At 40.1% G+C, this 72089-nt stretch overlaps 1 protein-coding gene across 1 annotated transcript; it reads left to right on the forward strand.

Annotated features, from left to right (window-relative positions):
* The first annotated feature begins 9468 nt into the window (after positions 1-9468).
* Positions 9469-17099, forward strand: ASMT (acetylserotonin O-methyltransferase). Its single transcript, XM_027751307.2, has 8 exons — positions 9469-9540; positions 10855-11029; positions 12201-12330; positions 13206-13274; positions 13806-13924; positions 14662-14802; positions 15985-16107; positions 16888-17099. The coding sequence occupies exons 1-8, from the start codon at positions 9469-9471 to the stop codon at positions 17097-17099; spliced, it is 1041 nt and encodes a 346-aa protein (XP_027607108.1).
* Positions 17100-72089: the final 54990 nt, after the last annotated feature.

Below are 72089 nucleotides of genomic sequence, written 5' to 3' on the forward strand. Positions count from 1 at the left end.
GAACAACCATGGGGGAATCAGGCTTGAAGAGTAACCTTGAGGGGCGTCCTGACCCAAGGGAGGAGTCTCCTCATATACACTCCAAGAAAGGGATATGTTAGAAGAACTTGCTGTTAGAAAGTGGGACTGAACCTTTATCGTTTAAAGTGATTGACTGTCGGTCATATGACTCCAGGCCAGCTGTGTCAGCATTTTTAGATAAGAATACATTACACCACATCTTCACCTCACTATCAGGATGTTTAACTTGGGTTGATGAGTCAAATTATTTTTAACATAATTCAACACCAAAAGCAGCATAACACCCTCTCTCAGTTCGCCACTGATAGCTTAGCAAAATAAGGCATTTGAGTTGTTTCAGTGCAGAATAGATATTTTGATGTGTGTCCTTATGCTGGGTCTGGCAGTGATGGAGTTAACCTGCTCCGTTTTTTGTTTTGTATGCACCCCTCCCCAGATGGGTGGTCTGAGGTTGGAAGGGGACACAGCTGACCCCAGCTGACGAAGGGATGTCCTTTGCCATATATTGTCATGCCCAACAATAATAATGGGGGGGGGGCTGTCTTTCCAAGGTGACTACTGCTCAGCATCACTTTGCTTGTGGTCTTCATTGATGATGGCAAGGAAACTTGAGAAACAGTTGAAACTGTAATCTTAATAATGTCACAAATATAAATTATGTCATGCTTGATATAGTTTATTCAGAGTTTTATTATGGATGAGGTATGTGCTTGTACTACTGCAAAAACTTCTGATGCAATAATTTAAAGAATATAATTTTTGATAGCAAAGAATTGCTCTTTGTTCTGCATTGATTTTCACTCAGTCCATTTCTACCAAATATCTTCTTGGGGTCTTAGTGTTTCAAATGAAAGAACCAAAGATAGCAGCAGGTTTTATAATGGATTCTAGAAGCTGAAGTACCGAAGTTACTGATGTTTTCCGCTACTTTGGAAGAGTGTTGTGTCAGAGACTGAAAAGGTTAATGATTTACACATTCTAGGATCACCAGGGGAGTTTTCCAAGCTGGAAAGAGGCAGCTGCTCACCCAGCAGGGTGGCTTGTGGCACGGCCTGTGACACTATTCCATGGTAAAACTCCCCACCCTGGGGAGCTACAAGTTGTTCTGGAAATGTGTAATAACTCATAACTTCGAGTGTGTGGGCTTCCCTTCCCCACCCCCAGCAGATCAAGACCATCGCTTCTACAACTACCAAGTTCCATCACTGAATCCAGTGGGTGGTGACTATATAAATTTTTCCACCCTTATCCTTTCTTTTCCTTACTCTCCCTTACCCTTATCCTAACTTTCCCTTTCTCTCCCTTATGCATTTTCCCTAAAGGTTATTTTTTTGCCATATTGCTATACATGACAGATACAAAAATGGCAACATATCTGTTTACCTTTGAAACAAAATTGTTCTAAAATAAACCCTACATATATATGTTTTCAAACACCAATTTTTTGGTGTCGTTTCACTCTAATCCACCCCAAGGGATTTATTAATAAGAACGTGGGTTACCTTCCCCATTCTGGGGTGGGTCACAACATGTTTAGGTGCTAATTGCATAAATCTTACCTGATTGCTTGGATTTGCTCGACTGACTTTCAGGACCTGTCTAAAAGGAGATAAAATTAGTTGGTGTTTCTTCTTGTAACTGTTAGTCTTTGTTACTTCTCCATTGACTATTGTTTGAAAAGTTGAAGCCTGAATATCAGTGTTGATCTTGACTGAATGGATGGCAGCCCCAAGGGTATAGGGTAGTCAAATCCTTGACTATGGTGGAAGACTTCAGTACTTGTCATTCCTCTGAAAGTGTTAAGTTTATCCCATGCATTTGACTTCATTTTTTTTTGTGCCCTGCTTTCAAAATCTGGAGGTCTTCCTATGCCATTGCAAAGTCAAGAACTCAAATAGTTCACAGCTTCTTGCCCTGTGTCAGGCAGCCATACCTGTCAACTTAAAGCTTACTTTAAAATCAGGATTTGTTGCTGGGGAAGGCTTAGGTTCACTCTTAACTTTTAACTCTTAACTCTTAACTTATTTCCCCCATAAGCATGACTACTGTAGTGTAAATACAAGGTGTATATTCCATTAAGCCATGGATTGGGCAACTTCATGCTCCAGTAGTATGTTCACGCCTGCTGGAAAGCCTTGGCAGCTGTGGAAGAGACCTGAGCCCTATTCCACGTACTGAGTCCCAAGAAGTTCCCAGGGTTTCTTCCAGTGTTCTGCCTCCTTTCTTGAGTCTTAAATCACATGAGGAGACAGGAGGAGAGTTTTCTCAGTTGTGAGGATGCACCTCTCCTGTTGCACTCAGCGCCAGGAGAGATTTCACATCTGTCACCATGTATCCCTTTTGTCCTTGCAGAGGTGCCAGGAGAATAGGATCAAGTGGGAAACCCCCTTGCTTTTGAGGTAGTGTAGGGTTCTGGAGTGTATTAATCATCTAACGATACAAGGGAGCATGACTTCATCACAGACTGCTTTGAGCAAGGTCTGAGCTGGAGGCTAAGAGGTTTGTGGGCCAAAGCTCCTGAGCCTCCCTGTGCTGTGCAGGAGCTGGTGCATGCACTTTTTGCACATGGTTGTCTCACTGTGGCTATTGGCAGTGGCAACCAGGAGTGGTTTTCCTCCAGCCCTTGTGAAGCAAAGAAGAACATGAGTCTCAAAAGGGTAAGACATCTAAGTTCCTGCTATGGACAGTGTTACCACATATTCCTATTCTTGTCCTTAAAGAAAAATGTCTCCTCCTGTATCTGTGTGAGGGCCAGTGAGCCTCTGTATTTAACAGCCTTTTGGCCTGCAATTTTCTTTTTGTCTCCTGGCCTCAGCCTGCACTAGGTGACTTAGGAAGCAGCTTATCAAGCTAGAGCTTCTCCACAAGAGCAAGGCAAAGCCCTTTAGTATGATTATTGTGATGCTTTCCATCTGCTTACTCTGGGAAAGTAATTTTCATAACGTTTGAATCAAATTGCTGGAAGTAATTGATATTAGTAACAAATGATTACCAAAGCTGTGACCATATCCATAATCTTTTTCTAATTGGCTCTACCTTTGTAATCTATTCAGTGACCTAGAATAAGGACGTAGGCATAATTAGCTATGCATATAAAAAACATTTGATAAGTTATCTGGAAGCGTCATCCTTAAAACTGACAGATAAAATGGGAATTTTTGCAGGTGCTTCCAAAATTGTGAGAGCAGGATTCAGTGCCACGAGGCTATAAACACAAGCTAATGAGAATTGATTATTGATCAGGACTACCTGGTGTAACAGACAGATAACATAGAAATGCCAAAATTAATGTTTTGCCATTGTTTCTGCCTGTCAAAACTTCCTACCAAAAATTCTCTGTCAGCTTTCTGCCAGAAGTTCTCACCAGAGCTTCCTGCTGGAGTTTTCCTGCCAAAAGATCCTGCTACTGTTTATGGTTATATCTCTTCAAACATCTGAATAGGGCTATGTGCCAAGAAATCACATACAACCTCCTTTGAACACTATAAAAGTAGAGGAAAAATTTGGGAAAACTAGGGGATAGAGGCGTGGGAGAGAGAATTGGCTACTGCGGCTGAGAATCTATCTCCACCTCTCCCCTCACCTTTCTTCTGCCACTGCATACTGCCCACCTGTCGCCGGAGATTGGAACCCTGCCGGCCTGGAGAGGATTGAGAATCACCGTGCGACATACGTGAGTTATATCTTATCCCTCCACCCTGACCAAATTTCTGAGGGCTGAAAGGTGCGGCTGAGCCGGGACCCTTGCACGGCCGACCTGGGACACAGCTCTCGGCTTGAGTGGCGAAACAACTCATCCTGGCTGCATTCCAGAGAACTAAAGCTGTTAAGACACCTCCCACCCCCCCGCAATAAAGAGATAACATCGAAAAGCGGCAGAGACAGAGGAAAAAAAAAGGCAGAAACAGCTTCTACCCCCCGCCCCCCACAGGCCAGCTCAGCGGAAAGGTAGTTTTGGTGGTATCTTTTCTCTGCTTCTAGAAGTAATCTTAGCATTTTCCACTTTTCTTATTTTTTCCTCTTTCTCTTTGCATCTCTTAGCAATCAGTAAAATCAGTTTTGGCATCAACAGATATCTTGTGTAAGTTTTAATTTTGCTCAAAGGGAATATTCGAATCTGAAGTTCTTTCTGCAACATTTAAGCAGATTGTAACACCTGGTCATCACAGTAGTGTCAGCTTTAGAGCAGTTCTTGAACATGTATGGTATCACGTAACAGACTATTGTGGCTGCTCATATTTGACAGCAGAGGTAGAGATGTTAGATTTTATATAAGACAGTAATTCAGCCTAGTAGTTTGGCAAATTCCTTAATTTGTAAATGGACGGGAAAAATTAACCACTCATGTCTTGTATTACTATACAAAGCAAATTTGTCTTTATTATACTAAAGATGAAATATATATCTGTGTTTTTAACTGGTATCCTGCCTTTGAGGTTTGGTTATTCTGGATGCAACACCTATTTCATTAAGCTTACATTGCATTCTGTTGATCTGGCCCTTCCCCAATCTCATGAACATGTGATTTGCAGAATGTGTTTTTTCTGCTTCACAATAAATTTGCAGAGTTGTCTCTAGTGTTTCTATAAAGCAGCAGTTTAGTTGCAGTTGATTCTTCAGAACTGGGTGCACAGAAGAGATCTATGGAGTAACCTATGTTCCTACATGTACAAGTATTGTTGTTAAAAAGAAGTGAGCCTCCATTTTTAATTTTTTTTTTTTTTTTACTTAATCTAATACGGGGTTCTTGAGGCTTGTTAGAAGTGGTACGCACCACCGTCCTTTCTTCTTTAATACCATTAGATGGCACAGAAATATAATTCGATCTGATTCCCTCTGCACCTCCGAGTACATCTGCTGCCCCACAAAAAAAAAAAAAAAAAAAAAAAATCACAGATTAGCTCAAGCTAATGCTTTGCCATAGTAATATGTTATAAAACTTTTGAAGGGCTAAGGCTGATTGGAATTGCTCTCTAATTGATACCTAATCTGGCTGCATGTGCACTATGGCACCTGTAAAGTGAGCTCTTCCTGCTCTGAATGGGACATACAGGGGTGCTGTCCATGAAATTGGACTATTTGTAGGAAATATGAAGTAATATGTCACTCCCAAACACTGCCAACAAAGTGTCTGAAAAAGAATTAATCACCTTCAGACTAGATTTTCCCTGCAATTGCACATGGCTTGCTGCCATGGTTTAACCTCAGCCGGTAACTCAGCTCCACACAGCTGCTCACTCATTCCCCCCTGGTGGGGTGGGGGACAGAATTGGAAGGGTAAAAGTGAGAAAACTCATGGATTGAGATAAAAACAGTTTAAAGTAAAGCAAAAGCTACGCACACAAACAAGGCAAAATAAGGAATTCATTCACCATTTCCCATGAGCATGCAGGTGTTTGGCTCATCTCGAGGAAAGCTGAGCCTCTAAAATGGCCTCTGCAAGGCAATCACTTGTCCAGAGTTTTCCTTCATGATGCTTGACAAAGCACAAGTAATTTCTGAAATCAGAGCCTACCTTAGCTGCTATCCATATTAGTTTTCTTTTTGCATCTCTCTCTCTCTTTAAAGCATCTACCATTTTTTGCTAGTGAACTTGGTTATCCCCAGGGAGTCTATGCCTCTTCTATACTGCCACCTTCCTCTGGCAGAGATCTCAATGACTATTTGGTTGAATTATTTGTTGACAGATTATTTGCAGGCCACAAGTTAAACTCTGGATTGCTTAAGATGGACTTTAAAAGACATTCTCAGCCAGAGTTTTTACTGAAACTGAATAGAAGAGAGTGTTTGCTTAAAAAATGAGCTAAAATACAGGATTTCCTGCCCACTCCAAGTATTTGCAAGTAGTATAAGTGATGTATATTCCAGGAAAAGAATGAAATTAGTTGGTGTCAAAAAATGATAGAAGAGAGAATTATATTACTAGGAAAATACATCTATTGTAAAATGTGAGAAGAATTAGAAGTTGCAAAGAAGAAAATGAGCATTTCGTTAAAACTAGACTTTGCATTTCAAATAAAAAGTATGATACTAAGCATCTTGACTTTTTAGAATTGTTTCAAAAAAGGCCACAAACGGTATCATCTTAATGTATTTCCAAGCCATCTCTTATAATCTGGGCATACTTAGAAGCTTAATAATGATAGTGAGGCACAGTTGTCCTTTTTTCAGAGATAATTTCTTACTTTCAAATGTTATGCCAAAATGATATGTTTTTGTTTTTGGTTTTGTTTTTGTTTGTTTTTTTTTTTTTTTTTTGTGTAGCATTTATCTGTAGTGAGTTAGTTAGGCAAAGGAAAATGTATCACCAAAATAGAACTGTAGAGGTAAAGTAATGGCTTTAACCTGCACATGGAGTTTTCAGAGAAAGCAAGCCATTACAATTCCATCTTCATGAATGCAGTTGTAGCTTAAAAGGAGCTTAAAATGTAAGCCTCGCGAATAATTTACTTGGAAACAGAACACACTGCATGTGGCTTTGCATCAGTCTGGTGTGGGTTATTTGCAACCCTCCACCCCTACATCTCACTACCAGTAGTAATCCCATTAGATGAGTATGACTGGTGTTCTCAACAGAGAGACTTAGCCATAACTGAGAAAGAACTTGAAGTGAGTTTAGTTAATTGGGTGGTCATTTTTTTACTGGAGACCCTTGTACCCTACAACTTTGCCTTAAGTGGATGTGTTTATGGCCAGTTAAGGTGTGCTAGTCTGCAACAGTGCACATAAGAGTCGGTTATTTAGTCAAAACTACAAGAATCAAGGGTTGAGCACTTTTGTACTTATGAATCTGTAATGCAACAGTACTAAATGTCACGGAAATATGTGATTACCCTCTGTGGCTGAGTCATTTGAGGAAAGTGATCTGTAAGCTAGTGAACAGCATCTAGCTCTTCTTAGACTTGTTTTGTTTAGCTCAGCAGAAGAGAAATGTGTGGGGAAGTTTTGCTTCCAGTATGGTTGATAGTCTGGGGTTGGATAGTTGTTATGATCGCAGGAGTGGGAAATTTCTCGGCTTGCATGGAATTGCAAGCATTGCATTTTGTTTCTCAGTATCAGGCAGAATATGACTTTAGCAGAGAATTTTTTTTTTTTATTTTCCTACAACTTTCTAATCTTTTTGGCTAACAATGTTTATCTTTGGCTAGTGATGTGTGAATAATCACACTATTTATTTCTCTATTTTCATTGGAGGAGAGGGAAAGCTGTTGAGGGAAATAAGTTGACTTGGTTACTCATACAGGTGGAGACTTAGTGAGAAATTTTTAAAGTTTCTTTTCCTGCAGAACTGTCTTTGGAATGAATCTGAGGCACTAAAAAATCTGTAGCTTCGTCACCAAGAGAGGGTCTAGATTTGTCCAAGTGAATGAACTCTTCAGATTAGCTTTTTGCATATGCAGATGGCAGTTCCTAAATAATAACTGAGCTCATGTGCTCTCCTTGAGGTAGGGATAGCAGGGGAAAGTGTTCATTATGAATGTACCTGTGTTCTTGAAACCGTTGGTGTCTTGTTGAATGCAAGCTGCACAGATTCACAGTCACTCTGGCAGAGAGGTGTGTTGTGATCTCCACAGTACAAAATACACAGAATATTAGTGTCTAAGCTGTACTGAACAGTGAAGTCTGGTGCACTAGCAAGAAAATAGCCCTATATTTATAGGCTGTGTTGACCAGGATGAGGAGCTCTACATGTTTCTACAGATTGGTGTTTGCTGTAACTCTTGAATGTTTGGACCTCCTACTCTGGTAACACAGGAGACCCTGAGATGTTAAAGCTGCAGGAACGGGTACTGTTTCTGAGTTTGTGTACAGAGGGGAAAAAGGCTGACATCTTCCTGGCTAACTTTAACAACTAACTCTTCAAGTAAGTTGCTACTTCACCATTGGCTAAAAGAAATAGAACCTCTTTTGGCTAAAATGCAAGGATCTGAATGGAAAATTCAGATTCACAGAAGGAATATACGGTGGAAGCTTTCAGTTGAAAACGTTTCACTGCAGTCACAAAATGGTCAGAAAGAATGTGTGACAACTTTATACTGGCCTGTTTCTTCTAGAATGAGGCAGGTTCAAAAGAGAAGCACAGGACTAACCTTCAGCTTCATTATATAAACACAAGCCTATTTCCTAGAAAAGGAAGATAATATGAAAAAGTTGTGTTGGGATGAAGTCATGAAGTGCACTCTTTAACTGTACACTAAGCTGATGCACAAAAAATGATGAGCTACATCTTGATCTCTGTATTGCTGAAGTTTAGCCCGTTAATCACTGAAACATGGAGAAAGCTAGCACTGAAAAAATGCGGGTGTAACATTTTGCCATCACTGTATTACCTAAGTCAAGTCTCATTTAGCTTTGTTGTCTGAAGGATCTCTAAATATATGATGTAAAAACTGTAAGTCTTTTCCTTGGTGGAAAGGCTCCTTTCTCACCTGATAGTTGCAACATCTACCCAAAAAGTCAAGATGGGCAAGACTTCAGGCATTTACAAGCTGGAGAGATGGACAGCAGGAGAGAAAGATCTCAGAAAAATAATCCAGGGGTTTAATTTTCTGCTGAAATACCTATGAGGTATGTCCTGCATGAAGTTGAAGTCTACACCACATCTTGCACTTGGCAGTCATTTCATTGTTTCTTCCCAAGGGCCTTCTGCATGCCCATGGTTAGTTTTGCAGAGAAGGTGAGGAAGACTGCAGCAGCCAGCTGGAAAATGTAGAACATTTTGTCATCCCTCAGCACCCTGCTCTGCCAAAACACAGCAAAGCACAGTAGGTCACCCCTGCTGTGGTGTTGCTATCAAACAGGTATTGATTTCTAAGCTGTTATGGGGGGAGGGACCTGGAAAATACAGAAAAGTAACAAGAGTAGACTTAATTCCTCATAGGCCTCACCTGAGTGATCACTGTCAGAGCAAACTAGTCACAGCAACAAAGCAGCAAACAGATTCTTCCAGCTTCTCTTTGGACTGGCTGCTTTTGCACTTAGGGGTGGGGTCTACCCTACTGCACGCCCCAGGGTCCCCTGCACCTGTGCCTTTCACAGCAAGTTTCAAGTCGTGAGTAAGACTCTGCTTTCGTTTATGGACTCTGGTGCATCGCGCTGAGTTCCGGTTCTTGATGCTCTTCTGTGCTGATTCCTGCTTTGCTTGTTACAAGCTTTCGAGTGCTTCTGAAGTACCAGCGTCTTAACTCACTGATGAACCGATGATACAAGCTTTAAGCCACACGGCTTCTTTAGACTTATACTTGATGATGGAAGATCCAAAGAAACAGCTGAACTGGGTAGAAAGACCCATCAAAGCCAAATAACTCAACTAACGTGTTTTGTAACCAGTGTGTTTTTCACAAGCAATAAGATTAAGTGGATCAGCTGGCATGCTTTGTGCTTTGTGGAAAGAAGCTTATTTAAATTAGGAGGGCCAGAGAATCTGTGTCTCAGTCCAGAAAGAAGATGGGTTCCACAGAAGACCTTGACTATCCTCAAATCATTGTGCAATACAGCAGTGGATTTTTAGTCTCAAAGGTAAGAAATATAACTCAGTCTTAGAAAGAGAATGCTGACAGAAATATTCAAGGATTTCACTTTAGATCCTGAATGTAAATCTTTGGAAAAAGTGAAAGAAAGTGTCTGGTATAATGACTGTTTTTCCAACCAGCAGCTAGTACGGCACAAAGGTAGAACTAGTAATTCCATTCTCCATATTGTTTACGTTATTTGCCTTTCTCTGTGTGTAAGCACATGGGCATAAAATTATAATATATAGTGAAATGGACAAATTTTTTCCTTAATGCACTATTTAGTTACTTTTCTTATTGTTCCTTTCTGCACCTATGGCCAACACGGCAAGAGAAGGAATGCTCCTTGGGTTGTGCAAATACCATTGCATCTTAATGCTCCTAAAAGATGAACAGATAATGAAAAATTACTTTACTTTCTGAGAAAGAGGAGCACCCAATGCTTTCCAAATTAACATGGTACGATGTTTTTGAGAAACGATCTCATCTTTGATTAAGCCATGCTTTACTCAGAAAAAAATGAGCTTCTTTGCATAAGGTATCATTGGAGATCAAATCGTATAGACAGGCAGTCAACTGAGTTAATGCCTTTGTTGCTGTCTCAGGAGTGTTTGTGTGACCAGAGTAATACTTGTAAAGTTGACTGTGTACAGCTAAAGAAGGGTGCTTTTCTTATGTATAGTAGCTATGTCTGTCTGAAAGTTGCAGGTTGTTGCTGGAGAAGTTTCACACTTTCTCTATGGAAAGACAGGGTGATTTTCCTGGCCTAAATGAAGCAGTTCTTCTGGCTGAGAGGAGATCCCTACTTCTGGGAGACCACCTTCACGTCAGTCCCTGAAAACAGGGTCCATAGAGTGGGATATTCCCCACTCCACGGTTCAGTGGAGCATGCATTAGGTCCTTAGTTAAAGAACAAAAACATAAACAGAGAACAACCACCACCATCCAGTCTTACCCTTGTTCTTTCCAGGCAAAAAGCAAGAGATACTGTGAAAATGTGCTCCAAAACTAGGGAAGAGGAAGGAATATTTACACCCAAAACCTCCTCTCTAAATGTGGGCTTTTGTGAGCCAAAAGCATTGACTGGCTTCACCCAAAAAGAAAAAAAAAAAAAGAACAAAAAGTGCATTGTATGCTTTGTATGTTATATCGGTGCTCAGATCAACTACATTTTAATAACTGGACTTGTTTGTATGAAATAAAATTTTACATGGAAAAAATATTATTTTGTGTATATTTTCTCCAATAATGCAGTTTGAGAAATTCAGTAGGCTTTACTGATTTCACCTGATCCCTCAGTCCCACCTTTCCTTACCCCCAGGTTATGTTCACTGCCTGTGAGTTGGGGGTGTTTGATCTTCTGCTGGAGTCAGGAGAACCTCTGTCTTCAGATTCCATTGCTTCATGCTTGGGTACCAGCACCACTGGGATGGAAAGACTGCTGGAGGCCTGTGTGGGACTGAAGCTCTTGGCAGTAGAGGTGACACAAGAAGGAGGTAATAAAGGCAGAGGAAGGGGAATAAACTAAAAGACTTAAACCTCTGATGGTTTTTAAATGAGGTAAGATATGTAGGCAAAGATGATACCTAACATTAGGTAAGTTAACGTAGCTGGAAGGAGGAAATCACTTGGGATTCACACTTCAGCTGGAAGAGAAGTGACAAATGTCAGCATAATCACAAGTGTAAGGTAAGATCCAGGTGAAGGACTCTATATCCCTAAACTTCTTTGTGCAAGAGCCTCATGTGACCTTGGAGGCAATATTCAGGATCTATACAGAGCTGGTCTCAAGAAAGCTCTGAGGTATGGGTGTGATTTTAAACTTTAAAACAAAATCCCAGGGTGGATGGGCAACAGCATGATTTAAAAACAGGTTCTGGGTTTCTTTGAGTTTTTACCATTGTATGAACTATTTTGATCAAAACTGAGAGGTACCATAAGTTTGTGCTTGCATGAGAATCATTGATTCCGCTTGAACAGAAGGGATGTCTGGCCACCAGCCTGCTGGTCAGGGCTACCCAAAGTCTTAAAAATTGTGTCCCTTGCTCTAGCTTGTGTTGCCATGCTCTCGGTTAGGGCTTATAGCTGTGGCCCAGTGAGTTTAGGGAGAGCAGGATCTGTCTTTTATATTCCTTTGGTATCCCAGTCCTGCGGGTGAGTGATGCCATCACAGATGCGTTGGAGGAAACGGGAGATTTCTGTGAGTCCTTTAGGTATTCTTCCGTCTGCAGAAGGTCCTGCCCTAGTGAAGTGAGAGAAGGTAGGTGTAGCTGGCATGCTGTTTTGGGGACTTGTCTCCCAATTGCTGACCTTGATGATCAGAAAAAGACTTCTAAGCAAAGAGTTCTTATTTAGATAGAGCACACTGAAATCTTCCTCTGAGCACAGAAGCCTGTAGGTAGATAACGGCGCTTGTAAGGCATTCTTTTTGCACTTCTGGAAAGAAATGTTTGGTTCTGCAGTTGAGTATAGGGAGATACTGTTTACTCAGGCTAAATGGGGCAACACAAATTTCAGCAGACCTCACCCACTGCTCATTGCAGTTGAAGGATTTGATTGTAGAAGTAATGTGGTTGTGTCTTCTGGCAATAAATACCATGCTGTACAATAGACTTGGCAAGGTGATATATCACACATGTTAGTAAATATATTCATTTCACCCTTTAGCCCTCTACAGAAACACAGAAATTTCCAACATCTACCTTACAAAATCAAGCCCAAAGTCTCAGTATCATATGATGATGTATTATTCCAATACAGTCTACTTGTGCTGGCAGCACCTGACTGAAGCTGTGAGGTAAGGAGGAGTGTTGTGTGCTGTATGTTGCAGCCTGCCTTGCAGCATCTGCGTGGCTGCTCTGAGTGGTGTGTTTCTGGGAAAGGGCTCAATGAAGATGCTGGCTTGTTCTCAGAAGTTAAAACCAGCAGGTAATTTCAGCTGTTAACATGGCTGATATGTGTTCTTCCCCCCCCCCCCCCCCACCTCCCCCCCCCAACCCCCTTGTTTTCCGTTTGTGTGTGTTCTTGTTTTCCTTTTCCCTCTGATTATAGAGATGATCTAGAAATCAGATTTCTGTCTATTTCACCTTCAGGAAAACACTTTATCATTACAGTGGTTCTTACCCGAGGATGTATCACCAAAGTAAATGATGAGTAATGATGGCTAAGGATGCTTCTGTTGCAAAGGTTTATAGGAGTGGTTTAATATGTGTCTGAAGTTTTACTTGTTCCAGTCCATGCAACTGATGACCAAAAATGGTGTGTATGATGGTGATGATTGCACCAGTCTTGTACCTTTACCTGAGTTGTGTTCCTATAAATTACAGATTCCTAGCATGTTTTATGTTGGAAAGGACTCTAAAGAACATCTCCTTCCAACTTTCCTACCATGGACAGGGATACCACTCACTAGATCAGGTTGTTCAAAGTGTCACCCCAATGTGACCTCGAAAAGAACCAATCATTCTTGTGAAAGGTTGAGAAATATATCAGCATGTTTTGGGATGGTAAGTGAGGGTGCCTCTAGAGTCAGTGCAAACAGACTGACATATATTCTGCACAAAGCTGAACACCTTCCACAGTGATGCTCTAGCTGAAACTACAGCCCTGGGGTGTATTTGGGGTAAAACAAAAGACATCCACGCTCATATGCATTTTTGACTGCTATTTTAGAGAAGGAAGAAACCAATATGAAAGAACTTTTGGCATTTCATCTCAAGATCCTTTTGGAGCAATGTACAGGTAACTATTAGTATTTTTATAGAAATTTTATTTTTCTTATTGTAGATAAAAAGAATGTTTTTAATTATGGCTCAGGATAATTAAATATATTGACAGGAGAATCCCTCTCATCAGAACTGTCATGCAATGTTTTCCTTTCTCAACAGTATCAATTACCAAGACACTGTCCGACATTTCGAATAGAAGTATATAATTTCCTAATCTGAAAAACATATCCCAAATCTCTGACAGAGGCAATGGTAGTTGAAGGGAAAAAAAAATCCCTTGGAAGCCTGAGAATTAGAAGCAAAATACATGTTAAATGGTAGATTTCACTAGTCTTGATTCCCTATTTAAATGCATGAATTCATAGCTGTACACTCCTGATACAGTACAATTCAATGAAGGTTTATGTGCAAAGAGAACATATTTCATGTCAATAAAAGCAGAGATTAGTATTTATGTTAAAACTCTTAATAAGTTATATGATAAAAATCATCAAGAATGTATTAAGTAACCTTCTCTATGTGCTATGTCTTTTTGTATTACTAGATCAGAAGAAGAAATGTTAAAATTCATGGCTGGCCAGAACTCAGTATGGAGTATATGTGGCAGAGATGTTCTTGCTGCATTTGACCTTTCTTCTTTCACACAGATCTATGACCTGGGAGGTTAGTGGCAGTAGATCTTCTTTAACTAGCCTCTAAACTGTCTTTTACAAGCTTTGAAAAGAAAGATAGCTTCTATGTTATATGATGGGCAAAACAACGGAAAGCAGGATGTATTTCAGCAATAAAAGGAACATTTTACTGATTTGGTTGGGTTAAAGACAGAAATGTGAGAGTGATGAGAGCAAGGAAGCTGAATGCTTTTCTCTACAGAGTCTCAGTTATGTGAGCAGTCAGCCATTCCCTTGTGTATGTGGCAGCTTTGACAATTTTTCATGCCTTTCTTGATACATTCTTCCAGTGCCAGGCTCTTTCCCTCCTCCTCTTCAGTCACTGTCATTGATATACTGCCTACAGCCTGTTATCCTGCAGCACCCTGCTGTCCAAGCACTGCTCAGTGCAGCCAGGATTCATGGGATGGGTCAGGATCCACCTCCATCACTTCCCCAGCACCCGTTTTAGTGGCTGTTTATCATTTTTCACTTTCCAGCACCCGGAGCTGGGTCTGGCGGGGAGGGTGTGTGAGAGCTGTAAGGGGCGGGGCTGACCCAGAACAAAAGGCACCAGTGGCCTCTACCATCCCTCCATCTTCCCTTTCAGCAACACATGGGGAGCAATGTACATTGTCAGATTCCATGAGGCTGAATCCACCATTGCCTGCATGGTTTCATGGGGGTGTTGCTGCACAGGTTGGTTTTGTGTCAGTGCTAAGTGCTAACTTTCTTTTGCTCTCCCCAAAGGAGGCGGAGGAGCTTTGGCCCGGGAGTGTGTTTCTTTGTATCCCAATTCCACAGTCACAATTTATGATCTACCAAAAGTTGTGCAAGTGGTCAAAGAGCAATTTATTTTCCCTGAGGAGCGTCAGATCGCATTCCATGAAGGTGGGTGTGGACAGTGGTGTAGTGTTGCCACAGCTGTTGCTCTCAAGCCCCTCAGCTCTGCTCAGAGGTAACACACAGGAGGCTCATGTCTCCAGCTGCCCCTTACGGGGGCTGAGTGTCCCAGGCTGCAGCCTCCCCAACCCAGGTCTGCAGCTGGTCTGATGCTTATCCCAGATAAGCATCTGTGGCTATCAGAGGCACAATTCAGTTGTTCAGCAACACAGAAGCTCTTTATTCCTGAACATAACTATTTGATTTTTTTTTCAGTACAAGGGTACATTAACAAACAAAAGCATCTTGCAGTTTTGAAATCTGCCATGCCTTGTTATAAGTTTTCCTTACACTTCCCTTTCCTCCTGTGAAAACCTTTTGGCAGATGTGAGGGATGCCAGGCCTGCTCTGAGCAAGGGGTTTTCCTTGTCTAATCATAATTGACTTTCAAGTCCTAAGACATTTCAGACCATAAAAGTGAATGAGCTAGCTCATATTCCTCTTGCCCAGTCCATTGGTCCTTCATTGTCTCATTTTCATTCTCACCTATGATGAAAATGTGTGTAGGGAGATATTATTTTTAATGTTTACAAAAGCCTTCGAAGTGTTGGAATGCTTTAATGTTGCTTGATGCTCAGAGAGAGAAAAGAAGCCTTGAGGAAAGAAAGGAGTGTATAAAAACAAAGATGCAACAAAAAGGAAGAAGAAATGACAAAGTAAAATGCTGAGAGAAAAATCTGAATGCAGTACACCAGGTGCTAAATAAAAGGCATGATGATGAAGCTAGTGCTAGGAGGTGAGAGGTGTGTATTCTTACTTATGTATTTATGAGATAACTCTCTGATTACTGAAGGTCTTTGAAAATTTTCTTAGATAAGGGAATATTCTTTCCTTTTTTCATGACAGAAATCATGAAAAAATCATGTTCCTTAGTGCTTTATGAATCTGAATTTATATCACTGGAGAAAACCTAAACTCAAATGCTTTCCTTTGCCTCATAGGCTGTTTCGGGGTGAGCTGCTGCTTTTAAATGTTTCATATCTTGAGGCTGAACAAGAGTAAAATTCCCTATGCAGTGCAACATTGCACTCCAGCTGGTAATTCCATTGTTGTTTGATATGTATGATAGACATGGCAAGCCCAGAACTGGACAGAAATGAAAATATTTGCTTATGGGTTCTTGCTTTACAGGAGACTTCTTTAATGATTCAATTCCTGAAGCTGAACTGTATATTTTATCCAAGATACTGCATGATTGGGATGATGACAAATGCAAACAACTGCTGGCAAAAGTCTACAAAGCTTGCAAACCTGGTAGGTGTGAGCTTGTAAAGAGCAGAGAGACTATCGCCTATCAGTAATGGAAAGCACACCAGTCTTAATTCTCAATTGGGGTGGCAGAGTTTCAGCGCAGGGGCTTCGTGGTTTGGTCTTTTGCTTTCCTAAGCCATCCATGTGAAACTGAGCCAAATAGGGCCAGGTCTAAGATCTCTTTGTCAGGCTTCCAGTTTTTGTCTCCTCTACAGGGACTCCTCTTTCAAAGGAGGAGTCCTCTATTTAGGTGTAAGAATTGAGGATTTTGGGTATTGTTTAGATAGGTGTATGCATTGTAGGGAACCAAACAGGTGTTCCAGTTAGAGGCCCTGAAACAGCGGCTCAGCCAGAGGCCTCTGAGATAATGCAGGAATCCACTAAAAGACCTTGGGCAGCCTGGGAAAAGAAAGCTGCTAACTCCTGCGGAGTTAGTAAAAGTCCCATTAAGCATTACATTGAACCCTCAGAGCTTCAAAAGCACTGCCTACAGAGCCAAGTTCTCAGCAAAATCAGTAAACTCCTGTGGATTTCGGCTGGAGGAAGCTTCTGCCCCAGCCATAGCATCCCCTTCAGCCTTGTTATGTCAGTACCTACATAGCCAAGCAGAGACATGGTCCAATGCTTTTGTTCTTTCATTGTCTTCTGTGATGCTGAAATATGACTCAAGGTAGAGGCTGCTTCTTCCTGAAACTAAAGGTTAGGATCTGTCCTAGTAACAGCTCAAAAATAGCTCAGCTTCTCAGAGCTCAGCATGTTCTTCATTGCTCTTCATTCAATCAGGTGGTGGAGTGCTGCTGGTTGAATCGCTTCTGAATGAAGATAAAAGTGGGCCTTTAGAAACCCAACTGTATTCGATGAATATGTTGGTCCAGACAGAAGGAAAAGAGAGAACAGCAGCAGAGTACAGCAAGCTCCTTGAGGCAGCTGGCTTTGGAGTGATCCAAGTCAAGAGGACTGGAAAACTCTATGATGCTGTTCTAGGAAGGAAATAATAGTACACCTTTTATGTACTTAACAAGACAGAATAAGCGGGGAAATGTGCTGTTCTCTTAGAGGAGAATCATCAACGCAGCTTTTAGTTAAGGCAGCCAACTTTTTTGTAAGCTGATATATTGACAGAAGAATCACTAATGACAAAACTTGAATGTGCATGTACTGCAAGTCTGGCAGCCTGACCAGGCTTACCTTTGGATCTGGAAGGGAGAGAAAGAAATCAACATCTGTTCCACAAGAGAAAACCCACAAAAGAAATGTGCAGTGTGTCTGCTTCAGATTTTATCATTCTCTCTGATTTTAACCCTGTATCTGACAAAAGTAGAGCTGAATTTGTACTTGAATTCCTGCAAAATAAAACTGATTCCTGTACAGAACTCTCTTACCCGAATTTTTATTCCTAAGGAATTTATATAATAAAACCAAACCAAATTATGTCTTCTTGTGGTTAGTCTTTTCAGAGTCCTATGAGAAATCCTGTCTAAGTGTTGAGGAGCTTGGCATGAAATAATGATATTAATTTTCAATTTCCTCTAGATTTTTATTTCATTTATGAAAAATAATTTTGTACCTTAGTGATTGTTTGAAGCCCTGGGATTCTCTTTACCGGGTTGCCAGCAGGATGGTGCAATAAAGTCATTCTGTTACGCACTTGGGAAGTCCTTACTGCATGCCTCCTGCTATTCCTTTAAATCATTTGATCAAGCACAGGCCACCATTATCCATGCAGTTCTTGGAAGCAGAATAAGAGATTACCGAAGTGAGAAACATTTAGAGAAGGCACCAGAAAGTCATTCTCTGCAGTTGCTTCTTGAGCACTGATTGCGTTTGCCCATTAAGCTGGATAGTAGAGGAGCTTGAGACAGTTTTCTCAGTAGGCATCTAAAGGAGCCTCCCACTACTATCATTGTAGGTAGAGCACTGGGAGAAAGTAGCCTCAGTACACATACGTATGCAGAAATAAGGTTTCAATCTTATCACAGTTACAGAGACACGTGGGACAGCATGCATGATTGGAATGTTGGTTTTTTGGGTTCTTTTCCTTCTAAATAACAAACACTGTGAGAAGGACCTGAAACAAGTGCTTTGCTGCATGCAGGCAAAGTAAATAGTACCAGAGGGCCCAGAATACCAGAGGGCCCAAGGGTACAAATTGAAATCAGACATGATCCACTTCAGATAACTTCAACAGGTGGATAGAAACATTGCAGAGATGCCTCTAAGGAGAATGTAAAACAGCAATGAACCCAAACTATTCAGTGCTTGCATTTGTTCAGAACTGGGTGTGCAGAATGGAAACCACTGGTCCTTGTATTTGTACACGTGTGAGTATTTTTGATTATTGTTAAAAGGAAATGTGCCTCTATATTTTTATACTTAATATGGTACTATGTTCTTGAGGCTAATTTGAAGTTGCATGCAACATTCTATCTTTAATCACAGCGAAGGAAATCCGTTTGACCTGGTATCCCCTCACATGCCTTATCCTCTCTATACATCTCTTGCTGCCTCACAATGAATTTGTAGATTAGCTCAAGCAAATGCCTTGCCATAGCTGTAGGTTAAAACTTTTCAGGACTAAGTCTGCCTGCCTGGAACTCTATTTTTATCTTTAGATAAGCTAATGACATACGTCCTGTGGCAGCTGCAAAGTGAACTTGACCTGCTCTGGATAGGATGCTCAGCAGTGCTGTCCTTGGAACTAGGCTGTTTGTAGGACAATGTGGAGGGATAATGGTGTAGTAGCACCACAGTTACCCTTGCCAGCAATCTCCACTTGCCAGGCAAGTGCCTAATCAAGGATATTTCATCCTCAGACCAAGTCCTCCCTGCAGTTTTGTGGATCACCATTGTCACATAAAGGCTAGAAGTCCCAGGAATTGTATGGTAAAAGAAAGTGCTAGTGATGTCCATGTTTCCTACTTTATTTGGTAAAAGTCAAAGTGAAAATGTTTTGAGATTTCTTTTCCATAGAACTGTCTTTGGAATGGACCTGAGGAACTGAAAAAGCTGTAGTGTGTTCACTAAATGGTGGTCTAAATTTGGGCAAGTGAATTAAGTTTTCAAGCTTTTGTTTAGTGCACATGCAGATGGAAGACACTAAAGAGAAACTGAGATTGTGCACTATCCTTGAGGCGGGGATAGTTGGGGAAGACATCCTTATGAATGTAGCTGTGTTCTTGAAACTTGTTGTCCAGGCCTTTCCTTCAGAGTAATGGTGTATTGTAAAATGCAAGCTGAATGGATTCTGGGCTATGTTGTCCAGGATGAGGAGTCACACATTTTTCTACAATTTGACGTTTGCTCTAACTTTTGCATGTTCAGACCTAGTATTCTGGTAACACGGGAGACCCTGTGATATTAGAAACCAGAAAAGAGGTACTGTTTCTGAGTTGTATATAGTAGAACATTTTGAATGTTAAGGATATGTAGATGTCCATAATGTAGGGACATCTTTTTTAAGACAAATGGTTAAGGTAATCAACCTAACAGACAAAGTTAAGAAACAGGAGCAGTAAGAAACCACACCTACGTACAAAAGCCAGCAAACAGGCATTGAGAAGCACAGTGCCAAATATCAGAACTCGCTGGCTCCTCTGTAGAGGACCACTGGAGGAAACCCAAAAAGCCCTGAAGAGGTTCAGCCAGATATTTTTAACTGAGAAGAAGGGCAGAAATGAAATTATCAAAGGGCTTAAGAGAGAGAGAAAACATCATGTGAAGTTAAAGTGGGGTTGTGGGAATTACTGTGGGGCTTGTGGTAAACTTGGAATACTTAGAGAAAGGGCCAAAGGCAGGAAAATTGAAGAATCAAGGTGGGTAGGGGAAGAACCATCCCAGTGAAATAGAAAAAAGGTGAGAAAATGTATTGATCATGTTTTGCAAGCTGCTGCTCAGCACACCTCTCTGACCAAGCTGCATACCTGATCAATAGAGATGTTCTTTATATTAAGCTCTATCCCTTGCTACCTTCTGTTTCATTTTTGCAAAGCCTTCCCGCATCAAAAGCCAAATCAGTAGAGTAGAGCTGCTTTTGAACAAGTCCCAGGTAAGACTCCGCTTTGGTTTATGAACTCTGGTGCATCGCACTGAGTTCAGGTTCTTGATGCTCTTCTGTGCTGATTCCTGTTTTCTTTGTTACAAGCTTTTGAGTGCTTCTGAAGTACCAGCATCTTAACTGACTGAAGAACTGACAATACAAGCTTTAATCCACACAACTTCTTTAGACTTATACTTAATGATGGAAGAAAAAAATCTGATAGAAAAACACATCAAAGCCATATAACTCATCTAACACATTTTGTAACCAGTGTGTTTTTCACAAGCAATAAGATTAAGTGGATCAGCTGGCATGCTTTGTGCTTTGTGGAAAGAAGCTTATTTAAATTAAGAGGGCTAGGGAATCTGTGTCTCAGTCCAGAAAGACGGGTTCCACAGAAGACCTTGACTATCCTCAAATCATTGTGCAATACAGCAGTGGATATTTAGTCTTAAAGGTAAGACATATAACTCAGTCTTGTATAGATGTCTAAGACTGAAATGCTCAAGGGCATTCTTCCCTAGAGGCAAATAGTTCATAATAAAGCATCCTAAAACTAAACCGACTTTGGACTTGAAATAGGCGTGATAAAAGTCTAAGGGGAAAAAAAAATGAACCGAAACCAAACAACTAGGGCAGATCTAGCCCTCAGGATGGACCTAACATTTATTGAGACCCCTCTGACCTTTGGAGGCTTGGACAAGTAGATGTTGCCTCCTCATGAAGTTTTAAAAACGTAGAGGTTTACATCTGAGGGTTTGTTGTCTGCCTACCTCAAATGTGGAAGGTTCTTCAGTGGTGGGATTTCTTCCCACTTTTCCTTTCTGGAGTTTGAGAAACAGAGAGCTGACTTCAATTGCCTTTTTTTCCCCTTGTTATACCACGCGAAGAACAAGATTTTTCAACTATTTCTTCCCTTTCCTAATTTACCATGCAGACAGCTGAGTTTGATAACATTTGTATATTATGTCCCTTCGGATGGAAGGGACTGTGAATACAGAGTGTCTTATAATGACTCTCTTCCAGACAGCATATCATTAAGGCAGACAGGGAGCAGTTTCAATTTCCTTAATGTTTGCTGATGCTGTTTTCCTGTGTGTATGTGCATTTGCATAAAATTCTTCTATTCAATTTCAGTTTTAATTTTCCTCATTAACAATCTACAGTGATTTCAAAATTCACATTCTTGTCATGTTTTTGAAAAGCAATCTCAACCACGTTCTTACTGAAGGTAAAAGTGTCTTCCCTCTCATGGATGTTACCAAGTCATTTGCCAGTGGTACTAAATGAGGTAGCTGATGATACTAAATTAGGAGAAAGCATTGATTCCCTTGAGGGTAGAGAGGATTTACAGAGATATCTTGACAGATTAGTGCACTGGGCAATCACCAACCATAGGTAATTTAAGAACAAATTCCAGATCCTGCACCTGGGATGGTGTAATCCTGGATTACTTGTAGACTGCGGTACAAGAGGCTTGAGTGCAGCCCTGCAGAAGGGGATCTTGGGAGTTTTGGGTAATGGTAAGCTCTGTATGAACCAACAATTTGCCATGGTGTCCAAAATGGACAATTGTCTCATTGGATGTATTAAGCACAGTGTAACTAAGCTGTTAAAGGAAGTGGTTGGCCCACTATACCCAGCATAGATGCAGTCTCACTTCAAGTACTATGTGCAGCTTTGGGCTCTATAATATAAGAAGGATATAAAAATGAATGTTTTCAAATTAAACTAATGCTGAAAAGAAATGCTGAAATTCATGGCTGGTCAGAAGTCAGTATAGAGTAAATGTGGTACACGTATTCTTACTGTATTTGATCTTTCCCCTTTCAGGCAGGTCTGCGACCTGGGATTTGACTGACAGTAGATCTTCTTTAACAAGGCTTTGAAAAGTCCTCTACATGCTATGAGAAGAAAAAATAACTCCTATAATGTATGACAGGTACATCATTGGAAAGCAGGATATACCTCATAATCTTGTCAGCAATAAAGGGAGAATTTTACTGTCATAGGTGGGTTAAAAAGAAATGTGAAGGTAGTGAGAGCTTTGGGAAGTGCAGTGTTTTTCTCTACAGTCTCATTTGTGTGAGTAGTGGCTTATCCCCTTGCGTACATGGAAGCTTTGTCATTTTTTCCTGTCTTGCTTGATATGTTTTCTGGTACCAGACTTTCCCTTCTGCTCTTCAGTCAGTTCCATTAAGTTGAGAGACTCTCTGCAACCTCTTACACTGCTGTCCCAGTGCTGTCAGGATTCACGAGAGCCATATGGCTCCCTTGAGAGTTTCATCACTGCTTTCCCGACTCCTGGTTTAGTGGCTCTGCTTCTAATTTGCCATCTTTCTAACCGTGGAAAGAGGAAGACAAGGAAGGCTAGTCTGCAGTGACTCCTCTCACACTATAAATACCACAGTCGTGATTAGATTCCCAGTGTTTGGATCCCAGAGGCCACTAAGACTGTTACCACTAGGCTGGAGGTGATGTCATTCACTTACCTCTTATTAGCCTTTATCTCTCTGTTGTCATCAACACTGTGTCTGTATGTCTGGCTGTGAGGGCTCCAGGCACACCTCGGATGAGGTTCAGAGGTGTTCCCATCTCCAAGGGAAGAGACTCTGCAGTGTCTTTGTGCTGCAGGTTCAACTACCATCTCTTTTAGCTTATTTTTATTCAAGATAATAAAATCTAATAGAGTGGTTAGCTAATGCCTCTACCAATGTTTGTACCTTCTTTATGTGAACTCCTTAAAAGGCATTTTTCTAAGAAGGATTAACACTTAAATATTTTGTGGTATTTTATTTTAAAATAACTACTCTCACAAGGAATATCAGATATGTACCATAACACTGTGTCCTTAGAGAAGTATATCATAGTAAAAGTCCCATTAAGCATTACATTCAACCCTCAGAGCTTCAAAAGCACTGCCTACAGAGCCAAGTTCTCAGCAAAATCAGTAAACTCCTGTGGATTTCGGCTGGAGGAAGCTTCTGCCCCAGCCATAGCATCCCCTTCAGTCTTGTTATGTCAGTACCTACATAGCCAAGCAGAGACATGGTCCAATGCTTTTGTTCTTTCATTGTCTTCTGTGATGCTGAAATATGACTCAAGGTAGAGGCTGCTTCTTCCTGAAACTAAAGGTTAGGATCTGTCCTAGCAACAGCTCAAAAATAGCTCAGCTTCTCAGAGCTCAGCATGTTCTTCATTGCTCTTCATTCAATCAGGTGGTGGAGTGCTGCTGGTTGAATCGCTTCTGAATGAAGATAAAAGTGGGCCTTTAGAAACCCAACTGTATTCGATGAATATGTTGGTCCAGACAGAAGGAAAAGAGAGAACAGCAGCAGAGTACAGCAAGCTCCTTGAGGCAGCTGGCTTTGGAGTGATCCAAGTCAAGAGGACTGGAAAACTCTATGATGCTGTTCTAGGAAGGAAATAATTCTCTCTTCTTTCTTCTTCTGTCTTGCATACATAAGTGGAAAAATGAAATAAGCCATCCACTTGATTTTTAGTTAAGGCAGTCAACTCTTTGTTAAGCTGATGCACTGTCAGTAGAATCACTGACTGTTGAGCACATAGGGATTGCATGTCTGAGTGTGGGAAAAATAAATTAACACCTACTCCATCAGAAATTGCCCTTGAAAGAAATGTGCCAAGAAGAGCTTATACTTTCTTATCTGTTCACAGTCTCTGCTTCAGGTTTTACCACTATTTTTTCCAAGTTTAACACAGTACTTGACAAAGACAAATTTTAATTTGTACTCTGTTTGCTTCCTGGAAAATAAAACTGCTCACTATAATGAGTGCCCAGTTTCTTCGGATTTCCTGAGGACTCATATATCACAGAGAAAATTCTAATTCCTTATTGATGAGTCACTTTTGAACCTGTAATTCTGTCCTAAAATATAGGAGTGAAGGGACAGACAATTATCATTGATATAGGAAATGTAAAAAAAAACCAACCCAGCAAATGAAATATTTCTCCTTCCTTTGCTACAGTCTGTGACACGCATTGGTACAAGGTATAGAGCAACATTTACACAAGGCAAGGTTACACATTTACACATTTACACATTTACAACATTTACACAAGGTTAGCAATATGGTTTGTTATTAGAGGAGTAAACATGCTCCTTGCATATTCTCCTTCAGTTTTAAGCACCGGATTTCTGGATATGAACAGTCAACATATAACAGATTTCAAGAGGAAACTTGCTTCTGAATACAGTTTTTCTCTTAATAGAAACTGAACAGAGGCACAAGGTGGTCTTTTGCTGTGGATCATCTCATCTGTGGAAAATGTGCTTCATGGAAAGAGTTTCATGGATGAGGAATGGACCTGGAGGAAGAAGTCCAGGCCGAATTTTGTTGTTGTAATTTTAGGGGATGGAAACTTTGGTTGTAAGTGATCAATTCAAGGGCAAGGCAGTGTCCAGTATTCATGGAGATGCCAAGACACCAGAGAGGTCCAGAATAAGCTGATATGAAGAATGATACTGTATTTCCTTTAGAATACAGCTTAACTTCTGAAAGTAGAACTTCACAGCAATATTGCAGCAATATATGGACTATCACACTTGGTAGTTCTGGACAAAGTGTAATGTGCATATTTAGAACACTGTATGAAGTAAAGCATGCTTGGTTGTGATGAGTTGACTCTGGCCAGCAATCAAACAACAGACCCACTGCATGCTCCCTCCCTGCCCCCAGCAGTGTGAGAGAGAGAACTGAATGAGGAAAGGCAAGAAAGACCTTCTGGATCATGACAGATACAGTTTAACAAGTGAAAGAAAGAGGCAGGAAAAAAACCCCAAACAAACAATCCCCCAAAACAAACAAACAAAAAACAATCCAAGGGGTTCAAAGGCAATCACTCACCACTTCCCACCAGCAGACTGATGCCCAGCAACTTTCTGAGCAGCAGCTGCCTTGGAAAGACTACCCATAGTTTTTACCACTGAGCATGAAGTTTCATGGTATGGGATATCCCTGTGGTCAGTTTGGGTCAGCTCTACCTGCTATGTCCTCTCACAGCTCCTTGCCCACCTCCAGCCTACTTGATGCAGAGTCAAAATGTGAAACAGAGAAGGCTCTGATGCTGTGCAAGTACTGCTCAGCCATAGACAAAACACCCCTGTGTTATCAACACTGGTTTGGTCACAGATCTAAACCAGAGCACTGTATGGAGTGCTGTGAGGAAACTTAGCTAACTCCATCCCAGCTAGACTCAGTACAGTGGAGATATAGGTCAAGTGCATGTTTTAACTAAAAAATCATCTGTCTTGAAAAATGGATGTCCAACACACTAAACACAGGACCAGTGCCAGAAGGGAAAAAGAGGGGAAAAAAGTACTGTTTTGCACCTCATGTAGGAAAAACAAAGCAGAATCCTGTCCTTGCAGGAATCCTGAGTGCCTTATTATACATCTAATGTTTCTGTCATGCCTAAAGCATCATACTGTTCATTGCCTGCGTACAAAACGAAACCATAATTATATGCATAATTTCCCTTGAAATTCTCCTGTTATGCTTCTGCATGTTTAAAATCAAAGCATTCTAAATAGGATACAAACATATTGTCATCAAATCAATTCGTATGTGAAGTAATGAGTGTTAGTCATGTGAAGCAAAGGAGGAGTTAAGACTAGTTTATATTTGAGATATATATTTTCTATATATTATATATATGTGTAAACATGATCAAACTTTGAAATAAAATTTATTACAGAAAAAGTTTTCTGTTGCTACTTTCTAACCTCTAACATTTGTGCCTGGCTTACTCCACTAATTGTTTTCTGATCTGCTGTAGCCACCATCTCACTTGCCACTAGATGTTGCTGTTGCTGTGCTTGTCTAAGAGGCATCTGCCATGATTAAGGGGAGAGAAGCGAGCTCTGCTCGATCATTTGCAGTCATAGACAAAATGCCATGTAAATTACATAGTTTAGGTGTTGGGGGTCAAGGTAAAAGTGGCTAAAGACCCTCTGCACCCAGCTCTCAATAAATGCAAACCCGTTTTTGTCATGCAGCTCTCATGTGTGCAAGAAGGAGCAAAGCCTTCTCCTTTGTGTGCAGTGATGGCATCGACAATGTGAGCCCGTCCTTCCGCACTGTGGAGCAGACACAGGGCCATTCTCCATAGAAGGTTTTGCCCATCTGACAGAGCAGGACTGTAAAGCCCTTTTACGGTACCACAGGAAAACCAACATTGTGGTACGAGGCCCTTACATTTAATTTCTTCTCATTACTCTGAGAATAAGAGCATCCTTGCAAGGGCAGAGACAGGTTACACCATGGGGTTGATGGGTCTCAGCCAGTGCTGCCTGGTGGGGGACAAACCACAACATGGGGACCCCAGGGTCCCATTCTGGCACTGAGAGACATCAATGGCTCACCGCTCTCCTCGGCCTTGGGTGCTTGGGTCATGACCTGTCCTGGTGTAGATCACTGCCTAGCCCTGGCTGAGTGGGGAACCTGTGGCAGCCATCAGCTTGAAAAGCTTTCCCATTGTCCTTGCAGTTCTCATGGCCCTCACTTCTGTCCCCTCATGCAGGACGTGCCTTTGCTGCCTCCCTGCAGGGACTGGTACCCTCCTGTGCCTATTCTCGAGATCCCCGGGCCTCTGCTGGCTTTCCTGAGGGGCTGCTTCACCAGGCACGGCTGCCCCAACTCCTCTGTGGGGTCTGGCCTCTCTCATCAGCCTCCCTGTGACCACAGCCACCACTCTGGCAGTTTCTCAGTGCCCACTTGGCCAACATCATGTAGACAGTGGCCCATGTGATACAACTGGAATCTTTTACAAGTTTTTCTTCAACTTTTTGTACCCATAGTAGCCTGTGATTAGCAGACAGTGAACATCACTTGCTCATGTCTTTGGATTCACTTTGTGCCCGAGTCCACACTTTGTGTGTAAGACTTTGTCTCCCACAGTAGCTGAGGTCAGGTTCCTGCATCCAACAGCATCACAAACAGATAGAAACCAGAACTTTTTTACTTTTGGACAATTTCTGACATATTTTGAAAGCAAAAAGCATAATTGGAGGTGGAGACTATGAAGGAACTAAATTGATCCCAACTATGGTGGTTTGACCTTGGCTAGCAACTAAGCACAACTGAGCTGCTTGCTTATTTGGCCCCACAGTGAGACAGCAGAGAGAAAATGAAGACAAAAAGTGAGAAAACTCGTGAGCTGAGTTTAATAAGGTAATGTAAGAGGAAACAAAAAAACAAACAAGTAATGTAAAGGCAGTCACTTACTGCCTCCCACGACAAGATTGATTCCCACCCAGTTTCCAAGCAATGACTAGCTTCCCTAAACCATCCACCCCTCAGTTTTTATTTCTGAGCATGACATTATGTGTCATGCAACATCATGTTGGTCAATCTGGGTCAGCTGTCCAGCCTACTCACTGGGAGAGCAAAGTGGGAAATAGAGGCAGCCTTGAGGCTGTGCAAACACTGCTCAGAAATAACTGAAACACCATTTAAATAACAGAGCCAAAATATAGCACCATACAGGATGCTATGAAGAAAATCAACCCCATCCCAAACACAGCCAGTATACCAATTTAAAAGAAAATTCCATTGGGATTCAAGGTCATGGTTTGGTATTGCCAGCTAAAGTAAACTTCTGAAAGATCAATGTTTTGCATCTAAAAAGAAAATATCTGCTCCATTTCTTTCATTTCTGATCCTTCATTGTGAGTGGTAAATGAACGCACTTATTAGAAAGACACATTTTTATTCTGTGCATATGATGACCATGTTAAATTTCAGGCTTGTAGAGTGATTACGAACTCTTCTTAATTTCTAAATATCTTTTAATTACCTTATTCCAGGGAAAAGTCCTGAAAATGCAGTCTAGGCACATGCTAATGAATAACAAGCCAATGCTAAATAAAAGAGAAAAAAATCTTTTATTCTTCTAAAGCAAGATTTTGGTGAACGTAATTAATGACTTTCAAAGTGTGAGTTTGAAAACACTTCCCCTGTGCCTACCTTCTCAGGAGGAGCTATTTATATTTATGTAAATGAACCCTAAAGCTAGTCCCATTGTCTTAAAACCTTGACTGAAGCACCTAATTCTCTGAGCACCTGGATGTACATCAGGGACTTTCTAGAACTGATCCTACACACCTGGAGCTTGAACCTTGGAAGGTAAGACAATACAAGAAGGAGTCACACAGGATCTGCTGAGGGTGGCAGTATAAGTACCGTGAAGGAGTCTAGTGCCAGATAAGGCCAGACCAATGACAAGTAACTATCATGGGGCAATTGAAATACAGAGCTGAGCCTGGACATGCTGCAGTTTGCTTTCCCAGCTCCTTCATGGAAGAAATACATCCTATCTGCACAAAGATGGTGTAACGAAAAAACGGATAGGGAGTGGAAGTATGGGTTTGAAAGAGGGTAGTCTACTCAGTTCATTTAGGGTTTGGGCTAGGGATAGTGTTTGGGCTGAGAGAAGAAGAGCCTACAACTCCCGGTGGAGTGCGTCTGAAAATGGGCTGTCAATGGGAATGATTGGCTGCAAAGAGAACTTGCCTGCAAGAGGTTTTTGGTCATGATAATGGCTTGATGACTTTGTTGAAGACTCAGCCCAGACTTAAATTCTTGTCTTTTAGCTGATGTACAGACTGCAAGGCTGGAGTTTCTTTTGGATCTGTTGACAAAGTCTTGTATTTCTCTTTTCCTTCCACCAGGGCAGATAGTGGAAATGTGTTGCTATTCTTTCCTAATTTGCCTTGTGGATCTGAAAGACTGTTTTATGGTGTAAGCAGACATTTCAAATGTCCTTTCTCCTGAATGGATTACCTTGTTTATGAACTTTTTGACAGAAGTTTCAGATCATCTTTATTTATTTTTAGTGTCATTCTGCATTCAATTTTAAAATTTGCTTTTTGTTTTGGACCAGAAGCTGCTATTTACAGTGTTGTCAACCTTAACTGCTCAAAGATTAGGAAGGCCTGCAAATCATAAGATTTATTTTAAAAGTGTATTGACATTTTAAACTTCCACATTTATGAAACTCTAGGACATGCTTTTCATGTTTATGAGCGTCTCTGCACAGATACACAGGCAAGAAGCCTCTCTGTCTCTCTCTTTTATTGAAAGGTATTTTACTTGTTTGTGATTCTCTGGCTATCCAGAACCCTCCCCAACCAGGTAAAAAAAAAAGAAAATAAAATTTAAGGGATAATGAAAGCAGAGAAGCAGTGGTATACTCATCATTGTTTGAGGTGGAGTCATCTCATCTGAACCTCTGAAAATGGTTCTTTATGTTCAAGGCACTCCAGGGTACCATTTTTCCAATGTTCCAAAAATTTTACATGTCCCATTTTCCTACAAGGACTAGAAAGTGAAGTGAGGATGTCTGGCTGATCCAGAGACATCAAATGATCTTATCCGTAGTGCATTTAATTTAAGAACAAATGCTGTTCTGAAATGGATGTTCACTTCAGTGAGTTGTTGAGCTCACTGGAATGAACAACAAAACATGCTTAAGAAGTCTTTAGAAAAGCTATTAACGTTGTGGGGCTAATCTTACTGGGCTCTCATTATAGTCAGAAGAGATCAAATGAATCAGGTACAGAAGGAATCTGCACTTACAGCCATGTACAGGAGCCTCCTTCTCCCTTCGTCACAGGAAGAGTAGGTCTCAGGAGGGAAAAGTTGTCCATTTTCATATTCTGTGATAGGCATAAAATTAAATCACAAGGCTGTAATGACCTTTCTTATCCTAACAAGTAACATGACCCACTTATGCCTGAGTAGGATCTCGCCCCGTAGTTATCAGCAGAATATTGCAGGAGTTGGGGCAAGTACTTTCAGGGAGTTCCCTCTTAGCCTGCAATCCCTGTGCAGTGTTCCCTACCTGTGAGTTATGTGGCATGAAGGTGACTTTACCAGGAGCTGCAGCCTGTGAGTAATGTGTTCTGAATGCTTGCTCATTTTCCAGACAAAGCAAGGTGTTACATCCTGCAGCAGCCAGGCACGAACACAAATAATGGAATGAGGCTGATCTAACAGCCAGAAGGGACTTTTGGGGCTGACTCAGGTCTTTGTCAATTTCCCCACCACCACCTTAAAAGTAAAACAGTTCAGAGAAATTATTTTGCTTATTTGATGGTACCAGTAATATTAGTTTCATGCTAAAAAGTACCCTGAAGGATGTGGTGGTATCTGTGAATTAATTACCCTTTTAAGTGAATGAATTAAATGGCTAAATGTGAACCCTACGCAGTTTTTGCCAAGGAAAGGTTAACTTACTCTTGACTGAGGAGCACTACAAAAATCAGCCTATGTTATATGTAGGGGAAAAAAAAATAATCCCCTCTACATGTGTGCCTGCAAGGTCTCCCAAACACTTCCTTCCCATAGTGGACATGCAACATCAAGACCATCCCAAGTGTCTTCCACACTTGTAATTCCCATCTTCTTATACCCTTTCCAACCCTGCCATTGCCTTTTGTGGTCCTCGTTGTGTGAAGCCCACTGTAAAACATCTGATATTTAAGATATGGAGCTGTCACTTCAGGTGCTTGTAAAACACCCTGCATGCCCATGGATTGCTGCAACTTAAGAGAAAGTGTTTGATCTCAAGATGTGGTCTCAGTCCTGAAGACCTTTACACTGTGAGTAAGAAGGCATGTAAAAAAACTGAAAGAGGGTGCCTTGGATTCCTAGGATGAACCTGGAGGTGTGCAAGCAAGTAAAGGCAGAAAAGGAGGTAATACCAGGATGTGCCTGTGGACTGCCATTTGCTCATGTTGCTGCTTTGTTCCCTGAGTCAGCGAATAGGCTAGTCATAGGCAATATGCTACAGCTATGTATATAAACTGATATTGAAGCTTGATAAGTCAAAGAATTCCTGTCTTAGAGTCAGTCTTCAGTAAGGGCAAGAATAGGGCATTTTGATTTAACAGACCTGATTCCTTAAGTGCAGTGCTTCTCTAAGTTAACTCATGATAGTAGGAAAAGGACAGCGACATGGACTTACCACAATGGTGTCTTTGCTGGGAAACTTCTATAGAGTGAGCTCAGAGTCCTTTCTGTTCTTTTGGATGCTGAATTTATTCTGCTGTTAAGGCATCAACATCTTTACAGGGAAGATAAATATCAGCTTGGATGGATGAACATAAATTAAAACTCTCCCACCTCTCCTTTAAAAAGATGATTAAAGTTTTTTCTTGTATTTTTTTCTGCATGAATTCTAGTATTTAGAATCTGAAAGAGCCTGAAGCGAAGTTGTGCTGGCCAGAGCAGTGACAGGGTAACCCCTGGGTGCTCCCTGTTTAAGACAGAGGCATTGAGGTGTCATCAGTCTCATCAGACACTCTTCCCATTTTTCTTGATAAATGACAAACACTGTGAAGAAGACCTGTTCCCCACATGGGGAATACATACATGCTTAACAGAACCAAATGGCTTCTTTTGCTTATGAGGACACTGTTGTGTGAGGAGCAGCCACGCTTGGCAAGGTTTCTGCTGGTGATAAATCTTAAGGAAAACCTTCCTTTGCAGGGATCTTTCTGTGTAACAAGTGGTTTGCCATCTGCAGGGAAATAAAAACTCTGTTTACACTATCATTTCCATGCTCCAACAGAGATTTCTGGTGACACCTTTTTATATTTGGAGTCTTTCAGCTGTATTTTGCCTGTCATTGGTCTTTTAATGCATATATTCCAGCAATAGACACACCGGCATCCTCCCAGCAGCCCTTAATCGTCCTTTAAGCAAATTGCAATCAATATAACTAGTTTTAGCAGAATTCTGACTGAGGAATGTGATGTGGCTCTTACATATGGTTGAATAGTACAATAAACCAGATTCTCACTAAGAGCATTTCAGCTAATAAGCAATTAACTTTGGATTTAAGTTTTCTGCATGATGAATTTTCAGCTGGGTTGAACTTCCACCTGTGAAGCCAAATAGCAGTGCCAGCCTTTGGACAAACACGGTAAGCTGTGTGCGGAAAGATCCTCTGTAAGACAGACTTGAGAGAATGCCTTGTGTCAGTGAGAGTGTCTCGTTTCCATAGTCAGTGATGAAGGCTTTCTTTACACTGATGAAGGTATTTTCAGAGGAAAATATCCACATGTTTCTAGCAGAGGCTTTGCTGCCTCTCTAAGCCTATCCAGGTGAAGCTTATAAAACATGTCAGTGTATTTGAGTGATGACTTGTGCCCATTCATTCTGTGTCATTTTGTGTTTCTTGTCATCTGACAGGGTTCTTCCTAGAGCAGTGGAACTGGAGAAGTAAACCAGCTTTTGTAGATTTTTTTACCCACCTACTAATGTTGAAAGTGGTAGCATAGTGATTTTTAAGTTTTGGATGATGGCTATGCAGTGAAGGCAATACCCAAATTTGAACTCTGTGCTGGGGATGGAAGTTTGCTTCAATGGATGCAGATGTTTCTTATGGATAGAGTTCTTCCCTCCCCCTTCCATCACTGATCTCATACCTAAGATCTCCTTGCACCTTCTCTGCCTTTATATTTCTTTATATCTTGGAGTCTTTGCTGCTCCAGAGGAGGATTAACTCTTGCTATATGTGTAGAAGGAGCATCATTGTTGATGATTTGTTTTGTGAATGTATAAGCAACATATCATGCAACGGAACTGCTCAGGGTAGCAGGTGACTGGAATCAGCTACCCGTTGAGTTTCATGGTATGCTGTAAGTCTGAAAGCATGATGCAGCTCATGAATCACTTTTCTTTTCTACCAATGCAGAAAATGACTGAAAAATACATCTATAAACTGTACAAGTTCAGGTATTGTAAGGAAATATGCAAATTCTTATGTTTCATCTATTAAATTTTATAGGAATTACCCCTAAGTTCTCAGTAATGAAAAATAACTGAAAATTGAGACTCTGCCACTTTTTCTGAAGCAAAAATTTATCCATGAAACTTAAAGTAGCCATGATGAAAAAATAAAATTTAAAAAAGTCATAGTATAGAGGTCTCTGCTTTTCACCAGAAGCATTGGTTGCAAGTCCATTTCTTTATTTCTTATTTCTCAGTTCTTACTGTGACACTCATTTCATGATGTCAAAATTGTTTCCCATGTATTGCTGACTCTAAAACTTCAAAATATTATTTTCTTCAATTTATTTATTTTTTTTAAACCAGTTCAATTCGTAGAAAAGCTCCCAAATGTACTTTTACTCAAGATGTATAATTCTGTATCTACAGAGCAATTTTGTAGTATGCTTTTTCATTCTCATGAAAGCAAAATGGAAATTTTTTACTTCCGTGAACATTTTCTAACTTTGCAATAGGAAAAATCATTAAAAGATAAATTGCAAGAAAATATTGACTTATGAAAGATTACTCAATGTGTTGCCATTTAAAAATAAACTTATCTTCATGAAAAAGCAACTGTTAAAACTGGCCTAAGTATTTATGTTTGACCTTGTTTGATAAGTCCCCTTTAAGAAAATCCTAGCATTTTTGTTTAGAAAAATAGCAGTGAATGAGGTTGCCATTGGGTGTAGCTATTGTGTTACTATTGCATTCTCTCTAGATGATCATATAACAAACTGGTTATTATTGCAAGACAGCCCATATAGAAAAATTATTTCTCCGTAATAATTTCAGGTTCAGTGGTGTCTTAGGAAGATGACAGAAATCACATTAATTATTAGCATTCCCTACAGCAGGAAAGTAAGAGTTTGCCATAAACCCATTATTGTAAATGATGCATATTTTAATCATTGAACTGTTTAAAAAAATACATACAGTGCATTTTGTGCTTGAGTTTGAAGTTGGCATGCTTGAGGAGATATGTCTTTCCCTAGTTTGAATAAATTTGTATTTGAAATAACAATAATCTGGAGGAGTGGAAGAAAATCCACTTAAAGCTAATGAAACCTCGAGAGCATGCAGAGATGTCTCATAAGCAGATTCTGTGTGCCTAGCAGAACTTGTTGTTCTACTCCCACGTGATTAGTGGTTCTCATGGGAATAAAGACAGCAAAATAAATGGTTTTCCCTCCCTCTCTCTCCCTCCTTCCACGGGATATGGGACACGAAGATGCAATCATTCAGCTGCTCTTCAAAATGTTAGTGGGTAAAGTAAGAGAAATAAAAGGATCACAGGACTAGGCCAAAACAACACAGTGATCACTGAATCTTCTCAGACCTGTTGAAGAGTTCACTGATTTTAAACTAGTGCTTATGAACAAATTTAAAAGACTGAATTTGTGCTGCATAGCAAACTTTGACTGTATTATATATTTAACATTAAAAACATCATTTTCAAGACAGGGGTGTGATGCAGCAATAAAATCACTTGAGGAGTGTTAGAAATAAGGACTCTTCAGAGCTTCTGAGATTTTTAGGTTCAGATGGCAGGGAAAAGGGCATTCCTCCTGTATCAGGGGCTAGTCTGTTCCCTGATCATCTGCTGCAGTGCAAGACATATATGACTTACCAGGGGAAGGACAGAAGAGTCACATTCTCTCTAATTTTCTTGTAGGTTATGGATGCATTTCTTGCAGGATGGAAAACATGGTGACACAAGTGAAGTCTGGGAGACTCTTCATGACTGTTTAATGTGCTGTGTCTTCGCTTGAAGCAATAGCTGCCTCCAGGCAGAGATACAGTCTCTGCAGTCATACTGAGAGGTGCCAAACATACTTCTGGTTTTAGCACCAATAGCTTCATTTTTCAAACTAATTTTTTAAAAATTATCTAAACTGATTTCTGAGTTCTTGAAGCTACAGCTGGCACAGCAGTTTTGTTTCTGGAACATCACTAAGAAAATTAATTAACTGTATTGCTCTAATTTGGTGTTCATTAAAGAAAGGGAGTTCTAACCCTAACTTGCACTAGCCCACACTACAACCATATATTTTCAGGTACCTTCACTCTAATCTGTTGGTCTGCAAACACTTCAACACTTATAATTATAGAGTGCCAGGGAATGACCTGTGCCAGGAAGGTCAGACTCCAGGCTAGAATGATAAGTAAGGCGCACAAGTGGCAAATGAATAGTCACTTGTCTATTCCCGGGTCTTAACCGGAAACATTTCCACAGCCATTTTAAATGGGCAGTTATTTACTCAACTATCAAAGAGTTTATCTGTGATCCTAGTTACCTAGGACATGTTAGTTCAATCAAAATAGCTAGTCATTCACAGTGAATTATTGTATTCTTTTTCATACAATTTTTTAGACAATCAGATAGAATATCTGAAAGACTCAGACACCTATTAGTTAGAATGTTAAGAATTTTATATTTGACTCAGAGAATTATAGGAAATGTGGGTATAGATTCAAGAGTTCCAAAAAGCGAAGGAAATGTTGTCTTTTTGAAAACATTAGCTCTGTCCACACAGTTAATAAGGTATATTAGAAAATCTCATGCTGAACATATAACGCTGGTTATTCCATATCAGAATATTGAAAATCAATATGCAGAAAACATATGTGTTCATAAAAAGCGAAGTGTAGCTACAGTGCTATTTGTGAGTTATGCTCTGGCCATTTAAATAATTATGAAGACAAAGAGCCTTTTTTCCTTTTTTCTGCCCTCATTTTGTCTCTGCTACCTATTTTAGCCTTTGATCTTTCTGCAGGTGTTAATCAGGTAAGACCTCATCACACTTCTTTTTCCTAGCCTCACAAGAGCCCAGGAGGGCCCTGCAGTTCCTCCTCATTTGACAGCAGCATCACGTTAGCATGGATGAAGGGAGCAGCTCCTATGACATTTTCAGGAGTAGACTTTCTTTGTGATTTTGCATTGTACCTCCAGACAAATCCTGCTTCCAGGGCTCTGACTGTGATGACTTTTTCAGTTGTGTTGCATTATAAGGATATTACAGAATTGTGGCACTAAAAGTTACATTGGAGGATAAAGATGAAAGAAAAGGAAAGGAAAAAAAAGAAAGCACGGTGTACATAAAAACAGAGAACAAACTAAAAACCACATTAAAGATAATGAGAATGAAAGTAAAAAGAATTACTTGCAGTGCTTAAAACAGTATTCCACTATGAGAAAGGAGGTGGGAGAATTATCGAAGACAAGTTCTCTTAAATCCTATGTAGCCATTCAGGAATGGTTTCCAAGCAACCAGAACATGCAGATAGCCCCGGGAGTAAGAGGTATTATGAATGCTTGGAGACACAAAGAGGAAGAGAAAGATGAAACAGCTGGAATCAGGCTGGGAAGATACTAAAGTGGAGGGCTCCCCTCAAGCAGTGCCAGCACTGCAGCCAGTGAGGCGAGGGGGGAGCGGCCTCACACAGAGAAGATGTACCAAAAGAAGGAAAATGAAGGAAAGCAAGCATACAGGGAATGTAAGAACCTAGATGAAAACCTTCAGCTTTGTATCACTCTTTCAGACCTCCCATTAAAAATGGACAAGAGTGCATATGCTGTATGTAACCTGCAGCACTACAGGCTGGGGACAAAGTGGCTGGAGAGCAGCCAGGCAGAGAGGGACCTGAGAGTTTGGATTGACAGGAAGCAGAACATGAGCCAGCAGTGTGCCCATTGGCCAAGAAGGCCAATGGCATCCTGGCCTGTATCAGGAACAGTGTGGTCACCAGGTCCAGGGAAGTGATTCTTCCCCCGTACTCAGCGCTGGTGAGGCCACACCTGGAGTACTGTGTCCAGTTCAGGAAGGATATTGAGGTGCTGGAGCAGATCCAGAGAAGAGCAACAAGGCTGGTGAAGGCACTCAAGCACAAGTCCTGTGAGGAGACGCTGACGGAGCTGGAGTCGTTTAGGCTAGAGAAAAGGAGGCTCAGGGAAGACCTCATCACTCTTTACAACTACCTGAAGGGAGGTTGTAGCCAGGTGGGTGTCAGTCTCTTCTCCCAGGCAACCAGCAGTAGGACAAGACATGGTCTTAATCTCTGCTAGGGGAGGTTTAGATTGATATTAGGAAGAAATATTTTACAGAGAGAGTAATCAGCCATTGGAATGGGCTGCCCGGAGGTGGTGGATTCAGCGTCCCTGGAGGTTTTTAAGATGAGACTGGATGTGGCACTTAGTGCCATGGTCTAGTAACCACGGCAGTGTTGGATCAAGGGTTGGACTTGATGATCTCAGAGGTCTTTTTCAACCTGGTTGATTCTATGATTCTATGATCTTCATTTTTCAGAAGGCTGATAGTTACAATTCCCCTGTACTTTACTCTAGCTCTTTAAGGAATTTTTTTGTTAACTTTTGTCCAGATCAGTAATTGTTCACTTCTTATTCTGGCAAATCTTTCATTAACGACTGGATTTAATCACAAAGGCAAAAGATGAGTATCTTAGAAATTACTGGTTGGCTAGAAAAGTGGGAAAGAGTGCTTAATTGAGAGAATTTTATAGAAAACACTGAAAGGCTGGTCAAAATGGTTGTAGTATTGTCAACTGGGGTAAACTGCATTTGTAGAGGATGGTTCTGTATACTCTGTACACAAGTTTTAAGGCAAAAACATTTACCTATTTTCTCTTTTTTTTTTTTTACCCTGATTTTCCTAAACAAATGACTTTCCTGATCTCTCATTTAAAACTCACTAAGTGCAGCCTGGGAGACTGCAGTACTCGATAAGTCATGAAACTGAAGCCTTCTGAAAGCTTCTTCCAGTTGAATCCAGTAGCAATATAGCTAACCACCTGCATGACAGAGATCCAGTCTCTTCCTTGCTGTGTCCATCAGAACCTACTTTTGCTCTTGAGTTCAGTCTGGTATTTGCCATGAATCTACATACCTAAGTATATTTTCTGCTGGTTTTACTGTGGAAGATTCTCAGTGGAAAATTTTCCACTCTTTATGTTATGTAAATTCTCACAGTAAAAAAAAATAAGAAATGTTTGTCTTAATACTGATGCACTGAATATCGCCACTACCAATCTAATGACTGCCCATTTTCTTACATTTGTAAGAATAAAATGTCTCTCCGGCTTTTTCCCCTAAATAATTTTTTTACCATGGGTAACTGCAGTCAGTACTTAGTAGGTGAAAGGGTTATCTGACATGCAGCACATAGGACACATGATTGTTTATCCTCATTTCTTTGGGAAGTGGGGCTAAAATTATTATGTTTTCAGCTGTTTTGAGGGGAAGTTGGGAAACTTGGGACATTTTTGTTTCATGCCATTTTTTAGAGTGTATTTTAGATTCAAGTTGTCACCATAAACCCTCCACATTTCAGTTATTATGGAGAGGAGTAGAAGACAGAGGAAAATGTCTTCCATTCTCATCTCTTTGTAAAATGTCTGTTAATTACATAGGCCAATATAAGAGAGGCTGAGACCAACACATTAAATCTGAATGGAAAAGCATCACCCCAGAGTCCATGGAAACTCCTCTACATCATTCATTGTCTTGTGCCTTGCATCGTGCCTTGTCAAGTATCTCAGGACATGTCCACAACATGAAGAATATTTAATAATTGTTTTAGTTACAACTTTTCAGTGAAATGTCATTTTCAAATTTAAGTTAAAAGCCCTAAAGAAAAAAAAACAAGCCAGAATAAAAATCAAAGAATTGCTTAGGTTAGAAAAGACCTTTGGGATCACCAAGGCCAACCATTAACCCATCACTGCCAAGTCCAGCACTAAGCCACGTCCCCAAGTGCCACATCTGCACATTTTTTAAATACCTCCAGGGGTGGTGACTCAACTTTCCCTGGGCAGCCTGTTGCATGGCAACCATTTTGGTGAAGAAATTTTTCCTAATATCCAATCTAAACCTGCCCTGGTGCAACTTGAGGGCATTTCCTCTTGTCCTCTCACTTGTTACCTTGGAGAAGAGACTGACACCCACCTGACTACAATCTCTTTTCAGGTAGTTCCAGGGAAAGTTAAAGTTCCCCCTGAGCCTCCTTTTCTCTGGGTTAACCTCTCTTAACTTCCTCAGTCACTCCTTATAAGACTTGTGCTCCAGACCATTCACCATCTCCATTGCTCTTCTCTGGACTCTCTCCAGCATCTCAATGTCTTTCTTGTAGTGAGGGGCCCAGAACTGGACACAGTACTCGAAGTGCAGCCTCGCCAGCACTGAATACATGGCTTGTCCTGCTGGCCACATTAGTTCTGATACAGGCCAGGATGCCATTTGCCTTCTTGGCCACCTGGGCACACTGCTGGCTCATGTTCAGCCAGCTGTTAACAGCAGCCCCAGGTCCTTTTCTGCTGGGCCACTTTCCAGCCACTCTGCCCCAAGCCCATAGCATTGCATGGGGTTGTTGTGACCCAAGGGCAGGACACGGCACTTTGCCTTGTTGAACCTAATACCACTGTCCTTGGCCCATCAATCCAGTCTGTCCAGATTGCTCTGCAGAGGTTCCTACCCTCAAGCAGATCAACACTCCTGCTCAACTTAGTGCCATCTGCAAACTGACTGAGGGTGTGCTCGATCCCCTTGTCCAGATCATTGATAAAGATATTAAACAGGACTGGCCCTAATACTAAGCCCTGGGGAAAACCACTGGTGACTGGCCACCAACTGGATGTAACACCATTCACCACCACTCTCTGGGCCTGGACATCCAACAAGTTTTTTACTCAGTGAAGAGTTAAGTGTTTGATATCTTTAGTTACAGTCTGCAGCAATTTAGCTTTATTTACTCACAAGTTTTCCTTCTGGTGACCAAGAACATCTAATGGACCCTTTCAACAGGTAATGGAAAACATAAATCTCGTTCTTCTTTGATGTATCTATAATGTGTATCTAGACAATGATTTACTTACCAAAAAGCACTGTGAGCACTCTGAACCATTGATTAATTTCTAACTTTTTTTTGAAAGTCTGAGGATTCCGTAATAGATATTCTTGTGTAAATGTGTGACGATCAGCTATGATTTACATAGGCTGTTAACTTGTTAATGTAGTATTGGATTTCCACCTCAATTTCCTACTAGTTCCTCACCTATGAGTAAGAAACTTTGTACAGCCACTTCAGCCATTTATACAGCTTCATTTCTGCCTGTCCAAAAGGTTTTTATCCATTCTGGAAGTGATGTACAATAGGCATTTTACTAAAACGCAACAAGAGCACAGAAGGGGCTGAGCTGTATACAAGGTATTTCAGCAGCAGGTTCCAAAATGAAGCAAATCATTTGGCAGAATAGCAAGAAACAATTCTGAATGTTTTGAACAGAATCAGAAAAAGATTTGGCTTTTTAAAAATTAAATTAATACAGACCTGACTCTCCAGTGTGTCATCCTAACTTTCTGTTGGTATAACATCATAGATTTGAGTGGAGTTAAACCAATACACAGCTAAAACAAGGGAGATGAGAGCTGGGCTCCTGTGAGTTTTGGGAAGCATGCTGCAGTGCAGTGCCTGATCTGCAGTATTGAATTCAAAATGCAACAGAGAAAGCACTTGTGTTAGACTGCTTAATCCCACACCCTCATCCCCTTTTTCAACTATGGGTAATATTTGCATCAGACAATTTAAAGAAGAAATGTTTCAACTGAGGACAAATTGCAGAAGTCTTGTTTCTGTTGCAAGCAAATATAGTTAGTGTTGAGCTGATAATGATTAAACAAGACTGAAAATACATAATAAGACATATATTATTATGTAAAAAAAGAATTTGGGACAGGGAAATCAGAAGACTGGAAAGATTAACAGGAAAATTGGAAAAAAACCCCACAGAGTTAAAAAGCAGTCAGATTGGGAAAAGAAAACAGCACCCAAAAAAAGCTATCACATTTTTTCCCCTTAAAAACAGAAATCTTGGATAGGGACCAATGGAAAACTAGGAAATGGCCCAGTGGATGCAGATGCAGGGAAGGCCAGAGATTTTTGCAATGATGCTGAATGCACAGACTACAAAGGGGCTCTGCATGAATACTACAGTATGCTCTGAAAAGTCTGATTGCAGGAGAAAGACTGCATATGGATATCCACAGAATATGGAATCAACACAATGGCAATAAGCATTATAAAGTTATCCTGACAGGACCTTGGAGGACTGTGAACCTCGTGCTTAATGACAGGCCACTCTAGGGACACTGGGTAGGGGGAGCTCTCCACTCCTTTTAATCATATTTTTTAAAAGGGCATTGTTTCCTAAGTCATTTGGGAAGAAGGGGTTTGTGGGCAGAAATAATTCAGCATTAGAAGGAAGATCCCAGTGAGAAACTATTTTTGCATGGGCAGATGGATTTGAAACTGCAGTTGGCTCAGTGCTCTTCCTAATCTATAATAAGAAACTGTTGTTCTGTGTGATATCCTGGCCATATGCTAAAGCCAGAGGATAGTCTGTGATAAAAGAGTGAAGAATAGTTTATCTTTCTGAATTTGTTCATACACTCTGTGGCTTATGCTACTTCATCAGACAAGGAAAGCTCAGAGGATGGTAGCAGATATTTCTCTTGATTCCCGTCTTTATCATAAGAATGGAACATTTTCTGTCTTTCCTGAAAAATATGGTTTTCAAAACAGACAAGAATGAACTGCACTTTCAAGCTCAGAGGTTTGAAATAGCTCTGTGTCTCAGACCTGTACTCTATTTTATGCCATACTAGTAAGAGGAGGCACAAAGCACTTCAATTTTAAGGAAAATGTGCAGGCAACCAGGGAGAAAAGAGAAAATAGAGGATTTTCTCTTCATTCCGTCAGACCTTTTTGTGTGTGCTGCTGTCGCTCTCTCATCCATTTAGGCACTGGAACAGGCTTTTCAGGGAAGTGGTCAAAACACCAACCCTGACAGAGTTCAAGAAATGTTTGGACAATACTCTCGGGCAAATGGTGTGACTCTTGGGGATGGTCCTGTGCAGGGCCAGGAGCTGGACTTGATGATCCTTGTGGGTCCCTTCCAGCAATAAGGTCTTGGTGTCTTGAGGAAAACAGCTTGACAAATGCAAAAGATGTATTTCTAAGTCTCAAGGGACAAGACCAGGATCATGCAAAATTATGTCACCCTGCAGGATATAAGGAGCCGCTACAATTTAGCAAGTAGAAAAAGTAGATAGGAAAAACACTCTAGAGACCCATTCTTTCTTAGGAAGAGACTTTACATAGCCTAGAAAACTGAATTGATATGCTAGAGTGGGTATACAGATTCACTGAAATAAACGTGAAAGGTAACTTCAGGAGTACTCAACAGTTACCCCAGAACTCCTTGCAGTCCTTCTGGCTTATGAAGGAGACTGGCTGCTGAAGAGAAATTGCGTGTGCACCCTCAGTTCTTCACTATAACAGTCTGTAAATAAACCGAGGGGGAAACCCACTGACATCCCAAGTACATCAGTGGATAATGTCCTTCTGGCTAAGGACACTTGCATAGAAGCCTGGCCTATGTGAAACCTGACAGAATACCTCCATTTCGATGTATTACAACTGCTTACACATTTTTGTAGTTGCAGAGTTTCACATTGCTTATTGAGACTGTCACTTCTAGAAGCTGCAGACACAGTGGTTGGTAGAGAATACACTTAATAGATCCTTATATAAATTTATTTTTCTTTTTTGGCCCTGTGAGAGTTGTGTTAAGGAAAGGAGAGTGAGGAACACTTGGGTGGGCTGGAGCTGCTGCTCTCTGTGTCAAATATATTCTAGGTTTCCGAAGGCAAATGCTAAGGTATTCTTCTTAGTCAAAACATAAAATTTAAGAAAAAGTATGAATATTGCTGAGACATTGTGGTGGGTTCACATTGGCTGAACGCCAGGTGCCCACCCAGCCGCTCTATCCCTCTCCTTCCCAGCCAGACAGGGGAGAGAGTAAGGTGGGAAAAGAAAACAACACAAATCATGGGTTGTGATAAGGCAGTTTATATCTATGCAAAAAAAGAAAGCAAAAGCAGCGTGCACGTTCACCAAGCAGAAGCCAGCAGTTACTCTCTACTTCCCATAAGCAGCGATGGTCGGCCACTTCTCCGAGAAGCAGGGCTCCGGCACACGTAGTGGTTGTCAGCAGGCAGCCATCACAGACAATGAGTGCCTCCAGTCCTGCTCCTTACCTCAGCTTTCATATCTGGGTTGATGTCATATGGTATGGAACATCCCCTTGGTCAGTGTGGGTCAGCTGGCCTACTTGTGTCCCCTCCCAGAACCTTGCCCTCGTTTGAAGAGGGAGTGTTACAGTGCTGTGCTCAGCAGTAGCCAAAACATGGGTGTGTTATCAACACTCCTCTAGCTACCAATGCAGAGCTACTATGGGGCAATAAATTCTGGCTCAGCCAGACTCACCACAGACATGCGTATGTCAGGAGGAACGCAGAGTTGGTTAAAATATTTCCATCAAGATATAAAATCTGTAGGTTTCAGCCTGTGTCTTTCTAGTTTAACATCCATTTTTCCAGTGAGGTATTTGCTGAAAGGTATGTTAAAAATCAGGAATGTACATGTAATTTTGAGTGAACTAGGACTACTAGAGTTGTGGTATCACATCAGGGTTCTAAAATTCAAGTGAAATGGCTGAATATATGTATTTTGAAAGGTGGGCAGCTCTGAGGTTGGTTGGCATCTACATAAAAGCATTGTGTAGCATTCCCAAGACAGCTGCAAGCTATATAATGCATCTACACTCTGCAGGACAATGCTCTGCAGGTGCCAGCACCAGTCTCAAGGGTAGACAAGTTAGCACAGTGCTGACCATGCCTAATTCACCCGACTTCTTGGGATAGCTTATTCATTCATGCAGCACATCTCGTGGACTGCTTTAACCTCCTTCCGGATCAGTAGCTGACTTGGGGAAATCAATGCCCTTCTCCACTTTTCGGGGCACACAAATGTTGTGCAATTGCCAGTTTGGTTCTAAATCATTTACCAGCATCACATGACTTTTGAAAAGATTTTTAAAAAGGGAAATATATATCTTTCTCACAGACCTAGGAATAGACTGATTTTCTTGACAAAATCTATTCTTGACTTTTCAGACATAACCATTTCCAGTGAAAATGAAGTAATTTTGTAATAATACCTGGCCTGTCTTTCAGGTTATTTTGACTGCAGAATGAGTTTTTCTTTTATAACAAATATGATTTGCATTTAAAAAGGCTGAGGGGTACACCTAATTATAGTTGAAACTGCTTATACACAAACAAGAATTAAATCATTTTTTGCCAAAGGTCCAGAGAATCTAGATCTTGGATCTAGTAAAAAAATAAGGAAAAAATGTTGTGAATATTCAACTCTTTTATTCCACAGATCTGGAAAATGACTGCTCACACAGTCAAAATTTTAACTGAGATTTTACAGAAGATGAGTTTTGTTTTCCACACCGATTTCTGCCCTTCACCTTGTTTGTCTGTTTCTCTAGTACTTTACTATTACTGAAAAAATATGATGTGAGAGATCAAGATGACAAATTCAATTTTCATTGAATTTCATTTTCCTGGAAAAATGTGATGTAAAAAAACCTTTTACTTAAATATAAGCTCTCCTCAAATGAATGTTTATTGGAAAAGTTCAACCACCTTCAGAAACAGTAAAGAACTGGCTAGTGAAAACAGGATGCTGGTCTGTTCTGACTTTGCTTCACAGTGAGGTTGCATGCCATTGCATGAAACTGCTCTTTTGAATGGATTATAAGAAGAAAAGGCTGCCTATCTGTTCCTGTCAGACTGATGTGCTGGAGAAGATCATGAATGGCATTTTGTTCTCAAATGAGAGTCAAGATATTGTGAGATCTATTGTCTTGACTGGCAAGACATGAAGCTTATTATGTTAAAACACAGAGAAAATAAATAAATTAAGTGCTTGTGAGGAGAGGCAGTGTAGTGGTTTGAACCTTGTTCTCCCCAGAGGCTAAGAGAAGTGGTAGACCCCAAGGGGTGGAAACCCCTGGAAGTTTTGAAATTCTGCCCAATGGGCGCTCCTGCAGAAATGTAAACATACCACAACCAGACCGGAAAAGAAGAGTTGTAGTTTGGTTGTTGGTAGGAGAGGTGGCCATGTTGTAGAGCCACGAGGTAGGGGCTCTGAGCCCCTTGGGGCCTCTGGCCCCCTCCCAGCCCCTGGCTGGGGGCTGCAGGGACCTGGAACAGCATAAAGCTGGGCTAGGTGCCTGTAGTATGCCGGGAGATGTTTTCTCCATGGGCACAGAGCAGCAGCCGACGCTGACCAGAGAAACAGTGGCAGAGAGCCAGAGATAAGACCTGAACTGAAGAAGCAGCAGAAACAACATGCAGCACCACAGAGAAGACTCCTGGAAAGGGAGAGAGAGAGAACCAGCAGCAGAGAGACAGAGTTTGGGGTAAGACTGTACCACACTCCCCCAAAACTCCCTTGAGACCCCTCTTGGAGAAGAGGGACATGGACTCCTATTTTGGAGAGCAGTTTTGGACATGCAGCACCAGAGAGACAGAGGAGCTGAGAAGCTCAGAGCGTCCCGGAGCTGGACCGGGACGGCCAGATGGAATGCGGGGGGAGTTGACCTTGGCTCTCCCCCCTTGCACTGCTGCCACGGTGGCAGCCTGAGAGACAGGGCACAGAGGCCCTGCAAGGGGCTGAGTCCCCTGGAGATACCAGACCGTCACGAAGACCCCCCTGTGTCTTCGTGATATGACGTGGTGAAACGACCTTGTCTGGGGTTACGAAGCCCACGGAAGACCCCTCGGTTGTGAGGCGATGGGGCCGAGAGAGAGGCTTGGATACCTCCCTCGTGGATGCTGGCAGAAAGCCAGCTATCAGCTGCTGCATGCATGAGAAGAAGAAACCTGCTGCCTTAGAAGATGCTGCTGTTCAGAGACTGGAAGGGATCTGTCCTTCTTTCCCTCCTGGACTTTTATTTGGAGGGGAGAAGAGATCTGATCCATTGTAAATACTATATGTCATGGTAGAGATAGTTATGATCATGTGTATAATGTGATATGGTATTTATTTGTACAGTCATTGTAATATATTTCCCTTTCCCCCACTTTGAGTCTGGTGTGTTTTGTCTGGAAAAACCTCTCTCACATTAGGTTGAGATGTGGGAGGGGGGATGGAGCTAGGGAATTGGATTTTGGGACTATCTCAAACCATGACAGGCAGCTATGTGCTTCATTAATTTTAACTAAAGAAAGGTTGAACCAAAATAAAGTTGACTAGGAATGAACTGCCTAAAACACTCAGATAAAAGGAATTCTTTGATAGGATGCTGTAAATAATTGGCTTGCTGTAGTAATATCAGGGAGGTGCTATAAAATCCAGAAGTTATCCTTCTAGATAGATAGAGTTATCCTCCCAAGAGAGATAAAATTTGATGATGAACTATTCATGGTGGAGAGAGTAAAGAATACATTGTAAGATTGTGCAGAAATGGAAAAAGCACTGGAGAAAAAAAGTTAAAGGGATGAATAGGAATAAACTCAGTGGATAAAAACCAAGTTATCTGACTTCTGTGTTACTGTGTAGGGTATGAAGACAAAATCCCTCCATAGGAGCTATTTCTGGCTAAAGCTATCAGGTTCTACTACCTTTTGCAAGATCAAGTGGAGGACAGTAGTGTTTGGAGACAGTAACTTGAATGCTTATGGAAATGGATAAAACAGAGATTGACATCAAAAGCAGACATTTTCATTCTGTCAGAAGATAAGTCCTAAAATTAGAGGAGATGAGATGTATAGATGGGCTTCATACCTTGAAGATAAAAAAAAAGGTATTATTTATATTTCATCGATGAAAATGTTATTTGTGGTAATTCTACTGGAATAGGAATTCAACTATATAGAAGACCAATCTAATGCCAACAATAAACATAGCAAGGTTTTTAATTTGGGAGAAATTATTTCCAGACATTGCCCTACTCAGGTCACCATTTGTGACAATCATTAATACTCCTGATTATGATGAATCAAAATGTATTTAACTGTTTGTTTTGTCAGATAGACATCAAGATACCTGAAAACACTGACTAGTTCTGTCAAGAACTGTTTGCTTTTTCTTCAGATAAAAAAAGTCACATAACACTAATTATAATGTGATCATAACTTTAATTCTATGGTTATGTAATTCTGAAAAGAGAAACCTACGTATTGATTTCATATGTTATATGACACTAAGTTAAAGAACTTCATGAAATGAGCAGAAACCAGTACAGTCATACATAAGATGACTGTAGTGGAGGACCACAAAGGCAATTATAAATTTACCAGTCTGACTACAGGGTAGAAGCAGTTAAAAGATTAATAGTCTGACCCAGAGAGAGATAAAATACTCTAGAAAATGAAGTGATTAGATTTGCGGATCAAAAGTATAAAAGAGTGGCTTCAAACAAAACAGTTTGGTCAATATTGTAGCTCCCAACACTTCAAATAACTGTCCCGCACTTGAAAAACTGAGGTTTGCTTATTTATGTAGCACCAAAGACTAGACTTGATGAGATAAGGCACCGCTTTAAACCTTCTCTCTTTAAATCCTTAGGGCTAGGTTCACAAACCCTTAAATCATATGGGGGATGATCTCTTTTTCACAGTTCTACCATTTAATGTGTGCTTCTGTGCTGGAAACTGCTTCCAGAATTGGGTGCACTTGAAAATGTCCTTCAAATTTGGAGGGGAGATAAGCATAAGATTTGCACAACCTTACAAGTTTTTCCCTGATTCCCTTTTTTTTTTTTCCTTTTTTTTCCTGGAAACTCAACATATTTCACTTTTTGTCATGGCATAATACTTCTACTCCCTGTTAAGAGATTCTCTTCCCCAACTCTTTCGCCTTTATAAACTAATATTTTCTAAAATAATCTTACCTTCTGCTTCTGCTCTAATATTCTCAAAGGTGCCTAAGGGGACCCGAACTAATCTCCATCAGGATGCTGGTAAAGTCTCAGACGTAATCCACAAGATGGTAGTGAATAAGAAATGGAAATAATTTATTAAAAATGAGTCTGGCAATGAATTCTTTGAGAGCTGGAATTTTTTTCCTTAATGACATGAAAGGAAGAGAAAGATCTCTTCAGAGGAGAGGTAGTAAAAAGGACATAAATTTAAATTTTTATTAACTTAAAATAATATTACTAAGGATGGCAGCACTGGTTGAACTGTTTTCTCAGCTGTCCTATATACTGCATCCAGGAAAAATAAATGCAAGAAGATATACCCCTACCCTTACTTCTTGTCATTAATCTCAAGGCTTCCTCTGTCTTATGTTTGCTCAGTGTATCTATTTGCTGGTAAGCTAATCACTCAGCAGATGCTTGATGGTCTTCTACAGCAAATTACTTGTGTCTCTTTTGCTTCTCCGCAGTTTCTCAGCAAATTCCTCTGAAAAACTCCATACTGGGCTGCTGTTTAGCACACTCTGGAGTCAAACAGAGATTTACAGGCTTGGAAAGCAGGGCATGAATGCACAACCACTCTTAACGCTTCCTCTGCCCACCCAAGCATATTCCCAGTGTAGCTGGGTCCTGCAGTTTTAGTTTAGTTTTAGTCTCCTGCAGGACACCCACTCCAAACTGATGGGGCCCAGGATCCAGCAGAGGTTTTTTTGAGGGTCACAGTGCTCCCCACCAAAAGGAAAGGTATATGCAGGGGAATCAGTGCTCAAACTGGATGATTCTAAATGTGGAGAGTAGGTGGAGACTGGTTCCTTGAAGGATGATGCAACAGGGAATGACAGGAGATGGGTGTCTCATATGTCCTTGGTCTTTCTCAGATGCTCGGTGACTGGGTTTGTGTCAGGAATGGTGGTTCAGACTTTATTTAATTAACAATTGCCCTTCTTTGTTACTAATCATGCAGTGACACTTCATCTGTTGTGTTTTAAAAAACTGGAATGTTGGAAGCTGTGACACATTTCTCAAGAATGGTGAAAAATTATTTGTAAGAGCATATTTTCAGATTCATCATAACAGTGTTTTCATTGATTAATGCCAACTGCTGTATATTTCATAAGCTGGTATATGTATCCTCATTGTCCTTTTATCTGTCTCCATGTAGTATTTATTATCTCAGAGATGCTAATAATTTACAGAATGATTTAATGTGCCTCTAAATAAATGCAAAAGTTATGGAAAATATTATATAATTGTTTTATCACCTTGGTTGCTATTTGTCAGCTCTCTCCTAGCTATTATGAACAGACTTACTCTTCAGATGAGACACCACCTATGATGTCAAAGCCATTGCCTGCAAGGACCTCATTAATATTAACCATTTATCCCGGTCTGTTTTTTCTGTCATTCCTTGTAAAATCCATACAGTAACATCTGAGAAGACAATGTCAGTACAGATGTGTTAAAATTTTTCCCACCCTGGTCAGTTGTCTGATCCCATGTTCAGGCCACACTTTTCTAAATCCTTTTCCCACTGGGTATGGAAGGAAGAAAGAGAAGGAAAATGTTGAAGGAGTCAGTCAGTGCTCCCTCAGTCATGAGCCCAAACAGGCAGAGAGCAGGAGAGCTTGTATCAGCCTGCAATACAGCATGAAACACTGCTGCTGAAGGCTATAGAAGCACAGAACAGCAGCTGGAACACTGTCTCCCTTCCTCTCTTTTCCTCTTTGAGGGAATTATGATAACAAAAAGCAAGAAGAAAATATCCCTCTCTCTCTTTCTCTCTTCTCTCTCTCCCTGCAGGGGCACTTCTTTATTTCAGAGGAACTGTCACCAGGACACTTCAAATAAGTCTCTTCTTTCATTCCACTGATCTAAAGAAAATTAAGTTAGCAGTAGATCTGCCTTGTAGCAGTAGGAATTTGTTGGTTTTTTTTTTCCTTTCCTTTCTCTCTATTTTCTCTGTTAAATGATGATGAATCAACACAATCAAGATGAAAATTCTTTCCTTTTGTTTTGCTTTCTATTTTTCTCTCCAGTGGAAATGACTGCTCATTGGTGCAAGGCTAACAATTACATAATTTGTCTCTGAAGGGTTTGCAGATGAAATTCTTTAGAGCTGAAGCTTTTCTTTATGACTTTAAAGTTAGGGGTTTTGGTTGTTGATTTTCTTTTTAATTAAAGGTTTCAACCCTTCAATTTTCATCTTGCATTTGAGCCATTGTATGATGCTTCAGAAGAGTGCAAGTTAAACTTCAAACATAGGACCTGTTTCTACTGCCTTTGAAGTCATGACAAACCTCCTGTTGATTTCAGAGAAGGAAACTAGACCAAAAGTACAAAGCAATTTCATTTCTTTCTGATTTTGTTAGTTACCCTGCTAATGCACCATGTATCAGAGATGCTGCAGACTTTTGTGGGCAAAACAGAGATATCATTAAAACAACTTCCCCAGCAGCAATTGATTGAACTGCTGCTTGAGCACAGTTAAGGGTCATTCAGCAACAACTTTGTCTGGTCTCTGCTGAACAGTCTAAATAATCTGTCTGTGAGAGCTTCCTGTGGCCCCTTGCAGAAAAAATAGGAAAGCACCCAAGGGTGCTGGACAGGCTTCTGAGATCAGTGGTCCTGCAGCAGGCTGTCAGGTAGAGCTGACAAGGTGGCTCTAGGGTTACAAAGCACAAACAACAAGGGAACATCTCTCTTTCAGGTAACACGACAGTTTCAGTGATTCTCAAATCGCATTTTCTCAATCTTCTTTTTTGTAAGAAACAATAGGAAAAGATAAGGGCTTTGGCTTGCATTAGCTCAAAAGCCCTTATATTTTCTTTTAAATGTCATTCCCTGCAGATTGGCAAGTTTGCTTTCCTGCCAGATCTAATCAGAAAGACACTTGAAATTGGTCAAGTGGGAAAAAAATGCTGATTCTAAACTTAGAAAACTTAGATGTTCTACTCTGACAAACCATCATTGATAAAAGTCACCAAAATGAATGAAACGGCACTATATTGGGAATGAAAGATGACTCAGCTTCTTTAGCCAGGTCATCAGCTGAAATAAGGCTACTTGCAACATGTCAAAGGAGGAGGGCACACTTGGGGGTTGTCAGTGCCAGGATGTTCTGTGCTACACACAGAATTGACTGCTGCTAAGTTCCTCAAAATACATCCCACTTCAGCCTTTCTGAAGTTCAGCACTTGCAAGATGATTCTGGTCTATCTATCACTCCTTTTTCTGCTCCTCTCCCCATCTTTCTGACTCATTCCTTATCTCTCTTTTCTTCACATGAAAGTGCAAACAAGCTGTCCTTCTGGGAGAGAATAAAAGAGAATTATTATTCAGGAATGGGTCACTTGTGTAGCAACTGCCATTAGTGGTTAGCAGAGGAGAGAGTTACAGATTTCCAAGAGCTAGTATGGCAGTTCTCTACATGGGAGAAGGAAAAAATCAACTGTTTATCAGGACTTCACGATATTTTCCAGGAATTAAAAACAAGTGAAGAGGGATGGTCATAAGTCATCAAAGCTGCCAGGGCTGGGGTCCCTCTCACCTGGCAAAATGAGCTATGCACACTCAGCTTCCTGAATTGCAAACAGAGATGTAGGAACACCTTATTGTGTGATTCATTTGCCCTATTTAAATTGACTTGGGATAATGGCCCTTAATAGCCTATGAGATAAGACTGGTCCCAACCTAGATATTCCTACTTTTGTCTGCTGGTTCTAAGTTTGCAGAAAATGCTCTGCATCCAAGCAAGGAGGATCAAGCATCACCAGCTGGCAGTGTGGCCAGGTCAATCCCACCCCAATAGCCATGAGCAAGTAGGCCTGGAAATTGCTTAACGGGTTAGGATTTGTGTCCAGCAGGCCAGACTGTAGCAAATCAAAGGTCAAAGCAAATCTCTAATAGGAATATTCATTGGTAGACATTTGCACAGGATGAGACATTTGAGCCAGTCAGCTCATAGTCTATTTTATAGATGCTGAATTCTAGAGTGGTCACTACTAGCTGTGGGCTGTGAATGGTAACTTTTGGCGTCTAAAGCAGGCAGGGAAACAGCATCTAACAAATGGCAATGTCACGCTCCATGTCATTTTGTGTGGTGATAAAAGGCAGGAAATTTTTCTTCAAACACTGTGACTTTATATGTGTGCCCTCTGAGCCCCTAAAGGCAGACACACCTTTCACCCACTCACCATCACTGTTTATATCTGACTTTTACTTATTAAAAATTCTTTCCTTAAAACCTAAGAATTCAGTGAATAAAACAAATCTGTATTATAAATTCTGCTTTGACTTCAGAAGTATTTCAAGGTATGTGTGCCATAGAAGAATTTTCAGCAGCGTATGACTTACCAGGCACATGTATCTCTGCAAAGAGTCCAGACAACATTTTTCATGCAACTTTATTTAGGAAGGAAGTGTGGTCCAGTTATTAAGGAAACAGATTACGAGACATAGTGCCTGGTTTCAACTCAACTTTTCAAGCAACAGTAAGCAAATCCTACAGCTTCTCTGTGGCTTAGTTTTCCTATCTGTAAAATGAGATGCATTGCTTTGTTTCAAAGAGGTGAGTCTTAATTGTTGTTTGCAAAACACCTGCTGAGATGGATGTGAATTCTTTCTTCTGCTCAAGCCAGTGCAGGTTTTGCAATGATCAATCCATTGCAAAAGGATTGAGATTTCATCCTCTCCCCTGTACATAGATGCCTCAACAACTCTTTACATCACTCTTAAAACTCACTTAAACCGATTCAATTTATGAATTTATACTACCAAAAAAAATTATTAATAATATATTAATTTTATGGTTTCCATTTTCTTTTTTTTTTCCCCAACAGAGTTAGCTAAAAATGGCTTATCTATCCTGAACGTTTTTAAGTCCTCAAGAAAACTGTCTCTAGAAACCACAGGAAATTTGTCAGTAGTAAGGTATTAAAACTTGTGCCCCAATTCTGATATCATTAACAGCTTTTATCTTCACCTGTCATTCAAGATATGATATTCCACAAAGAGTTATGGGAAACTTGAAATTAGGGAATTTAATTATCATATCATCTCCTCCTTTGAATCCCTTACAAAAACGTAACGAGGTAAATCTGTCAATCACCTCTTATGCAACTAAGTGGCTGGGCATGGATCTTGCAGTTGTCATAGAGAGAAAATCATAGCCATTAAACATCAGACAAGCACTGAGGAAATATCCAATGACAGAGATTTTAAGACAATTTAAAAATATATAACGTATTACCTCATAAAAATTGAGAAGTATCTAGATTGAAAGATTTGATATCCAAAACAGGAAGATTTCAAAAATTAATGTCTTGCCAAGATAGGAAGAACATACAAGTAGTAGAGAAGGGCTATTTAAATAATGCACAACAGTTTCTTTTGGCACTAAAGGAAGAGTGAGAAATAAAAATGAAAAAAAAAAAAAAGAGAAGACCACTGGGATTTTTAACACTTATATCTTTCTTTACTTCATTAAAACTTAAGTATCAAGGAAGCCCATTTCTCACCAACAAACTCCTGCCTTTCTGCTCTTGGTGAAACCTGCACATTGCAGAAGTCAGAGTCTGCTGCTCCCCAAAGTGCTTGGCCATTTTCTCTCCACTGGCAGACAGTATCCCCCAGCACCCAGGAAGCTGAATCCTCATGGAGCAGTGAAATACACTTCCTCCATAAAGGTTAAAGTGAGAAGGACAAGGTTCTGAATTTCTTTTTTAAAAAGAATATTTTGAATTCCTGAGCAATTTCTGAAATACTACCAACCTGTGCATTGAAGAATCACCATTTGCCAAGAAACAAAGTACCAAATAAGTAAAACCTTCCATAAAGCTTACAAAAATATGGCAACATAAACTTTATCTTTTCTTGAAGATTATTTATAGGGCTTTTCTTTTATAGAATCCCTGGTCTTTAAATTACAGTGTGAGGATAAAGGAGACACACAGAAAGCCATTTCACATTTTGACTGGAAGGAAATTTAGTTTTTCTATTTATAAGCTGGAAAAAAAAGCAAATAAGCAACCTTGGATTTTTAAACACAGCTATTAATATTAATCAATATTAATATATTTGTAAAATTTTGGCTATGATTAAGAAGGAAATACTTTACCTCTTTCAACCCAACCACATCAGATTTGTTCTTAAAAAAATGCCTGGTCTAAACCATACATTTATAAATGTTAGAGAATTTCATATTCATTCTACAAATCCTGATGCAGATAGTTCACTAGAAAAAAAAATTGTATTGTTGGGAAAAAGCTATGTTACTTCTAAGTTGTGTAAATTTGGGCTCAACTTTTTTTTTTTTAATTGCTTTAATTATTAAAAAAAAATCAAATTTTTGATTTTTTTTTTTTTTTTTTTTAGTCTTAACAAATACCAAAATATCTCTCTTTTCCATTTGGAAAATTACACAAGAATACCCATTACATTCAGTCACCATCAAAGTATTAAATATATCCAAAGATAAGTTCACCAGTTTGGGCAATGCATCTTGTTTTACATCCAGGTGACATTTTCCCACTTGTTACAAAACCTGGATGAATTATTTAAAATATCCTATAAATAATAATAAACTTTGGCAACTTCCATAACTGAAAGACTAATCATGAATAATCAGAAGCATTGAGGATTTTGTTAGACAAAGATAGAACTGGGCATTTTATGGAAACATTCTGAACGCAAGAGGCGAGACAAACATCAAACATTTAGACATCCATTTCCCCTTGGCAACAGAAACAGAACCAAGGTTAATGCAGTCCCAGCAACTGCATAGTTAGTAACTGCCATAAATATACAGCAGGCACTGATTTTTTTTCCTTTTGGGAGGAAACAAGCATAGTTGAAATAAATACCATTTCTAGATTTCTCTTTATTCTGAATATTCACCTTGTCCTATGCTCCTGCCTTTAACATTACTTTAAAAAAAACCCCTCACTATGTCTTTAGAGTTTTATTGGACAGCGGCAGCTTAAAAAAGCAGAATTTCCTTGCAACAATGTAAATATCAAAGTCTATGGATTGTTTTTAGATTTCAGGAATTTAATGGAATTTTATGGGAAAATATGTCCTCCTTTTGCAGCAGTGAAAGAAAGACTCTATCCACCGAATAACAAGAAATAATGTTATAGCCAATAGAACTAGGGTACCGTCCTTTCAAGAACCCTGTTGCACCTGTCATAGTGCCTTCCAGGATGACCTTCGTGATCCACTGATCTTGTTTGGATCACCACGGTGTTCAACAAAATTGCATGTCGCTCAGCAGGATATTTGAATTAAACATGGATTTCATGGGAGAAGTTTGGGAGAAGGACCTCTGTCACCCCAAAACCAATGGAAACAGATTTCCACATGTGCTCTCACCATTCCTTGAGGCTTTGTTCAAGAATAATTCAGCAGAAAATTGCTTGCAAAATTGTGTAGGGACTCCTCTTGGCTATTTAGAACAGGTGATGGAAATCACACTGAGGCTGATGTTGTGATTTGGTGTGTGCTAAGCTGCTGCTTATGTTGTGGGAATGCTTTAAGAATGCCTTGCTAAATGTGGAGCTGGATGACAGGTTTTACACAGTCACAGCAGTGGCATCACAAGATCACTCTACATCCTGCTAAATAGAAGTTAAGTAAATGTGAGAAGGGGTGGGCTTTTGGGTTTTGGTTCTGTTTGTGGGTTTTTTGGTTTGGTTTTATTTTGTTTTTTTTACCAAAGAGGCAATTAATACTGTCCTTTTATCAGTGGTGTATAGTGTCCCTGGAATGTACAGATTTCAGTGTTAATGCCTCAAACTGAGCACAGACACAGCTTGCAAATCCATATGTATGGAAATCAGTGGGCAAGTAGAAGGAACTGGAAGATGCTGTCTCAGGTGGAAATGAAGTATCCTGTGCCAGCTGAAATGGGGAAATTTTTTTTGTGTAGGACAGCATAGCTGCATGGTTAGTTACAAGAACTAACTTGTCAGCTGCATCTGTGCTTCCTTGTTAAGGTGCAGGTGAAAATTTGGAAATGGGAAATCCCAGGACTTTGAGGTGGTGGTGAAAATCTGATAGTGGAATGATTGGTATCTTCATCTGGGAAAAGGCAGACAAGAAGAACAGAAGATGACTGTATAGTTATCTACTAAGTGAGGATTTGAGTACATGGCATGGATTCAAAAGATCTGGCTTTCCGGGGAACATGTAAAAATCAGGCTGTCTCCTGCCCAGTGACTACTGAATCAGCCTCAATAAAAAATACTAAAAGAGAACTCTGGCATATCCAATAAAAGTAAAAGCTTTTATAGTATAAGAACAGCAGCAGGATGGGAGATCAAGGCCATGTGTCATCTAGATTTACATTCCCTAATGAAAATACTATACTGCTATGAGGAGAAAGGAAAACTGTTGCCGGTATCAGGTATGATTTATATGCAGTAGTAGTTACAAAAATGACTGATATTAAATCTGTGGCAAAGCTCTTTTGTGGGATATGTGAGTAGCTCTAGATATTGTGGGAGGACCCAGGGGTATGATGAATAATATTACAGTCATTGTGGATATTAAAAAGAAGATATAGTGACCTGAAAGGTCAGTAAACAGAGAGCACAGAATAGGAAAGTCCTAAACAATTTGTCCTTGACGAGAAGGCAACGAGTACTTGTTCTTTGTGGGTCAGAGTTGTTTTTCTGAATTTTCTGTCTGTAATCAGAAGATGTTTTAGAGTAGGGAATCACCATATAAGCAGGTGGCTAAGGGCACCAAAATGAGCTCATGATTGAAAGTCTGTGCTCTGCTACCTGTGCACCTGATGCTGCACTTGCCACCATCTCCTCCCTTTGTGGGGTTGTATTTTGCAGGTTGAGTGACTCTAATTCATTTGTCCCACATCTGGACTTCAGCCTGTTGTTCTGCTGCAGTCTGAGGAGGAAGGGCCTGCCTTTCTGTGGACAGTGCCACACTCACATCACCCATGTCCCTCACTCACATCACACACGTTCCCTCTGTTTCAAAAACTCATGACATCGAGTTGGGGTGTGTTTCTCCAAGAGGAAGGTCTCAGGTGAAGAGGATTTCTTCTATAAATGACCACCACTTACTGTCTTGCAGTACAGGAAGAGGAAGAACTTGTAGAACAGGATATAGCAATGAAAGAAGCCTGGAGGAGGGACGGCAGAGATAGGCTGCTGGTGTTGGTAGTGAGATGTATACCTGTGACTAGGGAGGTGAATATAGTGTATCATGGAGGGTGGAGACTTATTTAAGCCAAAGGAAAAAGTTAACTTAAGTATAATGAAGCACAGTTAAGTAATGGAGAAAAAGACACCAGTGGACCTGATATGAGAGGAAAGTGTTCATGTATCAGAGAGCTACGTTCCTGAAGCAACCTTTGTAAGGTAACCAAGCAGTGTTAGAATGAAGCTGATGTATTTATGAAAGAAATTAAATAAGCTGGATGTTACATTTGGCAGGAAACCAGTCATACTGGTCAAAACATCCTCTGATGGATCTATTTGTCAGTGTTATCCTAAGTAAATCTTATCCAAATTAAACACATGAAAGGGGCCTGAGTCTTGAATCCCCACCAAAGCACAACATGGGAAAAGTCCTTGTCCCTGGTACCCATTTAAGCATGCACCACAGCCCTTCTCCAACACTGTGGGGGTGACCCACCAACGCTTTGCTGTACCACCCCTTGCTTGGCCTCTGGTCCTCGCTTGGCTCTTCCCAGCACAGGTGCACTCAGGCTCACCTAGGGTGGTGCAAGGTGGGCTGCAAACTGGCAGTGTGGATCCATGGCACTGGTCTCAGGGAGTCCTCAGTCTCAGAGCCCCCTGCTCCTCCAAGGCAACAACAACATGGGTGTCAGTTCCCACCCACAACAGCAAGTCAGCCAGTTTTGGAGCAGAAACACTGGCCTGAGAAATGAAGAGTAATTAACACATTGTATGGTGTCAGACAAAGAGGTCCATCAGCTGATGTGTAGATTAGAAAGCCAAAGCATACAAAACCAAAATGGTCATCAATGTGAGATGCAGCTAAGGTAATCTTTGGTTCCTAATAGCTTTGGTTTTATCCAAGAGACTGATCAAATGTCAATGTGTCTTGACTGCAGGGATGGTTAGTTTAGGAAGAAATACATCCGCTAGCAAGGAAACGCTGTAACCCACCTGGTCTTCAATAGAAATGAGAGGTGATATTGAGCTGTGCTTGTTTCTTACTACAATTGTATTGTGCAAGAGTTGAGTTTCATTTCTGCTGCTGGCCTCTGATACTGAATTGATTTGAATAAACACATTTTCTATTTCAAAGGAAAACGAAGCTGCTTCTCATCCTTTCTACAGCATACAGCATTTTTCTATGAACTCCTCCACTTCACAATAGATTGCTTTAGCATTATTTAGGTAATGCACATATAAAACAATTTAGGGTTGTAGTTGTATATTTCACACTAATTTGATCTTATTTTCATAGAATCATGATGAAAAGACACAGAAGCGAATATACTCTATTTTCACAAAAATGTGTCTTTTTTGCATGGTATTTCTTTTTGCATTTGCTGCACAAGATCCTCCTACTTTTATTTTGTGGAATATCCAATGTCCTTTGAAGGTCTTTTGAAGGTTCGGTTAGCAACAACTCTCTAAGGAGTTATTAAGAGTATATGTGTGACAAGAATAGTCTACTGTTAGTAATATGTAACTATTTTTCTCCTTTTATAAGCTGTTGACAGATTTAATGATAGAGTATTTTATACTTATACATATGTATATGTAATTTATATATAAGTTTTTGAAATTTATCAGCTCCAAAATAATTGAAATGATTTTTTAAAGCTATTGGGTGCAATAAAATAGAGAATTTCTTGTGATGCAAATCAACCTTTTCCAGAAAATTTGAACTAAACTGCTATAAACTGTCCATAAATATCTAGTAAGCTGTCCACAACATTTGAAATTATGTAGAGCGTTATTTCTGTTGCAGAGTTGAGAACAGAATAAATGATATCTATATTGCCACAGTATATATCAGCCTGTCCTCCAGTCTCAGCCTTATTTCTCAGCACCCTTCATCAAAGAAACTTACTTGAAGAGCCTCAAATAATATAGATATCACCACTGATATTTTGATGCATTATTGTAAATTCTCTTCACTGCCAGAATGAAATACATTTTGTCCTAACTATCATTGATTTATGGAGACCTCATAGATTTCTGTTGATGAAGGGGAACACTATCTCTGTATTAGCATGGCCTCTCAAGATGTACGCTAGGGCTTGCAAAGTAGCAACACCATTGAGCAACTTCACTGTCCATACTGTAACTGCAGGAAACTGTTTTTTCATCCACAGAAAATGCATCAGAGCTACTTGAACTCTATCATATCACTCACAACATCTTTTTAATATAGAAATGTCCCTTTGAGTTGAACATAGCTACTACCTGGGATGTGAAGAAGGAAGCAGAGACATCAGCTGGATATTTTTCTGTCCTGCCATTTGTAACTATCATCACTGCAACAATGTGGCTTTCAATCTCTGGAAAAACTGTCTTCCTTTGGGTTCAACGTACAGCAGTACAGGTATAGACAGGCATAGCACCTAGCCATGTCTGCTGAACCCAGTATTTCCATGATGATCTTACATAAACCTGCCATTTTTCACTCTCAACTACCCCAGAAGGCTCACTGGCTTCTGTGGCACTCCCAGCTTCTGTCTTTCCTTTTAAACTCATTTTTATATTGCCTTTTCCCAGGTACATGGCTGTGTTCCCATGTATTCATCTTCCTGGGAGAAGCAGGGAAAAGGGACATCCCTTCACCTCTGTTCATTATGTGTCACTGCTGGGGGTCTAAGGATGAGCTGAAGCAGGAAGCTGTCTGCTTGGCTAGAGGTCAGATGTGCAAGGTACTGTGTGCAGCTCACCAACACCTCTGATCTTTCTGTCTGACCCAGGATGAAGAAGAGAGCAGAAAAAGTTCAACAGACACAGAGAGAAGGACATCCTACTTTTTTTTTTTCTTTTTTTTTTTTTTTTTTTTTTGTGAAGAAAGAGACCAGACATCAGCAGCAGCATGAAGTCAATCTGTGCGGTTTTGATTAGGCAAATCCTATACTCATTTATTAATATGACTCAGTTCATCATCCTTTCATTGACTCTGGCAGCCAAGATGTCAGACACCTTCTTGCTGTATATTTTAAAGTAAGAACATGGCATTTAACTTTTTTTTGCTAAACATCTTATCATAACACAAGGCAGCTTCAGGCAACTTCAGCTCCTCATGCTGAGGATCTCTACAATTGGTTGCTCATTCCCCTTCAAAAAAGAAGGATGGAAGTACATGTTGTACAACATGTACTTTGGAATAAATGTAATGCCATATCCCATCATCTTTGAAGAGACAATACATAATTTTTGTGACACAATATTTATTCTGCTATTATATTTCTGTAACTCCTCATCTAACCAATTTTTTTTCCATTCTGAATTGTTGACATTGAATTGACCTTGGATGGTTTTATTATGTGAGTAACATTTTTCAGCTTGATCTTATGCATTACTGTGGTTTTCCTTGTATGTAGTGAATAATGTCTCTTCTAACATCAAGAGTTGAACAAGTGACCCTGTACCACAGAGCCATATAATGGATTTGTATTTTGATAGAGGGGGTTAGTAAATAGCTAACCTGTTTATAAACCTGTATTTCTGCAATGCAAATGCTACTTTCTTTCAGAATTTAAATATTTCTGTGGCATCCTGAGTACTCAAACATTCTTCACTGCAACACTTTCCTACATATGGTAGCTTCTACAGTAAATCACTTTCATCTTGTCTTTAATGCCTGTCATGTCCCCTCCTCCCTTAAATACACTAGGGGTAGGGATGGTAAATAAATTTGTCTTTTTTAAACAATCAGTCTAAGCATCAAAGGACCCTTCTGTGCTGTCAGCTACACAAAGACAAAATAACTTGTTGCACAGATAAATTATTTTCAGTTTCTGATTTTTTTTTCTGGAAAAGTAATTGAACTTCATAATTTAAAGCACTCTGGAAAGCAATAAAAGAAATAATATGCAGATCTTTTTAGCAGCATATACTTTGAGTAAGCTCTTTCACTAACAAATTCTTAGCCTCATTAGTGGTGATCTGTCTTTTGGATATTCCCCCTGGCGAATGATTCATCTGAAAATCAAACCAGGCTTATCTGATACATCAACAAGGCAAATTTTCACCTCTTCACTACATATAGACATTTTTCATATCATGACTGAGGCTGACTAGTTTAAAGGGATCCCTCTGCATTTTACAGCTGTGCTGCAGTTGTTCTGTGTACCTCATCTGGAATCTTGGGACTTGACAATATAAAGATTTTAGTGCACAAGCTGCAGTGCTAACTTACAGATCCATAACTGCTCTTTGCTGATTCATTGTGTGGACCATAAGTACACATCAAGTGCAGGAAAGCATTGTCCTATCTCTGTGGGAGCAACATACCTGATAAAACATCATTATTATGGTATCTTGTAAAATGCCTTGAAAATGTCAGTGCTCAGCGTCCTATTGGCTATTATCCTTGACAGGACTTGAAGTCTAAAGGAACAAAGTTTGCCAAGGTCAGTTTGTTCATTATAATTAAGACCACAATTAAATTTTAGGTGAGCTGTGGAGCTGCAATAGTCTTAATGAAGACATCATCATCATGGCTAGGCTTCATGAACAAAGATTTCAGAAGGGCTCTACCCACACTTGCTACAAGCACGCTGGTGGCTAAAAAGGTCAATGTGAGATAGACAAGTCCGGTTGCAAAAGGCACAGCAGAAAGACTCCTTGGATGGTATCAACAAGACACGATTCTTTCTGCGTTGTCTTTTCTCCTTGAGAGTGATCCTGCATGCGTTCTCAAAAGAAGCAGCAGCGTTATAGATGGTGTGTCTCCAGGCCTCCCGATTGGAGGCCAGAGTAGACGAGTGATGATGATCAATATGGCCAAGGCTGAGATGTTGTTTCAGGGAGTCCTTGTATCTCCTCTTTGGGGCTCCTCTCAAGCAGCAGCCAGTGGCAAGTTCATGATCTTAGGGAGGCGGTGGTCCTTCATCCTTGAGACGTGTCCTGCTCAACACAGCTGTGTTCTCGGCAGCATGGCCTCAATACTTGTGACTGCTACCTGTTCTAGAACAGACGTATTAGACACATAATCTGACCAGTGGATGTTTAGGATTGTCCAGACGCAGCATTGATGGAAGCGTTCTGAGTCGCAGGTGGTGGCGGTAAATGACCCATGATTCGGACCCAAATAAGAGAGTAGACAGCACTATGGCTCTGTAAACACTGATCTTGGTACTTTTCTTCAGGTGTTTATTTCACCAAACTCTTTTATGGAGTTTTCCGAAAGCTCTATATGCCTTTGCTAACCTGTTGTCTATCTCTCCGTCAATCTTACCATCCAAGGAGATGAGGCTACCTAGGTAATTAAACTGCTGGACTGATTTGAGCTCTGATTCGCCAATGGTGATATGGGGATGATGGAAGACTTCCTGAGGTGCAGGTTGATAGAGAACTTCTGTCTTCTACAAGCTGACTTCCAGCCCAAACAGCTCAGCAGCCTCAGCAAAGCAGGATGTTAAATGCTGCAGAGCTGCCTCTGTGTGAGCGACGAGGGTGTCATCGTCAGCGTAAAGCAGCTCCTAGACAAGATGGTTTAAGGTCTTAGTGTGGGCCTTCAGTCGCCTTAGGTTGAATAGGCTTCCATCAGTACGATATCAAATGTAGATACCATCTTCTTCATCAAGGTCTGCCATGGCCCTTTGGAGCATCATGCTGAAAAAGACTGTGAATAGGGTTGGTGCAAGAACGCAGCCTTGTTTCACACCACTGGTTATTAGAAAGGGCTCAGAAAGTGCATTGCCATATCTGACTTGGCCTCGCTGATCCTCATGGTTGAGATGATTGTTTTAAGGAACTTGGGGGGACATCCTAAATATTCCAAAATCTACCATAGACCTTTTCTGCTCACAGTATCAAAAGCCTTGGTAAGAAAAACAAAGGTTACATAGAGACCTTTGTTCTGTTCCCTACACTTCTCCTGCAGTTATCTGAGAACAAATACCATGTCTGTGGTACTCCTGTCGGCTCTGAAACCACATTGGCTTTCAGGTAGAAGGTCTTCTGCTATAGTGGATATTAGTCTGTTCAAAAGTATTCTTGCCAGGATTTTACCAGCAATGGAGAGTAGAGTAATACCACAGTAATTTGAACAGCCTGATTTATCTCCTTTCTTCTTATACAAAGTGATGATGACTGCATCACGAAGGTCTGATGGTAGTTCGTCTACTTCCCAACAGTGCACCAAAAATTCATGAAATTTAGCATGGAGTGCAAGGCCCCCACGCTTCCAGACTTCAGGTGGAATTCCATCAACCCCAGCTGCCTTGCCAGTTTTCACCTGCTGTATGGCCTTAGGAGTTTCTCCCATAGTAGAGGCAATAGTAGATATATAAAAGACATTATCCTTTATACTTGACATATTTTTTTACCACTCTTGGTAAGTGTTAAATACTCAAACAATTTCCTTGGCTGTCAAAGGCGTGAGATCTTCACAACAAGTGCATCTTGTAGAAATACTTTAACAAACAAATTCCTAGCTGTTCTAGGACTTGCAATAACTTTTACTGACTGCAATATTAGTGCTCCTAAGGTTCAGCAACATCTTACAACATCGTTGCTTCAGCATTAGGTGAATCTGTCTTTCACTTGATGATAGGAAAAGAAATGTAATTCTTACCATAGGCTAATATATTGCATACATCATTAGGTAACAATCCACATGGGGACTTGGTGCAAAGTTATTAATAAATATGCTGTAAGTTGCATTCTTATTTACTTTGCAGTAATAAGAAGTCTTAAGTAGGCAAGGCTCACCCCAACCTTAGGATCAGAAAATCCTGATTGTAAGGTTGTATTCATCCTGTATGTAGACTGCATGACAACTTAGCATTGCCTTTGGCAGAGGGTTTACAATAAAAATATAATAAAGCTGATTGCAGAATTTCTAAAACTTGTTTCCATTCCAGAAGCATACCTTTAGGAAGACATAGAGTAGATTTTTTGTTATTTATTACTTTGGGGTTTTACTGCTTATGGTTCCATTGAGACAAGACATGGAGCTTTTGCGTGGTGCACTTACATTGCCTAAGGAATGAGAAAGTGCATGTAGGAATGCAATCAACAGGCAGTGGAGCACAGGCAGAGCTGGTATGTCTTTTGCACCCAAGACTCATAAAAGAAGCCACCATTTGTACTCATCCATAATTTTTCCAAACCTGAATCATATGATATTTCCATACTTGCTTTTTGACCTTAATAATGGTCTTTCAGAATGCAAAAGAGGTTTCAGAGACAGAAGATTATGATTTATGTATGATTTCCCTGTGTTCCTTCCTAGGACAAGGCTTACAAGGTCAGAGGCTTAGGTGATGTTTTGATTAGTTGGACAGATGTACTTGCAGGTAGGAATAAATAGCCTTTTGACAGCTTATTTGGCTTCTTTTATTTATTACTGCAAAGTAATGTTGGAGAAGAGCTCATGGGAAAATGAAACAGGCTTCTGCTGAAATGTTATTTATTTATCTTTTAAAATTTTTTTAAATAACCTTTCTCAGGATTTTTGATGACTTGCTTGCCTTGCTGAGTGAGCTTCTATAAATCTATCAGGCATGTGGCTGTGCACAAATATCTTTTAGGCTCAGACAGCTGCCCAGGCACAAGACCCTCATCATCAGAGATGATGGTGGGTAAGTAAGGCTGAATTGAGAGTGGGCAGTGGATCTCTGAACTCATGTAAGTGAAGCTTTCTCATTTCTTAATCAGTGCTAGCAGTGTTTTAACCAAGGTGATGCACTCCTGGCTTATTCCCTCCATACGTCCTGTTTGCAGGACTTGTACATGGACCTAGTAGTTATCAGCAAGCAGGTGCCTGCTCTAGCTGCACCTCCCATGGGTAGGGACATCTAAGTTCAGCCTCTGTAGGAAAAGCAGAACTAAGTATCAAGGTAATTTCTCTTCACAAGAGCTTTCAGTCTTCCTCCTACATGTGAAAATGCTTCTGTGCAGCTCTTTGCCAGAGCTGTCTTCTGGTCTTCTTGCACTGCACATCAAGGCTTACCAGTACATCTGCTCTATTCTGCTATGCCCTAGCAACTTGTTTAATAAGCTATTATATGAATCAGGATGACACCACCAGCTGTGGCTTATTCTCACAAACTATTTTTAAATTATTTATTCAATTTACAAAATTTTATGGTTTTTATCTCACTTACTGTGCTGTTTACCTGTGGAGTCTTTTCGATCTTATCCACCACTGCCCTGCTCCTTGCTGCATTTATTTTTATTTTTATTTAATTCTGAAATTTAAGAAGAAAATTCTGCACAAGCAGTTCTGACTTCCTTAGAGAGATTTTAATAAGCATACAAATTTATGATGATTTATTTATGTTACTATAAACCCTAGTCGCAGCTAGTTCTAAATGTAGATCTCTTCTTAATTTTTCTTATCTCTCTCTTCCTGTTCCCATTTTTCTTGCAGTAACATTAATCCTTTGACATCGGTATCATTAGCTTGCAGGACCTGTAAGAACATTTCCTTTATGCCTCTACCACGCAACACTAATTCATTCATTGTCTGATTAATATGTTAGTATGAAAAATGTTTGCTGAGAAACATATGCATTATTAAAGATTATGAATAAACTGAAATGAGGGCAATTTATTAGATGAGGAATAGCAGCACACTTTGTGAAACAGACTTCCTTTCAAATGACGACCTGCAAAGGGAACACTTCTGCTCCACCAGAGTCAGGGCTCCCATGGAAACTTGTCCAGAGTGCTGTTGGAAAACTGAGGCTTTCTGGGTCCCATCCACACAACTTTACTCAAAAATCTTCTTCAGATTAAGTTTCAGACCCAACACTGTCAGACCTGGCAGCTCATCCTGCTACTTGCCTCCCATTTTAAGAGCAGGCAGGTAACCTAGGCAACTCTGTTGCTGGAAATCTGGGGTCATGGGACCCTGGGAAAGTCCATAGTGCATCAGCTTGGTGAGACAAGCTCTGGGAGAACACTCAACCATCACATCTCTCCTGTTTCCAGTGCATGAGAAAGCTCAAATACAACTACATCATCCTATATGATGGAAAGACACATCAAGAAGGATCTTTTAAATTTGATGAGAAAGAATGAATCTAAAGATGCAAATACCACATCTCTCTGTAGCAGCTGGGCAGGCTGGATTCTGTAAAGGCTGAGCAAACTCTCTAAGGTCATGGCCTGACAGAACCAAGTACTTGATTAAATTCTTCATTTGGACTTCTCTCCTTTCTCATATATGAATCAGTCTGTGGTATACAGTAATTTTACTTAAGAGCAACTGAGTCCTTAAAAAAATAATTAGGTAGGCAGAAATGTAAATGGATCTGGGACTTTGCCAGGCATGACTCCTGATATATCTTTACAAAGTAATCTTCGAGCTCAGTCAGACCAATTATCAAGTGAACGTTTCAGTGCACATGGTGTGATCATATTTCCCATTTATTTTCCATATTATCTTATATCCTTCCCATGGGAGTCAACCTTATATGACCCACCATTAACACCAGGTAGATGCAAGATAATTAAAATATAAGTGTAATTGATGTTTGCAAAAGTATGCTTTGTATTCTGTAAATAGAGTACAAGATACATGCCTATGATTTTTTTATATCCTACTGAGTATGCATTATAAGACTAGAGACCAATGGTGTAGCATAGGATTAAAAGATTCATTATATCACCTTATGCTTTCCCTCTCCTAACCCTGATGAATTTATAATTGCCTGCTATGCTACACAATAACCCATTTTCTTCAGAACATATCATTAAACAATTAAACGTAAATTAGACAGGTCTATAGGGGGGTTTTCCCTTTTTTTTCCCCCTGCTTCACTATTCTGAATTTCAGTCTCTGACATGTTCTACTTGCGTTTAATATGAATCATTGTTGCTGTTGGAAACTCTGGATGACTGCCTGTGAGCCTTCATCTTTGCTGTCTTAGGATTCTTTATTAAAAATAGTCTATTGCTTCCTTGGCCAAAATTTCTGGTGGAAGAATTTAACAGACATCAGTGGAATTGTACCAGCACGTACTTTACCCATAATATCAGACTAACAGTAAAGAGCCTTACAAAATCCAACTCAACACTGAACAAACTTGTTTCTATCTGTTCTGTATAACTATGTACATGGAGTAACTTTGAAATTGTATCATTGAATGTCTAAGAGAGTCAGAGGAGGTTCACACCTTGGTAGAACGCAGTTGTTATTTCTAATGCAAGAATCACAAAGGAACACAAAAATGTCTTTCCCTAGTTGTCTCATCTATCATTGATGATTCCAAAGAACATAGCTACAAATTTGTGTGACTATAAGAAGGTCATGTCCCACGCCAAGATTTCAAATGTCAAACTCAAAGATTTTGAATTTGAATGAGTTCTTAACTGAAAACAATTTTAGTAACCAAAGAACTTGGTTCAGTTAGTGGTACCAGTTAGATCTAGATTATGAGTTTTCTCCATCTTTGACAGTGAAATTTCTGCTTCCCTGTTAAATGTTTAGAAACAAATATACTCACAATATTAAAAGCTAAAATTTCTTTAACATTTTTGAAATTTTGAAAACCATATTTTTGTGCAAAAGTGCTCCAGAATAACTATTCACATATAGCTGCTGTATCCCCTGCAATACTTTCTTTAACAACTCTTTAATCGGGATTATCTGACTGGACACACCTATTCAAGTGGTAACTTTTTACCCATGCAGTGGGAGTTTTTGAAAGCTAGTAACCTTGCTAATATTATCACAAGTAATTGCCCAGGTCCTCAAGAACAGCTGATGGAATGATAGAAAAGATATCAGGCATCGCACAATCATAAATGAAACTTACTGGTGAATTTTTTCATTATTTGACTATTTCTGTTTTAGGCTTATTGAACACCATATGAAAATTCTACAAAAAAATTGACTGCATAATAAGAAAGTGCCTCTTCTTCCTTGCCTATCCCTTCTGAAGAGTTTACAGCCATCCATTGCAGCATTCTAGTTGTAGGAGTCATCTCACCATATTTCCATGATTGTAACTATGTCATAACTTTCCTGTTGCACCGTGGCTTTCAGCTCCTCCTGTTTGTTGCCCATGCTGTGTGCATTGGTGTAGATGCCCTTCAGTTGGGCTATTAATCCTGACATTATTTTAGTGGAAGAAACCCTAATTCCTATGTGCCTGTACTCAGTTGCTTCTGTGGTTTCTAATACCTCAACAACCTTTACATCTTTGCTGTCACGTGTATCACTGCCCCCTACTCCCACTGATATGATTAAGGTGCTGCATGAATTTCAAATGTGTTCCAGTGAACTCAGCACATTGTGGAGCAGACCGAAGGACCCTCTATCACACCATCCCTCAAACACTGGCATGCCACCTCCAGGCTTATCTCTAGTGAGCCTGGATTTAAAGCTCTCCTCCTTCAAATCTAGTTTACAATTTTGTTGTATTGTGTTTCATTATATTATAATTTTATTACATATTATTTTATTAGTAGGCACCCACTTTTTATATCTGACTTAAATGCTGAATTGTGAAACAGATGATAGGTGAGAAGTCCCTCTACACAGGCTGTTATTTGTACTATTAGCATGTCATGTGCAATCTCTTTGGGAAACTGGAGTCAAAGTTGTGAGGACATTAGATTATATCAAATATTTCTTGTGAGATATAAATGAATTATAAAGAATACCCCTTATTTATCTATGTAAAGAGCTGTAAAATTCTTGAATATGATTTAACTGGGAAGAAGTTTTATCAGCTAGATGGACAGGTCTGTGTGAGAAAGGGACAGTTCTATTTAAGGTACACTGATTGGTATGTAATTTAAGGAACACCAGGACCTGGACAGTCTCACTGTGCATTTTGTTTCCAAAGAAATAATACAGACAAGAAATTGTACAGAAATTGTACTAAAATTTACGTTATTTGACCTCACAAACTAAAATAACCAAGAGTTATTTTAGTTTTTAAAGAAAGGGACAAACAGATTGTATAGTAAGAACACAGGGGAGAAGAAATATGCTCAGAAAGCACCTCAATGATGTCAGGTCCCCAAGGTGAAGGTAAGAGACAATTAGTATTATTTCCCACGCTAGGACACATCAGTTACATGACTGAGACACTAAAGCAACTATTTAGGAACCTTTTTCTTAGGCAAAGTTTAATTTTACAGTGCATTAGATTTAACTGCTGAGACTTTCAGTTGAGTTTATAACCTGTTAATTTAGACTTTCCCCTTCGCTTTGCAAGACTAAACATCTTATTTTTTCTTTTGTTGCTCTTATCTCATTTGTCAAGTGAGTCCAGACTAATTTAACTCATTTAACCCTGTTCTTACTTCCAAAAAGAGACTAAATACAAAGTGAAATACACAGGACAGTCTCTCTTGGAGCCTGCAGTAAGTATGGAAAACACAAGAACTGTTTTTTATAAAGCTATGAGAGTCAGCCCATATGCAGCAAGATTCTGAAAGAAACTCCCTTTGGTGAGTTTAATCCAAAGAGCAGGCTTGTCTGTCCCAGAGGATCCCTAGCTTCAGGTAGCTCCCAGCTATCACAGGTAGCACTGGCTTTTGGGTTTGTGTCTTTCAAACCGAGGGCTGAAGCACTGCTTCAGCAGGATGCAGTTTGCTGGCACCTGCCAAATTCAGCTTTCACACCCAGTGGAGCAGGTGCTCCAAGAGCTAATGGAGCTGGGGATTTTTGAAGTGCCCGAGCAGAGCCATATGTTGTTGGACAGTTTGACTCAGATTCATTTGAGCAGTCTGATGAAAGAAGAGACATAGTTTCTGCACTTTAGGGGCTCCCTCCACACTGATAGAGCGTGTTGCAACCTTTGCAGAAGGGCCTGGATGAACCGCCACAGCCACAGGCAGTGAGAATGATGGAAAGCCAAATAAATGGCTTATTTTACATTGGAACACTCATGGTTTCACACTTCTTTGTTTGCCTGCAAACTCTGAAAAATAACTTTCTGTAATGGCACAAGACTCAGTCATCAGTCACAGAGAAAGAGGTGAACTACCAGGAAGTTTTTTCTGCCAGCCTTCTCCTCATCTTGCACCAAGCAGAGCAGTTTGACCAAGTTCAAAAATATTTTGGAGGCAGGTGCTGATCAAGCCCTTCCACTCTTCTGTCTGAAAAAAAATCTTTATACCATATAGTAAAACAAGGGTCAGTGAATAAGTTTTAAGCAGGCTATCACTATTGTCAGAAAACAGCAGATAATTTTCTTTAGAGAGACAATATCTTAAGAGACATAAACATATAATGCAGTTTATTCAATGCTCTGAATCATGAATGCACACAGGAATAAAAGAATCTTATTTTTCATTTTTATTCCAATAGGGAAGCTACCAAGAAGCCTGAGGATATATAATCAACCAAGCAGAATTGCTCCTGAGACAGCATGCTATCAAACATGCTACATATTCAAATTTAATAGTGAATAGTCTTTAGATTGCCTAACAAAACAACCTTGAAATGTGTGAAATTCGAAAGTATTCTGAAAAGGCATGTTTGAATAGAGCAGGAGAGATAAGGAACTGATTTCTACTGTAAGAGTATATATCAAAAAGGGTGATTACACAGTGGGGCACCCTTCTAATAAAGGAACAAGTAGAAAACAATCACTGAGATGTAGCATCTGCGTGCATGAAGCCCTTTAATCATTAAATCTACTTAGCAATATTTTGTTTGCTTTATTGCAAACATACGTTGGGACTAACTTAGGTTTAAAGTAGTTGCTTTTTCCCTGAACTAGAGAAAAGACTCTATTATCTCATGAAGTCCATTCCAGGAGGACTTTTCTTTGATTTTCTGGGATTTTTAGGTGAATGGAGATGAATGCCTGTAGGAAATGATCTTCTTAGGAAACGATCTTCTCAAATGACTCTGCGTTTGGATCTGACTAGAGAGTCATGGATTTGTTTTGTGAGTCAGATCATCTGAAACTGGGATTGCACAGACTGCATTTAATTAGTGTTTCCTGTAGAAGAATTTATCCAACTTCTGGATATGCAACGGAGTGTATTCTCTATCCATGGCAAAGTAGAAATGGCTTTTCACATGAGAGATTACCAGATTGCAGACTGAGAACTGTTTAGAAAGGACAGTCAAGGAAGGAGGGTCAGGGAGGTTGTCCTCTATGCAGAAGAATGATTGCACAGAATAGTCTTTGAGAAACTAGCGACAATGACTGGGAGAAGACTAAGGTACTCAACGATGCTTTTGGTCTCAATTTTCAAAGGTAATTTCTATTGCCATGTATTTCACTTGCCTGAACACTTCAAGGCAAGGACTAAAAGAAGATAAAGTTCAAGACCATGCAAGGAACCACAACACACACAAACAAATATTCAAGCAGGTGCTAAGGAACACGTGTAAATATTTTAGGGCCCTTTGCAATGTGTGTGTGCAGCGGCTGAACTCTGATCAAACATGAGGATATTTGTGCCAGGTAAGCTTTCAATACATATAGCTAATTAGTTATGCACAGTCCAAGTTCAAGAGAATTTTAACATTAAAGAATACTTTCTGCAGGAGACTTTAATTTTCCTCTGCCTGTCATGGTCTAGAGTTAAAGCCTGAAAAAAATCAGGGGCGGTTATTTAAGTGGAGGACTTAACACATTTGTATTCTGGATCAAATAAATTACCAACACTTTTCTCACCTTCTGCTGAACACAATGTGCATTAAAGATAAGTTTCTAGGAGATTTGGATAAATTGGGGACTGAGCCCCAGGCATACAAAATCTAAAATCAAACAACTTTCAACAAAGGATGTCAGCATCATTCCCATCCTTTCTTTCCCCAAAATTATAATGTAGAAAAGTTACATGCTTGACACTTTTTAGAAGAACAACAAATATATCATTTTTCTTCACAAGTCAGAATAGGGAAAGAAATAAATTTCAAAGATATCATACTTCAAGGGGTGCTAGAATTTAACACCTCCTATGATGATCTCTCACTTTTATTTTCCATTCCTCCCAGAAGATAATTGCATGCCCTCAAGGTGAGGAAAATAGGTAAAGAAAGTTAGTCAGGATCAACTGCTTGCAGCAGGACTCATCTGTCTGAAATCTTATGTCTATATTTGAGTTGCCTAACCTTGGTTCCCCTCACAGTAAGTGAAGGGAGATTTTCAAGTATATTAGAAATATATTTAAGAGAGGTTAAATGAATT

The sequence above is a fragment of the Pipra filicauda genome, unplaced genomic scaffold (genome assembly GCF_003945595.2).
Source record: "Pipra filicauda isolate LSUMZ 115617 unplaced genomic scaffold, ASM394559v2 scaffold68_size4259465_pilon, whole genome shotgun sequence".
In the NCBI taxonomy this organism is placed as follows: Eukaryota; Metazoa; Chordata; class Aves; order Passeriformes; family Pipridae; genus Pipra; species Pipra filicauda.

Bases quoted from the DNA above. Each gene is read 5' to 3' on its own strand.
- ASMT (XM_027751307.2), top strand. From the start codon at position 9,469: ATGGGTTCCACAGAAGACCTTGACTATCCTCAAATCATTGTGCAATAC. The intron at 13,275-13,805 runs GTAACTATTAGT...TTGTATTACTAG, and splicing joins CCTTTTGGAGCAATGTACAG to ATCAGAAGAAGAAATGTTAA. The intron at 16,108-16,887 runs GTAGGTGTGAGC...TCATTCAATCAG, and splicing joins CTACAAAGCTTGCAAACCTG to GTGGTGGAGTGCTGCTGGTT.